Source organism: Pituophis catenifer, unplaced genomic scaffold (assembly GCF_029215685.1).
Source record: "Pituophis catenifer annectens isolate HBS135680 unplaced genomic scaffold, rPitCat1.0.hap2 SCAF_2, whole genome shotgun sequence".
Taxonomy (NCBI): Eukaryota; Metazoa; Chordata; class Lepidosauria; order Squamata; family Colubridae; genus Pituophis; species Pituophis catenifer.
The window spans coordinates 119,251,682-119,323,770 of record NW_027256882.1 but is presented as its reverse complement, the minus strand read 5'-3'; the positions used below and the strand labels follow the sequence as shown (position 1 = coordinate 119,323,770).

The window sequence follows — 72,089 nt, the reverse complement described above, 5'->3', positions numbered from 1 at the left end:
ATATTCTGTCATAAGATATTCTTAGGTTGAAAGACTGGAATTATCAGAAGAACAATCTACCAAATGTTCAATGAATTTATGTGGCATCCCCACTTCCTGGAATAAAACTAATAGTTTTGATGAGATTACAGTTGGGCAAGAAATAAATGTATATCTTAATTCATTTTAATTATTCAATTTTAATCTGTATATCCCCAGGAACTGTCAAAAATATTGCACTGCCTGTTGTGGACATGAACAGGCAAAGTGTGTGTGTGTGTGTGTATGTTTGTAATAATATAGCAGAATGACCTTGCGAGTCCGGAGGAAGAGGTCCAAACTAACAACAGTCAGACAAGTAATAACTGGGTCCACAGAAGGAATGAGACTGTAGCAAACATCTCAGAAGGGATTCTTCTTAGCTTTTTGGAATATAAGGTGAGGGGGGCATAGGGATTTACTTTTAGACTTGCAAATTCCCATTAATGTAATCTTACAAGAAAGTTAGGGGTAATACTTCTGATTGTGTTTTCTTGTCTGAATTACCAGGCAAGTCTGATGGGGAAACCACAGCAGCAAATGCTTCCATTTTGCCTGCATATGACTGACTGACACATTTAAAATAAATTTGTATTAAATGTTTAACAAATATAAAACCTAACACAACTAACATAGAGTACAAGTAGGAAAGAAAGGGGGAAAAAAAAGAAAGTCAAAGTACAGAAAGAAAGAAAAAAGAAAAAAAATTAAAAAAAGAAGAGGAATTGTTTAATGTGATGTAATGTAAATTCGTCCTGTTAAACTTACTCAGCTGATTCACAACTGAGAACCTCCAGTTTAAGTAGCTGACAGAAAATGACAGATATTTGCTAGATTAATGAAAAGAAACTCATTCTCCCTCTTCTATGAGCTATGTCAGCCTTGATTTCTGACTTAACCTCTAACATTCTTTTCAATCAGGCTGTGCAGATCTATGTGAATTCCTTTTCCTTCATGAAGGTTTGACTGACAAATCGCTCAAAACTTTTGCTCCAAAGAGCACCTTTGCAGAAGCCTCATCTAGATTAAGTGCTGGAGGCTCAGAGGAGCAATAAAAAAAAGCAAACACATGAATGGTGTGAATGGGTTTTAATGTCTTTAATGTTTTAAATTTTTAAGTGTTTTTATAGTGATTTTTTGAGTGTATTGTGAGCCGCCCTGGGTCTTCGGAGAGGGGCGGCATATAAATTGAATAAATAAATAAATAAAATAAATAAATAAACACCTTCACGGAGGTATACTGCATTTACCTTTTTACCTCGATAAGAATCACTGCATCATCTTTGCAGTGTGAAACGTCTCAGCAAAGCACATCAAATCCACTTTACATGTGGATAATCCGCATTATTTTGGTTGGGAGGAACAAATGAGAAAAGCATGAAATTCCCTTCAATCTGCCCCTCATCCTCCTCTATGCCAGATTTTTGAATTTCAGGCACACTACTGCGTCTGATTCTAAGCATGTCTAAGTAGAAATACTGGAATGCTGTATGAAAGTCGAATACTGGAAGCATTATAGCCGATATCATGGTCATTTGTATGGATTTTACAAGTCTGTCAGGTTTTTTTTCCATCTCTACGCGAGACCATAGATTTCATCCATGTAAGAAGCTTTTTTAAAGAAGGACCAGAATTACAGTTTTCTATCTACCTAATAGATAATAACTGGTGATATTCATTTTTGCTTAATTTAAATAAAAAAGCAAATGGAAGGGAAAGAATACAAAGAAAAAGAAGGGAAACAATATTGACTGAGTCGTGTTAATGATTCCTACAGTGTTTGTGAAACAGACCTCTTACTAATGAAGGTTCACGAGGTGCAAAATTGTCAAGGAATACAAAATTGCAAAGCCATCAAAGGTGAAGGAAAGAGGTAGTTGATAAAGGGAATTAGTTAAAGATGTAGTTGATAAAGATCAGATGGGCTCTGTTATTGTTCATTTGGAAATCTGTTTAGCATGTTCCTGAAAAATGCTTCCAGATAAGGAAGGAAGCTTGTTGTTATGATGGCGGTCTATACTATTAAAATTCTTGTTCCTTAAACTGGCCAAAATGGCGCATCACAGGACAGCAATTTTTGAAGGTACCTCAAATAAGTTAATTTACAGAATCTGTCCAAAATCTGTGACCCATGACTCCCAAGGGACTGAAAATTGAGAAAGTCATAGCTGCTTTAGTGTTACAAGCTCTGCTGCTGTTTCAGCTCTGCCAGGCTGCTGCTGCTGTTACATGAAGTTCATTTTGAATGTTCTGTGACTGTTTCCCAGCCACTCTCAAAATCCCTTGCTCCGTCTCCCACCCAGCAGGACCAACTTGCCTGCCTGCTGGGAAGGGAAGCAGGAAGGGAGGAACAGGGTAGTTACCGTTGTAGGGTTCTTGGCCTACACCACATCCGTTGCATCCTACGTGTTCCCCCAACCCCAACCCCCCACTCCAGGGAAGGAAGGAAGGAAGGAAGGAAAGAAGGAAAGAAGGAAGGAAGATTTCTGATGCTCCCTGCTAGCTTTCCACAAGGAAATTCAATAGAGAAGGTGGCAGAAAGATGAAGCTGCTGTCACTTTCACTGCTTTTTTGCAGTGGTCTGTGGTCATTCTGTTTCTCTGTTTAGGTAAGAAATGTTTCTGAAAGGTTGACCTAATGGAGCAAGGGCTGTTATCCAGCTGGCAAAGGAAAGACTCTGGGTTGTACGCCATTCTATTGAAATCTACTTTTTAATATTATAAAGAATAAGGTGTAAATTTCACAAACTAAAACAGCAGGGTGATCTTTGTGGAGCTATGAGCAACAGGAATAGCTCACATTTAAATAGTGGCAAACAACTCTGTGGCAAAAAAAAAAAAAAGAGCCAGCTTTGAACACAGAAGCACAGAGAGACTGCCTTCAGTCTCTGACATAGGGCTTGGAAATCTTCTGCTAGAGATCATAAAAATTGTTGTCAATCAATGTCAACACTATCCAACTAGCTGAACCAATGATCTGAGTTATTATCAGGTAGTCATGATTTGGCATTTGGAAGAACTCAAAGATGAGAACACTGAGTTGCAAAAGTTGTTACCTTTTTCTCCAAGCTTATTATATAGTCGTTTCGGGGACTTAAGGCAAAGAATAACACTCATTGCTCTCCAATCAGTGCTTTGGATCATGGACAATGCTTTTTGCCAGTAATCCAGGAAGCAAAGAGATTTCAGTGGATTTTGTGAGACTTGGAAGGAGACAGCACTGGATCATTGCTTGGGGAAAAAAAAACATGGTCAGTAAATACTTCCCTGTTGTTCCACGTCTATCATCCATTTCTGTCCTTTAGATTTTTTATGATGTGCTATTTATTTTAACTTTGCAATCCCTGCATGGATTTCTCTCAAAATTTGCCCATTTCTTGCACAAATATTTCACATTTGTGACCCACATTTATACAGGTTGCTAAAAAAATAGTCCTTATCTTGCAAACAAAACAGAATCAAACCACTGTCCATTTTAATTTGAATGTGGGGGAAATGCTGAGGTCAGGGTATGTTTGATACCATTTTAGTTGCATAGAGATTTTTTGATTATGGGAAACTACTAAGTAAGTCCTTGTCATGGTTCTTGGGGTATTTGTATATGCATTTTCCTGCAGAGGGCTGTTAATGCACTGTGTGAATTCTTTTCATTGTGTTATTTGAACCATATGATAAAAAAGGGGGAAAAGCTGTTTCTACAGCCACCCAAGCACATTCTGCTATTTGAACTGAGAATAGAAGCTTTCAGTGTTGATGGTGCAATTTTAGATAAAACATGCTTATACGATTTACTATAAGCCATATGTTAACATTTGCACAAAATGGCATACCTTCTGAAAAAAGACAGTCTTTTAGTGAGGCTTTTCTGTTTGCTTGAATTTTTTTTTCTTTTTTCTTTTTTCTTTTGGTATTCCTGTCTTGGGATGATCATGGTAACATTCATAATTCAAGGAACTGTAAAACCTGCTGGAAATTTTGTGTTATGGCACTGATCATTGTGTTCCTCAGCTTTGAAAGAATTATACACAACTCCTAGACACCAAGAGAAAGCCTTCCCATCCTGTATAAATGCCATAGCTTCAGGAGCAAAATTCAGTTTTTGTTCAAGTAATAAATATATCATGTGCTGCCTCATTTGGGGCTTTACAAGAGTTTTTAGTAGCTGTTAACTTCCTACCAAAATGCTTGTTTTATTTATTCATTAGATAGATAATGTGTGTTTCCTCTTGAGTGCTCAAGATATAGCACTTATAACATTCCTCTTCCAGTTTTATCCCAACAACAACTTTGTGAAGTAACTTGGGCTGATAGACAATGATTAAAGTTCCCTAATTAACTTCCATGATTGAGAGTCCTACTTTTATTCCAGAACGCTAAACACATTTTCACACTGACTTTCTATATTTGATGTTTATAGATTATATAGACCCATTCTCTATGTTCTCTCAGTTTGGGGAAAACAGTGATGAATTTGCATATAATCCTATTTCAGCATTCCTTGTTTATTTCAAATTACTACATATCCATGCTTGTTAGTACATCCAAGTGTTCACCTCCACTTTGCTATGTGTTTGGAAGGTAAACCATACTTACTGCTCTTCACCCATGAAACAGGAGTGTAGATAAAACAAATAAATAGACAAGCAGATAAAACTTGTGGATCAAAGTCATTTTAAGACATGTGAAATTCTAAATCCAGGGAATTCTGGGAGTTGGAGTCCATATATCTTAAAGCTGCTGAGGCTGAGAAATATTTCTCTACAGGTCCCCTCTTGACTTCTCATGGAGCTTACACATTCTGGCCTATCGAGGCAACCTGGACATTTCTGCCCCTTGCTTTCCATAACTGTTAGGCCCCATTCTCTGTGGTAGATGGAGCAGCCACTACCTGGAGGTTCAGGGACTCCACAAGTGGGACCCATGGGAAGGAAAAGCTTCATATTTCACCTCTGCACTCCTACTAGTAACACGATTGATATTAGTAAAAAGATTCTACTTTGTACTAGGCATGATTGCTGTTTGCACATGCAATCAGTGTATGGGATGATGGGATGAAAGCATAGGATTAGATATTCCTCCCCCTATGCTGGAATTTCCTCCCCATATGCTGAAGTTGCAGAGCAAATCCTAAAGGTAAAGATTTTTTTTCCCCAATCAAAGTTGATTCCAGGCAATTTCATGGACACATCTGTCACGAAGCTTTATTGGGCAACATTTGAAAGTGGTTTCTTACTGCTTCTGCAGGGATGTCTCTTGATTTCCCTGCCTACTTTATAGATTTGGGGTTTTCCAGGTGATCTCTCATTCAATTTAGATGAACTGTTTTGAGATAATTCAACATTGGCTAAGTCAGGGGTCAGCAACCTGCGGCTCTGGAGCCGCATGCAGCTCTTTGGGCCCTCTGCTGTGGCTCCCTGTCACATTGGCTGGCCCCGCTCCTCACCCTCCCCTCCCAGTCACTCCTCGCCTGGTTTGAGAAGGTAAGGGCGACGGGGGATAGAGAAACGGCCAGGGCAGAGACAGAGAGATACAGAGAAAGGGGGAGAGAGAGAGACATAGAGAGATACAGAGAGAGAGGGAGGAGGGAAGGGAGGGGGAAGGGAGGGAGAGGGGGAGAGAGAGATATGTCAAAAGGATTTTGTGGTTCCTGGTGTTTTTTAACAACTGGTTCTCTTCCCTAATGACAGGTAGGCGTGGCTAGGGGGGGTCATGTGACTGGCGGGAGCGGGTGACATCGAGTTGGCCATGCCCACTCAGGTTTTGTGGCTCCCAGTGTTTTCTTTTCTGTGGGAAACGGAGTATTTAAGTATTTATCTTTGAGTATTTAAGGTTGCAGAGCCCTGGGCTAAGTATTGTCACTTTTGTTGGCTTACAAATCCCACATTGTGGCCGAAATGATTTCCTTGTTAAATCATAAGGATAACATGAAGCCAGGTCCTGGTCTTTTGTTCTACATCTGAAGACCCTCAGACCCTTTTGAATCAGACTTATAACATTGACAGAACAGATCCAAAAAAAGAATTTTATAACTATGTTAAAAAGAGTCATTATTTATCCAAAAGCTTTGTTTTCATAGCAAGTTAGGAGAGTTTTCCATTGACCGGCACTTGTGACACTTCCCAAAGCATATCTATAGAATTACATTGGATTTTAGTGTTGGCATATTCATAACAGCACATTGCCCTATTTTATCTTTGTTTCCAGTTATATTAATACAAAACTTTAAAACTGTATCTATTCTTTGACCTCTATTGTATTTTTCCAGTTTATTTGCTGAAATTTTAAAGAATGTTATTTTGTTTTGGGATAAAATATACATTGGATAACCTTTGTTTTAAAATATAAAACCATTACATTATAGTGATATATTTTAAAATAATATGCATAAACATTTTTCAAAGATATGTTTGAATATCTGCATATATATGCAAATAAGGCTAGAAAAACTCTAGAACAGTGTTTCTCAACCTTGGCAACTTTAAGACCTGAGGATTTTAACTCCCAGAATTCCTGACAGCTTGGCTGGCTGGAGAATTCTGGGAGTTGAAGTCCAGATGTCCTTAAGTTGCCAAGGTTGAGAAACACTGCTCTAGAACTATCTGTTGTAGTTCCTTATGAATAATTTCTTATTTACTATGCTATTCACTTTGCTAAATATGCAGATGTACTATAAGTTTTGTATCTCGTGTATTTTCTTAACTCAGAAGTAGGTTGTGTTGTATAAAAATAAGGGACGATTAAAATGCATTTTTTTTAAGTTGTAAAGACTTTTGATTTTGGTTACCTTGTTAAACACCTGCTCTGAGTTTAATGTATAAACTATTATTTATTTATTTATTTATTTATTTATTTATTTATTTATTTATTTATTAATCCAATTTATATGCTGCCCTTCTCCGTAGACTCAGGATGGCTTACAATGCATTATAGCAATAGCCTGCATACTTTTTTGTATATACCTGCTTATTAGGGCTTTCGCCCCCTCCAAGCGGTTCTATACAAAGTTGGCTTATTGCCCCCACAATCCGGGTCCTCAATTTACCTACTTCGAAAGGATGGAAGGCTGAGTCAACCTTGAGCCTAGTGAGATTCGAACTTGCACTAATTGCAGGCAGCTGGCAGCTAAGTGCTAGCACTTAACAGCACTTTAGTCCGCTGCACCACCAAGGCTTGGTGTTTCAATGATACCAGTTGTATCTTGCTTATGTCAAACATCTACTAATTTCTATTGTTCCAATCATTATATTCACTATTGGTTTTAATATTTAATATATTTGGCAGCAAAGTGATCAATGGAGTCTCACAGACAGTGGAATATTGTAGAATATATATATGCATGGGTTAGTCATTCCTCTACTTTTGCACAAATCATATATTTCATTGTCTATAAATATCCTGAACTAATATGATTCTTTTAAAGATAAATGCGGGTTCTAAAGTATTTTGTGCATGTAATTTAATAAAGATTTTTTTTTAAAGATTTAACATGGAGTAGCCTAACAAGCTAAGCTGAAGTATCATTTTATTTTGTTAACAAAGTAGAATATATGAATCAATGTTATATATTAGCTTTATGGACAGATCATACTTTCAAAGGCATGGCTTGAGCTATACATATTTTTCTTCATATTCTCATATGTATGAATACACACAGAGAGATATGTTCAGAACTGCTATCATTTAAAAAGGGGAAAATTGTAGTCATAATGGATTCTTCTGGAGTTGTCAAGGAACATAATTTTGACCTACTCCAGAGACATGACTCCAGTGCTCTTTTCCTTTATTTTTTTTTTCCTAAACAGTACTAGCCAAAAAAGTGATGATGATTATGAAGATTATACTACCAACAAAACCTGGGTGTTGACTCCCAAAGTCCATGAGAGTGATGTTACCCTCATTTTAAATGGTCTGCTGGAGGGGTATGACAACAAACTGAGACCAGATATAGGAGGTGAGAGTGTTGTTTTATTTATTTATTTATTTATTTTAATGGTAATTAGATGGAAAAAGGAAAAATGTTATCTATGTAATGTTTTGCAATCGGTGTCTATTGTTAAAAATAAATGTTTTTTTTAACATATATCTTTAAATTTATATCTTTAAAATGTTACAGCTCACAGTGATTTTGAAATATTAATAGCATCTTATTGTACAATATGTTCATTCATTGAGCTAAGGGTCTTGAGTCTAAACAGTAAAGTGGGAATTGGGAATCGGCAGCAAGGTATAAGTTTGAGAAGGATATTATATCACTCTGAACAGTTTGTATCTCAATTGAACTGTATCAAATAATGCTGTTCATGGCTCAAACCATAGAACCTGGATTTAGCTGGTCAGGCTGTATCTTTGCAAAAGATCCTTCTATGCAGGGAAACATTTAACTGAATTTAACAACATGCTTTCAATGGTATTAGAGATAAGGAGAATCCAGGACCTCAGTGCCTTCCGTCGTGCCCTTAAAACCCATTTTTTCAAGCAAGCCGGGCTGGCTTAAGAAGAAATTTTTAAATGTTTTTAAATGTTTTAAATGTTTTAATTGGTAGTGAGTTTTAATTGGGCCAAATTTATATATCTTTTAATTGTTTTTTAATATTTGTCCTGCATGTTTTTTTAATTCTGGCTGTACACCGCCCTGAGTCCCCAGGGAGAAGGGCGGTATAGAAATTCAATAATAAAATAAATAAATAAATAAATATTAGACTATAATCATAATATAATGTCTGGGATAGATGAGAATAAGGAATCATGGCAAAAAAAAAGATTGTGTTGATCTTACAGCAGTGTGGAAAAATGAAGTCAGCTTTAGTACTAGCACTAGCAATAGTACCTAGACTTATATACTGCTCAAAAAAGTAAAGGGAACACAAGCAGAAGACATCCGAGATCTGAATGAATGAAGTAGCCTTATTAAATACTTTGTTCTTTACATAAAGTAGTTTATACACTGCTCAAACAACTAAAGAGAACACAAAACTGAATGTAACGAACAAAGTATTTAATAAGGCTATTTCATTCATTCAGATCTTGGATGTCTTCTGCTTGTGTTCCCTTTACTTTTTTGAGCAGTGTATATTGCTCCATTGTACTTTACAACACTCTCTGAGAGCCAACATATTGCCCCCAACAATTGGGGTCCACATTTTACCGATGTGGATGGATGGAAGACTGAGTCAACCTTGAGCCGGTCAGGATCGAACTCCTTGCAGTGGGCAGAGTTGGCCTGCAGTACTGCATTCTAACCATTCCGCCACCACAGCTTTAAAATGAAGTCAGTTTTATTTAATAAAAAAAATCAAATAAACAAAAATCCTAAAATTGTCAAGGAAACAGTGCACTAGCATTCTGTATTTGACCTGACAACTTTGGGAAGCCTGTGTTAGCGAAATAGCACGATCATAACAAATTGCTCATCCATATCTTTCAGGGAAGTCACCAAGAACAGAATAAGGAGCCTCTCAGATGATAAATAGGAACTGTTATAATAATCTATTCCAAAAAGATATAAGTAACAGGGGGGTAAAAATAGGGAATGATTATTAACCATCCTAATGTAACAACCATTAGTCAATGCAAAACACATGAGAATGGGGTGAGCTAGGATCTTTGGTTGCTTGAAGCAATGAACAAGGTTTCACTTTCTCCCATTTCATATTCAAAACCAGTATGACTGTCAGATGAATTTACTTCAACACAGTCAGTATCTCAGTGTCTTTCACTATATAAGCTACAACAATGTAGAGAGTCTCTTACATCTAATTCTGCTCTTTGAACCTTGCATTGTTGCTGCTCCCTGGCAATGTGACTTGAACTAACTACAACCCAGTGGCTGCAGTAAAGCTGGCATTTCTTCATTATAATAGAATGGAAGAGCCTTTGTTTGTAGAAAATCTACTTATATGGTTAAAATCTACTTATGTGGTTGCCCTTCTTTCTGCAGCATGATGCCCTTCTGGGGGTCTACTCTCTGAAGATAACAAAAGGAATTTGGAGCATGGGTAGTGGGTGTTGAAATAGTTTCAAGTGAGTTAACAGTAGCGAAAGAAAAGCCAGAGGTTTCAACTATTTGTGTGTATTTGTTATATTTTATTGTGCATCATCCAGAATCATTGCTGTACATAAAATGGGAAGCTATAGAAATTGTATTTATCTATCTATGTATAAATAAATGAATGGCTTTGTTAATGATAAAAGTCAAAGAGCCCAGTGATAAAATGGGACTAAAGTTAACTATAAAGACCAAATTTGTGACAACAGGTACAATCTTAGATTTGACAATGAAGAAAATGAAGTAGTAGATGACTTCTGCCTTTTATGATCAAAAATAAAGCCAACCATCAACCAAGAAATATGGCATAGATTGGCACCCCATAGAATAGAAAACCCTGGAAAAGACATTAAGATGCCAGGATGTGTCTATGCATACAAAAATCACAATCATGCAGGAAATTGTTTTTCCTGTGACTGTCTGTAAAAGTGAAAGTTGGATTTGGAAGAAGCAGTTTAGGAAGAGTATTAACACTTTGAACTCTAGTTTTGGAGAAGACTCCTGTGAGTATCAAGGATAGCCAAGAAAACAAACAAATAGATTATTGAACATATCAACCCAGAGTTCATACTTGGCACAAATGACCAGCCTGAAATTATCCTACTTCAGAGACATTATGTGATGTTCTTGCTCTCTGGAGACATCCATAATGCTAAGAAAGATAGAAAGAAAAAGAGGACAACCAACAACAAGGTGGACAGACAATTACAACACTAATGGGTGCACCAGTGGAAGACCCAAAGGATCAGATTAGTCTCAGATCAGTGCTAGTTTTATGGCACATAATCAATCCAATGATTTGGATAGGATAAACTGATTTGGATGGCCAAAAGGAAAAGAAGCTGAAAGAAGTGGTTTTGAGTTCTAGCCCGGAAGGAAGGAGCTAGGAGAAGAATGAGAAAGCTCCTATCCTGGGAGTCTGTGCAGACAGTTGCAGTGTGTTATTCTGCCAAGAGAGAGGGAAGACTAGAGTTGACTATATATTGAACATGTACTGTGCTTGTGGAATGGATGGTGCTTATATACTCTATGAGAGAAGACTCAGTTCAGAGCTAGTGTTTGTTGTGGACACGGGGGTTCATTCTGATTGAAATGAATACCTTAGTGTTGCTTAATGTTATTATTGTATCTGTGTTATGCGGTTTCCAAGTTTCTGCACAGCTTCCTAATGATACAACAAAAATTTGAAAAAAGTCATAGGAGGAGAGGTTTTTAATTTCCCTTATTGAATGTCATTAGGAGGGAAGTTGTCTTTTAAAGCCCTTGCTAGAGGAAGCTTGGGGACCAGGTGTTTTTTTTTTTTTTTTACAAAGGAGCTGAAAATCAAGCTGCTTGGGTAACTGAAGAATCAGCTCTCAAATTCAGGGTTTCTGTTCAGGTAAAGCAGGATTTATATATTTAATTTAAAGTTATTCCATTGAATTAATAATTTATTATAATGATGGGATTATGAGAAACATGGATTCAGGAAGTGGAGGGGGAATAATGAAGACTAAAGAGCCAGAACTATAATATGAGATGATGCATTGAAGAAAATGAGGGGTTGATCAAAGAAGACATTTTATTTTTGACCGAGTTCTCTTAATACGGTGGCAAGAAGTGGTGATTGCTGTGACTAGAGGAGAAAATTCCTCTCTTCACATTTTTTGAGAAAATCCATCCCAGATTTAAAAACAGTCATTCAAGGGAGGAAAATAGATTGACAGTTTGTCCAGAACTGAAAAGTTGAGACTTGTTCGTTCATGTTTAGCAGAAACATGCCATGCAGTGTTACAGTAGGGAAGTGATCAGTGGTGAGTTTCATTTACCTTTGCTACCAGTTCACTTGCGCGTGCTTACTTCACTTCTGCAGATCATATTTGATGACATGTGGGTGGGTGGGCGGTGCTTTCCTCTGCTGCTACCGGTTTGCCTGAACTGGGGCGAACCGGTAGCCACCTACCACTGGAAGTGATGGTAAATATGAGGCGGCTGTTTCTCCTGCTGGTTTCTCCTTTCCTTGGTATCCATGGGACAGTCATGCTTGGTTAATGAGAGCAGCAGAGAATGGAATACTCCAGTTTCACTTTTTTTTGAGAGAGAGAGAGAAGTACATGTGAATCAAAACTGAATTTTTTTTGTGAAAGTCAATGAATCATGTGATTGATTAAATGAGATTATAGAAACAAAATATTATCTTTTAATATTTATTTATTTAATTAAAACATTCATATAGCCACCAGTCTTATGTTGAACTCTAGGCATTCCCAATCAAATATAAATCCAGACATACTTGATTTTAGTCTGATTAATGGTAAACTAGGATTATTATTTATAATTATTAATTCTAATTAATTATGCAATAATACAGATGGAATAAAAATCCATCCCACCCAGACATATTAGAGTTTAATTAATAGTACACTATGATTATTTATAATTAATTCTAATTATAATTAAGTATGCAATAATCCATCCCACTTCTTTAGTGCAGAAACTAATTTACATAGTGTTACAATATTAATACTGTATTTGCTGATGGAAAAAGATAATATTTCACATACTTCAGCTTTGTATTTTCTCTTCTTTACTTTTAAAAAACTTGAAATTATGTTTTTTGGGCACAGTAATGTTTCATTTAGTATTCTTTTAAGCAACCTGGATGTTAATATTTGTAGGAACAATTATTTGTAACTATTATGGTATTATGTCTAGTAAGCAAATCTGCATGCTCTGTTTCCTTCATTATTGCTATATATATATATTAAAGGCTTCATTCATTTTAATGTTATTTACTGTAGTGGAATTAGTGGCTCTTATTCAGTGTTGTCATATAGCAGTATGGTTCATGAGCAGTAATGGGTTTCAAAACCCGGCGCTACTGGTTCGCTATCGGTAGACTGCAGGCGCGAATGCGCAGATCATTTTTGATGACGTCTGGATGGGTGGGCGGAGCCTCCCACCGCTGCCACTACCGGTTCGCCCAAAGCAGGGCGAACCGAGAGCAACCCACCACTGTTCATGAGACCTAATTGTTAATATCACATGTTACTGTACAAGTAAGTGAAAAAAAAATCAGATTATTTCTTCTCTGCCTAGACAAGCTGACTTTTTCAGGCAGAGGGGAAGGAAAGGCCAGCCATATCTTATAGGAATAAGACTTTGCAAACACAAGCAGAGAGCTACTTTGGGTGTTCTGCCTAGACAGCTTGTTTAGACAGAGAAGGGGGAAATAAAGTTTTTTTCTTAGTTATAACTGTTTTTAAAATAGTAGAATTTAGAACATCTAAGGAGGAATTAACTTCTATTGATTCCTTATTAACTGAACTCCAAGTGCATAACTGAGGTTTATGGATTAAATTAGTCTCAACATTTTATATATACATTTGCTATTTAGTTCAGTATGACACTGCGCATAAGGCTTGTTAAATCTGAGTTTTGAACAGAAGTCCAACTGGTGAGTTTAGAATTGCAATGAAGCCTCTTAAGTAGTAAATCCTTAAATGTCATCTAACTGTGTATCATATTGACAGTATTAAAAGTTAAATAAGAGAAAAATGCTTCCAAGTGCTTTTATTTTTACCATGTTTGTTCAAGGATATCAGGTTGTTTTCTCTTATGTTAGCAGTTGTTTCAGAAAAGCAATCAGAACTAAATTATCAATTTTTATTACAAAATTATCACATTCTAAGTTAAAAATGTCAATAATTAGAATTGTAAATATGCTAATTATAAATACAAGTCTAAAGTAAACATTATGCTATAATTTTTATAAATTATTGACTTTTATGATCAAATTGCCAACCTTTTATTATCAATAAATATCATTGTTTACATGGAAAAAAATGTTTCTTCTGTCAATCTTATATTCCAAAACCACTGAATTTCTAAAGGGTTTACATCTAATTTTAGTTAAATTTAATTATTTAGAACAGATTCCCAATGTTGTGATTTCAGGATGATGAGAAAGATCAGTCCTGATTGAAAGGCAAAGTCTTTTCTTATTGACAGTTTTGTTTATATTTTCTTTAATAGAAGTAATACAGCTTTTTTAAAACATTCATTGGAGTGTTGCTGCTTCATTACTTTGTTAATTTGAATGGCTAACATCATTAATTATTGTTGGAATTGTGTTTAATTTACAGTTTTACTTTTATTGTTTCTGTTACAGTGCAACCAACAGTAATTCACACTGATATGTACGTCAATAGCATTGGCCCAGTGAATGCAATCAATATGGTATGTAATAGCTCTTCATAGATTTTTGTCAGAGTTTATTGAAGATTGTCATTAGTGAATTCAGATCATTACTACATATAAATAGTATATGTTAACATGCCACTGCCTTAGACATTTATAGAAAAGAAATGAGTAGAAATTATATTTCTTGCCTGTTTCTCAATATAGGTGTTTTCTGTTCTGAGGATAGAGTGGGAAATATGGGTATTGGTGAAAATGAAATGTCCTTTAATTGATTCTGTCCTGAGATCAACTTGGCTAAAAGCAAGATGAAATTTGACTGATTCTGTAAAGTTAGATAAGAGTATGCAAAAGTATCCTCTCTAGTTGAATAGACAGAGCAACAAAGATGGTTAGGGGATTGGAGGCTAAAAAATATTTATTTATTTATTTATTTATTTATTTATTTATTTATTTATTTATTTATTTATTTATTTGGCAGTATTTATATGCCGCCCTTCTCCCGAAAAACTCAGGGCGGCGAACACAGGTTAAAAACATACAATAATAAAATAATAAAATCCCATTAAAACCAAATTAAAATCAGTAAATAATAAAACCCAAGAATCAGCATCAGCCCATTCGTTGGAATAGCCAAGTCTTCAAGCCTTGATGGAAGGAGCGGAGATCTGGGGCCGTCCAGAGCTTGGTGGGTAGTTCATTCCAAAGGGTAGGGGCACCCACAGAGAACGCTTTACCCCTGGGCGTCGCCAGATGGCATTGCCTGGTTGACGGTACCCTGAGGTACCCCGGCTCTGTGAGAGCGGAAAAAATATGAAGAACAGTTGCAGGAACTAAGAATGTCTGACAAAGAAAAAGACTAGGGTTGACATGTTTGCAGTCTTCTGATATTTAAGGAGCTGTCAGAAAGAAGAAGGGCTCAACCAAAGCACTTGAAGGCAAGATAAGAAATAACATATGGACACTTATTAAGGAGAGATCCAATCTAAAATTAAGGAGACATTTCCTTAAAACTAAGGAGGATGAACAATTCGTCAGTGGAATAACTTGCCTCCAGAAGTTGTAGATGCTCCATCACTGAGAGATTGGACAGCCATTTGTCTAGAATTGGATAGGATCTTATGCTTGAGCAAAAGGTTGAATCAGAAGACCTCCAAGGTCCCTTCCAACTCTGTTATTCTGACACAATTTAGGGATAGATTTTTCCTGTTCCACCTGCACAACTCTTCTTGCATAGCCTGGATCTCTGCTGAAGTGGCTGAATTCTCTTCAGCAAAAGAGCTATCAAAGTTTTGAGAAGTAATTTCATAAAGACTTTGTACTGAGATCTTGCAGTTCTCCCTTAACACATTCTGTTATTACTGCAGGAATATACAATTGATATATTTTTTGCCCAAACCTGGTATGATAGACGACTAAGATTCAACAGCACTATAAAAGTTCTGAGGTTGAATAGCAACATGGTGGGGAAGATCTGGATTCCTGATACATTCTTTCGAAACTCAAAAAAAGCAGATGCACACTGGATAACAACACCCAATCGAATGCTCAGGATCTGGAATGACGGCAGGGTTCTCTACACCCTCAGGTATTTTCATAGTTAATCTATTGTTTCCAGTGCTCAGAACTTATTGGATGTGTCCATGTGGACAAAGAAGGCATCATACATACTGACTATCCAATGTCTTGAATATTTCAGCCAAAATTAAGTGAGCATGTTTGTTGCTAGAGCAGAACTAATGATAGAATAGTTAGAACCTAAGAATCAGAGCATGAAATAAGATATTTACTATCTGTCAAACTGGTCCCAAAGTATTTTAAGAAGAATAAAATGACATCAACCAATGCACTGCCATGTAATGAAAAGATATGAGTGGACAAGAATTGAAAACATCTCCTCCTCTCTAGCTGCCCCCCCTCCCCAATTCTCTTATCTTAGTATGCAAACAACTATCAGTAGGATAAAATGTGCATTTTAAATGGAGTTTCTCTGCAGTATTGATATGCGCCCATCTCCTTTCTCTCATTGCTTGACAGGAAACTAAGAGCACATGATCTGCAGCTATTTGAGGGCTGCTTGCAGCACTGTGAACAAAAAAAGCAATCTCAGTAACAATAACTTGATAAAAAAAAAATCAAAGTGTCCGAGGTTTTGGATGGGAATAGTTGTAATTGTTCCAAATAGCAAATATTGCCAATTCCTGTGCATCTGCAGAGTTGTATAGATTCACAGCCCTCAAGATCTACAAGAACTAAATACAGGAGTACAGCATAACATAGCTTTTACAATTTTGCACAGTAGACTATTCACAGTTGATTCTTAAGTCTAGAAATAAGTTAATTCTCATTGGCTCCATGATATTTCCTTGGAAGCCTAATATAAGAATCACACTTGCCATGGTAGCTCTGAAAGATAGCTAATTTAAACAGTAAGTTTCAAAAGCACATGGAGGTGAGAAGACAAGCATGATTTATACACCTAAAGAGTCTAGAGAGGCAGGACATGTTCCTGCTGGTCAACATTTCATGGTAAAAACCTAATTGTGACTGCGCGGAAGTTATTACACTGAGCTAAGTAGCCTTTACCCTCAAGTAAAGATATAGAAGCCTGCATCCATTATGTAATAACAAAGGAACTACAAGAATGATGATAGGTGCATCATATAGTAATCAAAGTATATTAAAAGGAACATTGGAAGGAATTAATGATAAGGGAGAAATTAATGTCATTCATGGTTTAATTCTTTGTACTGAAATTGTGTAATGAAATGGTTAGAGTATAAGACTATGGACAGTTACTTGCAAAAAGTCATATAAAATGTATACATAGTATAATACATATATATGTATCGTGTAACAAATTAAAAAGAAGTATATGGCACTGATGATGTTACCTATTTAGGTAATGAAATCTCTGTAAGCAAACAACCAACCTCAGAGGGCACCAAGGATTCCACAGTTTGACCGTGGGTTACATACATTTTCTTTTATTAAAAACTGCATATATTAAGATATATTATATTAAGAGAACTGCATACAAAAATGCTTATGGATTTTCAAGCTTCTTCTTACCCATTCCCAAACTAATATAAAAATAGAGTTGGGACAAATTTCTGCTCCAAGGTGAAGAAATAGTCTATGAAGAACAAAGGCTGTAAGCATATTTTATGTACTCAAGGAACACTTCTCAGGGTTTTAGCAGAGATAAAGTATTGTGCATGAACACATATTGACTATTGTCATAGTTACAGTAAGAATTGGTAGGCTGAGAACAGTACAAATAGAAATAACATCTGCCTTTGTTTATTTTCAGACTGACAATAGATGCAGAGTGTCAACTACAGTTACACAATTTTCCAATGGATGAACACTCTTGTCCCTTGGCATTTTCAAGCTGTAAGTAGTCAACAATGGGATTATCCTTATGAAAGAAAGAGGAAAATAATAATAGTAAATAATAATAATAATAAAGCTTAATATCAGAATAATCAGATAAAGCTGACAATGTAATACATAGTATGTTTTTGTGTCAATGTGCAGCAACAATCAATACTAAAATTACTGTTTAGATCAGAGGTTCTCAACCTTCCTAATGCCGTGACCCTTTAATACAGTTCCTCATGTTGTGGTGACGCCCAACCAGGGGTGGGTTCTAAATTTTTTTACTACCGGTTCTGTGGGCGTGGCTTATTTTGTGGGCGTGGCTTGGAGGTCATGTGACTGGGTGGACGTGGCTAGCTGGTCATGTGACCGGGTGGCCATGGCTATGTGTATAGGGACTACTCAGAGGGCTGAAAAAGTCATTTCTGACAGGTCCTAACACTTTTGACTGGTCCTCACACTTATGACCATTCTCACATTTATGCCCGTGCAGCATTCTTAACAACCATGTCACTCATTTCCCAACTGCTTCTCTTCACCATGGTGACAAGATAGGGCAAAAACGTAAAATGTGAGGACAGTCATAAGTTCGAGGACTGGTCAAAAGTGCGAGGACCAGTCAAAAATAACTTTTTCAGCCCTCTGAGTAGTCCATATGCATAAAAGGATACAGCAACAGAGAGGGATGAAGGAAGGGAAGGGAAATTAGAGTAGGAGTGAGGGTAAGAGAGGGAGGAAGAGAGGAGGAGAAGGAGAAAGGAAGAGGAAGTAGGGAGGAGAATAGGGGGGGAAGAGAAAGTAAGAAGGATAGAAAAGAGAGAGGTGGTAGGTTTGAGGAGAAAGATTGCTGTACAATAAAAAAGATGAAAGGGAAGAAAACCAACCCCAAACAAATATGAAGACCTATCCTGAAGCTGTTTTTTTGTTTTTTCTATTTTTCAGGCACTGGTCTACTCATTTGTTTTATTTTAATACTGATCAGCTGTAGGGCGGCCCTTTGAAGCCCCGCGGCAAGAATTTAAACAGTTTTTTCCCTCTAGCCAACAGCTGGGACTCAGGAGGCAGCAATAGATTGGGAGTGGGCGGGGTAAGCGAACGGCCGGCGATCCAACAGAGGCAGAGAGTGAGAGTGAGTGAAGGCGTGGGGAGGAGGGCAAGAGAGGGCTTTGGCGACCCCTGTGAAATGACCGTTTGACCCCCAAAGGGGTCATGACCCCCAGGTTGAGAACCGCTGGTTTAGATGAACACATTGCTCTTGATTTTTATGAGAAATCTAGGGCATTTGTCTATAAATCACTGGACTTTTTTCAAACAATAGCTATATAGTTAAATAAATATGAGGCTACCAAGTACTGTTGAACTCCAACTAAGGAGAAATATTGCTGCCAAAAAATAAGCTACCAATTCAGATTTCACATGCTTATAAATTCATCACATCTGTGTCCCAACCTTCTTCTAAGCTCAGGAATAGGTGAGGTTATGATGCCCAGGGTTAAATAAACCTTACCATTAAATGAACTGAATGGAATGAAGAGATTGTCTCAGATGACAATGGTTTATTGTCCCTCCATTCTCTAAACTCATCTGCTTTTTTAAAATCATGATTAATGCTGAAGGTTTCATATGCCTTTTGTACAAGAGTAAAATGTCTTAGGCAAGCATTGGGTTCCTCCTATTTTATCGTCATGTATGTCAGCAAAGTGAATTGAACAGGGATAGTGAGACTGACTCATTAAACTTCACAGCTAACTGGGGAATGGCATCTAGAAATCCTCACTGCCAAATCCAGTGGAGGGTCCAGAGCATATAATATCTCTTTCTGCAGAATAAAGCATAGAAAAGTGCACATTTTATGTTTTTAGTTATTATTTAATTTAATAGTGCTTCTCTCAGATATCTAGCAAAGCAATTCATCTTTACAGATTGTCGTGAACATTAGCATACATGTTCCTGATAAATTCCATCACTTTTAAAAAGCCATTATGGGGATTGGGGATAATAAATAATAATAATAATAATAATAATAATAATAATAATAATAATAACAATAATAACAATAATAACAATAATAACAATAATAATAATAATAATAATAATAATAATAATAATAATAATAATAATAATTTTATTTCTATACCGCCCTTCTCCCGGAGGACTCAGGGCGTACAGGACACCTGTAATAGGTGTACAGCCTATTAAAAGCACAAAGACAAACATCAATTAAAAATAATTAAAATTATTAAATAGTTTCGGCTCAAATTTAAAACCCCCAAAATTTAAAACACCTAATTTAAAATCATTACATTGATAGCCCGGCTTGGCAGAACAGCAGGGTCTTGAGGGCACAGCAAAATACACGGAGGTCAGAGATCTTATGCATTTCCAGGGGCAGTTCATTCCACAGGGCAGAGGCTCCCACAGAGAAGGCCCTCCCCCTGGGTGTCACCAGCCGACATAACTTGCCTGATGACATCCTGAGGAGACCCTCTCTGTGGGAGCGGACTGGCCGGTGGGAGGCTATTGGTGGCAGAAGTCGGTCTCGATGACTAGCTAGTGAAGTTTCCTCTTAAGAAAAAGAATGTTTACAATTTGATATAGTGGAACCTGTCAGACATTTGACGTAGTCATGTTTTTTCCATGATGGTTTGTAACTGTAAAATCTCTTTCTGAAGTTCTTGTTGCTTTGGGTTTTAGATGAATTTAATAAGCATTGTGTTGAAAATGGCTGAAAGTCATACAAGTGCATCTATAGTATCACTGAGACCCACACATAAATAGGAAAGTACTAACATGTAAATAAGGAAGCACTAGCACATAAAAATATATTGATGTAATCCCAATTTCCCTTGGTTTGAAGATGGCTACCCAAAAGAAGAAATAATCTATATGTGGAAACGCAGTTCAGTGGAAGTAGGAGATACTAGATCCTGGAGGCTCTATCAGTTCTCATTTATTGGACTTAGAAATACAACTGAAGTGGTTCCAACAACATCAGGTAAGTTAAGTAACTATACTTTCATCATATTTTCACCAATTTCATGAATAAAGATAAAGGAGTCCCTGCAGGTTTAACTCTGCTATTGTTGATGATCATAGGGGGCGGTGCTCATCTCCATTTCAAGGCCAATGAGCCAGTGCTGTTGGAAGACATTTCCAAGGTCACGTGGCCAGCATGTCATCATGGAGCACTGTTACCTTCCCACTGTAGAGATACCTAATTATCTATTTGCATTTGCATTCTTTTGAACTGCTAAGTTGGCAGGAGTTAGGGTGAGACAGTAGCTCACCTTGTCATATGGCGCTTGAGACTCAAACGTGGGCTGCTGGCTTTCCAGCCAACAAGCCCAACGTCTTAACCACTGAGTCACCATGCCACCCTATTGTCATGAATAATCCAGATGAATAGTAGCTTATCATATTTGCAGTTGATATGAAACTGGGTGGGGTGGTTTAAACAGATCATAGAAAGAAAAACTAGCTTTATAAATTAGAGAAATTAGCTGAAAATAAACATGTAAAATTTAATATACACCAATGCAAAGTGTTTTCACTTAGGGAACAAAATTTAAAGGAACAGGTGTAGGATTGAGGGGGGAGAGAAAGGGCTGCCTTGATTAGATAATGACATGTAATTGTGATGCAGATTTTGGAATAGTGATTGGTTGGAAACAGTCTAATATTACTGGGGAAAAAAGCAAATGCAGTTTTACTGTGATTTCTGAATCATGGGGAATAGTACTTCTACTTTATTTTGCTTTGGCCAGATTCCATATCAGCTACAGTGTCCAGCTCTGTGCACCACATTTTAAGAAAGACATAAATAAACTGATCAGTGAAGAGATGGGTAGCAAGAATGAACTAAGAAAACTTAGTCTTAGAAGGACAGACTAAGGAAACTGGATAGATCCGTGAAAAATGATTGTTGGGGAATATGATTTGTTGTTATTAGTTGCGAAGTCGTGTCCGACCCATCGCGACCCTATTGACAATGTTCCTCCAGGCCTTTCTGTCCTCTATCATCCCCTCAAGTCCATTTAAGCTCATGCCTACTGCTTCAGTGACTCCATCCAACCACCTTGCTCTCTGTTGTCCCCTTTTTCTTTTTCCCTCAATCATTCTCAGCATTGGGGAATAAGATAGGGCTTTCCAAAGAGTAAAATGGTTATCTCAAAAAGAAAGACCTATTGTTTAAGAAATGGAGCAATGATTTTAAGTTACAGGATGTAAATTAACAGTAAGTGAAAGGTGTTTGCTAGTGGAACATTTATAAAAAGCAGTGGGTGCATTTTCCCCCCAATTAGATATGTTAAAGCTAAAGTTAGGCAGCCACTGACGCTTTAATTTGAATTCCTGGACTGAACAAATATTTGGACTCCTTTAGTGGCCTCTTCCAATTCTATGAAGCTTTAATCTATAGGGTTATCTCCCTACCCAATCACTGGCAATATCCATCTTAGTCTTTGTGCTTTTAGCTTGAAGAGATATTCTGTTCATTTGGATTAACATATTCAGAAAATGATCTGTAATGGGGAGCCTGCTTCTAATCTTATTCATCCAAACATTTATGGAAGATCATTTCTAGCTTGAATGAACAAAAATGAAAGAAAAAGTGACGGTTGGCATCGTATATAAAGTTGTTAGAGTGAGGATGGTGTTCTTGTACCTTCCTCATTGTCCCCAATTTTGGCCCTTAAAAATAGAGATAACATTCCAAGATAAACACATTACATAGAGAAAGTTTACCTTGCCTTGTAGACTATAGTTGATAATGAAATAAATGATGGGCATCCCAAAGGCTGAGGAAATAATTTAATTTTTGATGAGATTTACAGGGAGTGACAGCAATCATGCAAAATGAATAAGGCCTCAGCACTTGCTATTACAATTTCCATTTTTGATTTTCTTTAGTTTCTAAGAAAGTATTTTTGTGTGTGTGTTATTTTATGGTGTTAAACCTACCTAAAGTTCATTTAGATTATTGATTAGCTCATAGGCCAGTGGTGAGTTCCTCCCGGTTTGGCCCGGTTTGGCCGAGCTGGTAGCGGTGACAATATGATGTCACCAAACCGGTTCTGCCCCCCTCGGCCCCCTCCCTCCCCCACCCCCCTGGGTTATTCTTACCTTTTATTTGGCCCCACCTCCAATTTATTGCTGCCTCCTGAGTCCCAGCTGATGGCTAGAGGGAAAAAAACTGTTTAAACTCTTGCCGCGGGGCTTCAAAGGGCCGCCCTACAGCTGATTAGTGTTAAAAGAAAACAAATGAGTAGACCGGTGCCTGCAAAAATAAATGGGTAGACCCAGTGGTGGGATTCTTCTTCAGTAGAACCAGTTGTTAAGTAGTTAAGTAATTAAGTAGTTAAGCAGTTTGGAGAACCGGTTGTTAAAAGAAATCTCCTTTTGTTTTTTTCCACTTTACAGGGTTAATCCTGTAAGGATTAATTACAATATTTGGCGTTGTTTCCTAGCCTAATCTTTATTACAGAAACTGCCTCTCCTAGACTTACTGTCACTTCTGGTTCCGAAGGCTATTTTTTTGCTTGACTTTCTTAAAGGGGAAGGGTTGTTTTAAGCTTTTTACACTGCTGTTGGGAGGAAATACTCCCCTGTTGGAGTTCTTCCAGCCAGGGTGCAATCATCAGCACTTTGAAGAAATAATTGAATCCTTTTGTGCATATGGACTATTCAGAGGGCTGAAAGTTATTTTTGACTGGTCCTCAAATTTACAACTGTCCTCACATTTTATGTTTTTTGCCCTATCTTGTCACCATGGTGAAGAGAAGCAGTTGTGAAATGAGTGACATGGTTGTTAAGAATGCTACAATGGGCATAAATGATGACCAGTCATAAGTGTGAAGACCGGTCAAAAGTTCGAGGACCTGTCAGAAATCACTTTTTTCAGTTCCCTGGTTAGTCCTTTAGTGCACATGGACTACTCAGAGGGCTGAAAAGGTTATTTTTGACTGGTCCTCGCACTTTTGACCAATCCTCGAACTTATGACTGTCCTCACATTTTATGTTTTTTGCCCTATCTTGTCACCATGGTGAAGAGAAGCAGTTGTGAAATGAGTGACATGGTTGTTAAGAATGCTGCACGGGCATAAATGTGAGGATGGTCATAAGTGTGAGGACCTGTCAGAAATGACTTTTTTCAGCCCTCTGAGTAGTCCCTATACACATAGCCATGGCCACCTGGTCACATGACCATCTAGCCATGCCCACCCAGTCACATGACCTCCAAGCCATGCCCACAAAATAAGCCACGCCCACAGAACCGGTAGTAAAAAATTTTAGAACCCATCCCTGCCATAGGCAGAGGTGGGATTCAGCCAGTTCGCACCACTTCGGGAGAACCAGTTGTTAACTTTCTGAGCAGTTTGACAAACTGGTTGTTGGAAGAAATCATTAGGGCAGAGAACCGGTTGTTAAATTACTTGAATCCCACCACTGGCCATAGGCCATATCAAAATACAGAGCTCCAAACACAAATTATTAATAAAATCCTATAAAAACAATTTAAAATGAAATTGGAGTAAAATATAATACTTTTATATATGGATAAGTGAAATAAGATAAAATTATATTTCAGTATCACCCCTATAATTTACCCCTATCAGTACCACATATGCCAATCTCAATTGAAACATTTTACTCAAGTACTATGCTGTATTAAATGTTGTTTTCAAATTCTGGCTGCACATAAGTTATGTTGTTTTAATAAGGGTTCCCAATGGGTCATTTGTATGAACCAAGATACTTGTCTCTTACCTTCTTATATAAACAACAATCAAATAGTGTATGAGCCAAGTCTTCTACCTCTGCTACTTCCGAAATGCAGATACATCCATTTATGGTATAGAATGGAATTGCCCACATATGACATTGTATCAAGCTGTTCGAAATCCACTTAAAGATTTAGACTACAGGTTTCATGGACTTCTCACTTCAAAATTACCATCAGTGATTGGTAGTTATGGCCTGGAAGGGCATTGGGAGACACAAGAATAGTACTGAGGCCACAGATTGTTTCACTTATTTGACCGACTCTGTCATAGAAAATATAGAAAACAGCAGGCAAAAGTATAAACTCTAAGCATGAATTCAGAAGTTTTAATCTAGGCTAAATCATCTACATTCTGAATATAGTTTCTTGAGCAATATGAAGAAGAGAACACATGAACATGATTTATTGGAGTCTGTCATCACAAAATGATATTTTTATCCCGTTGCACGATAAAAGGTATTCAAGGACCCCTCTTGTGATTAAATGCCATGACTCCTTTTCTAATACACTTTTGGAGTGGCAGTACTCCATTTTGCTTGTGCTTGGATTGCAGCAATAAATAGAGCAATCACTTACTAAATGATGATTGATTTTCTCTGTAGGGTAGATAAGAGGTCTTATAGTTACAGTTTTCCATTTTACCTTGCGCTGTATGATCTTTAGTATGCACATGTAATAGACTCTGAAATGACAAAAGGTTAGCGGTTCAGAAGGTTAGCCCAAAACTTTATTTGGGGGAAAAAACCTCAGTTAAGGTTGTAAAAAACTTCCAATTGGTGACTCAATGTACTCATCAAATTATCATCTTTTATGTGCCATAGATTCCTTAGCTTGGAAAGCACATTTTCAAAATAGAATTGGGAAGAATAGGATTCATGCTTTTACACATTTGATCTTGAAACCTATTATGGTATCAGAACAATGTTTGAATTTGGAAAGCATTTTTTTTTTTTTGAAAAATTCTATGCCAGTAGTGATGGTAGGAATGGGAATAGGAATAAGGAGGTGGTGGTGGTGGTGGTGGTGAAGGAAGAGGAATTGTTCAACCTACTTCTTACAAGCAACAAGCTTGAACATGTGCTTTGTATCCCAGAATTGTGATACTTGCAGTATTTTTGGAGGGAGGAGAGTATGTGGAAATTGTGCCAATTGATGATCAGAATAATCCTTTAAAGGCAGTCCTGCCAATCAATAAATTATCCATGGTCATATTCTGAATAAAGAATGGATGGTTGCAACTAAGTGGTAAGACTTTAATTAGCATTGGAACTTCTGAAATATTTAATTCCAGAATAAACAGAGCTTTAATTAGCCTAATCTGGAAGAGGGTGAAATGATTGTATTTAGGGAAGCAATTATAGAAAGCATGTGTTTGATAAAAAAAAAAAAAAGCTAAATCTAATTTGAAGACCTTCTGCCCTCAATGAAGGCAGGTTACCTTCACAACCTTCTTTATAGAGGAAGGATTAGTAAATTCAGACACTGCTTAATTATATCCTACAGTTTAGAATATGAATATGAAAAAGAGACAAATGAAAGACTTAACTTGGTTTCTCAAGTTGGTAATTGTAATGTGCAGACCCACATTTTAAAAATATATTATTTTAGTTTTTAGAACTGCAGAAAAATTTTCCCTCCTTTTTTCCCCAGTGATTTGTTTTATTGAGTTGTTTCATAGATGCTTAAACCCCTTTAGTTAGCACCTTTCTAGGACAACAACAACAACAACAACAACAACAACAACAACAACAAAGCTGAAAATAAAAAATGTGGACTTTACTACCCAGGTTCAACTACACAATCTGGGGGGTGCTCTGGCATCACAAAATGGAAGACAAAGGTTACAATTGTGCTATCAGTGAAAGATATAAAAGAATTCCTTGCATAAAGTGTCTTATTTGTGGCTCAGTTTAAGAGTTTATTTGTGTGTGTGGGGGGGTCACAATAACAGGTTCTATTCTCAGAGTCTATCCAGAGTCTTGCTGTTTTTTCTCATGAAAAAAAATCAGAACTTTTGGAAGAAATAGTTTAAATTTTAATTCTTTTGTTTCCCTCCCACACAACTATCAGCTCACATTAGGCTAGTGTGGCCTCCCAGAGGGACCACTAATCTAATTTTGCAACCCACAGTAATGGTCTCACATTGTTGATGTAATTGAAAGATTGTATTTGTTATGAATGCACAAATGCACACAGTCCCATTCTACTTACTTGAAGTGATAAATATACGTATTGGCTTTTACACAAGTAGCAGCTCACATTACCTAAGATTGTTATCAGCAATAATTAAGTATGTTTTCCAAGATAACGTAGTCATATTCATTTTTGTCAGCTAGGGAAATATTGTAGATTTCAGGAGCAGTGTGGCCGTTAATCTTTCTATTTTAGTGTAGGATAAATTCACAACTCTCCATATAAAGTAGGTAAAGAAGCAACCAGAAATTGGAAACTTCCTCCTATGATCAAGCAGAACCCAAAGAGTACAAGTATTTTATTAACATATTTAGAACTCCCATCAGACTTCATTTTGTCAGAACGTTCAAAATTATTCCAGTTTAGTGGAATTGACTTTCATGGTACTCTCTCTGAATTGCTGCAATTTTCAGTAATAGCTCTAATCCTCTCTAAATGTCAACACTTGCTGATTCATGGATTAAATTCTTATCTATATCTTTATCAGAGGCCATTTGCCACTGTCTCAGAAAGTCTAACTGCAAAAGCTTTATTCTATATATAATTTCTCCCTGTGCCAGAGTTTATTTCTAGACCAGATCAGATTTATTTGCTTACCTCCTAAATCTGTTGGTTCAGCCCCCTTTGTGTGGGATCCACATCCTGACTGGCTATGGCTACCTGGCGGATGACATGTGGTGAGTGTATGTGGTATTGAATGCATCCTTGAGACCAGGGGCATCCCACCATCTCATAAGGAGAAAGTGATCTGACTCTGCTTTAAGCAGAGTGTTGCTTAAAGTCTATTCCCAGACTTGATCATTGATCAACTTTAATTTAAAATTAAATATTTTTGTTTGTGCTTGTAATTTATCAAATCTGAGTAGACTTATAATAGCATACAAGGAAACAGCTACAATAGGGGTCCCCAACCACCAGACCGTGGACAGGTACCATGCATGGTCTGTTAGGAATTGGGCTGCACAGCTGGAAGTGAGCAGTGGGCAAGCGAAATGGCTCATGCACAAGATCAAAGTTGCATACTCCCCCCCCCAAGTGCATGAAAAACTTGTCTTCCACAAAACTGGTCCTTAGTGCCAAGAAGGTTGGGGACAAAAGAGCCTTGGTAGTACAGTGGTCTAAGGCACCCTGTTATTAAGCTGGTTATTAAGACCAGCTGCTTACTGCAGGTTCGAATCTCTCCAAGGCTCAAGGTTGACTCAGCCTTCCATCCTTTCTAAGGTAGGTAAATTGAGGACCCAGTTGTGGGGGCAATAAGCTGACTTTGTATAAATATACAAAAGAATGAAGGCTATTGCTTAGCGCATTGTAAGCCGCCCTGAGTCTCCGGAGAAGGGCGGCATATAAATCAAATTAAAAAAAACAACAACTGATCTACAAAGAACAATTATTATATACAAAAAAACAGAATACAATGTAATATAAAAATAAAATATCTAGAGGAGTAAACATCTACACTAAATCATCTATAAAAAAAAAATACCGTATTTTCCGGCGTATAAGATGACTGGGCGTATAAGATGTCCCCCGACTTTTCCTGTTAAAATATAGGGTTTGGGCTATACTCGCCGTATAAGACTACCCCTCTTCCAACGCACACCAAATAAAAATTAAAAAACATCAACTGGCTCACCCACAATGTAAAAGCAGCTGTGCTAGACCCAAAATGGCTCCTGCAACAAACAGGAACCTCACATAGCTACAAAAAGCCCAAAAAAACAACTTTCACACTTTACACACACACAACACAACACAACTGGCTCACCCACAATGTAAAAGCAGCTGTGCTAGACCCAAAATGGCCCCTGCAACAAGAAGGAACCTCACACAGCCACAAAAAGCCCCCCAAAAAACCAACTTTCACACTTTACACACACAAAATTCCACATACAGCTTTGTGAGATTTTTTGTGTTTGTGTAGTTAGAGTGAAACACTACAGAAACACACTAAATCTCAGAAAGCTGCACAAATATTATTTTATTTTATTTTATTTTTATTTTTATATGAAAACTAAATTTAAAACTTCCTAAACTTTAAATGGCTAGGTCTAAAAAAGAACAACTAAAAAAACCCCCAATTAACTTTTTTTTTTAAAGTTCCCAAAGGGGAAAAGGGGAAAAAAACTTACCCAAGTTTTGGGTAAGAACAGGAGTCTCCAACCTTGGCAACTTTAAGACTTGTAGACTTCAACTCCCAGAATTCCTCAGCCAGCTTTGTTTTGCTGGCTGAGGAATTCTGGGAGTTGAAGTCCACAACTCCCTGCCTGCTTGATTGCAGGCAGGGAGTGGCTTGCTGATGGAATGGATTCAGGCAAGCGGAGCAAGGCAAGCGTTGCGACTAGCAGCTAAGGTAAGCAAGCTGGAGGGGGAAAACTTTTTTCCTTTTCCATGGCTCTGGCGATCCCAGCTGATTAGCAGGCAACACAGCTGGGATCGTCAGAGCTTGAATCGCCAGAGCCATTTAAGGCTCGTCAGAGCCTTTCGGGCTGGTCTGCCAGTTACAGGAGAATGACACCCGGCGTATAAGACGACCCCCGACTTTTGAGAAGATTTTCATGTATTAAAAAGTCATTTTATACGCCGGAAAATACGGTAGTACTAGCAATTAAAATCTACAGCATAATGCAGCTACAGTCACCTGATAATGCTAATAGCAGCACTTCAACAGCTACATATTTTAGACTGAGGATGACATTTATACATGAAACATACACTGGATATCTGAATATTCAAAGTAGTTACAAAATATAATACATTTGTACTGTACTTTTCTTCTAAGGTAGGAAATAGTATAGGACTTTCCATGGCAAAAAGCTGGTATTTTCTTTAAGGACACAGAGGGAAATAACATGGAAATTAGAAGTTGGGCAAGAGAGAAATGTGCACCTTGCTGAAATTGATAAAAGAATCTACTTTACTGCAAGATTGCATTGCAGTAAGATTTAATTCTAATGTGTAACTGGATATACTTTATGCTATTAGGAAAAACATATGATGGAAATTAGATATGTATATAATAACAGTAGTAATAACAACAACAAAAGGTAAAGGAGTCCCTGCAGATTTTACTCCGCTAGTCAGTTCTGACTATAGGGGATGGTGGTCATCTCCATTTCAAGGCCATTGAGCTAGCACTGTCTGAAGACATTTTCGTGGTCATGTGGTCAGCATGACATCACAGAGCACTGTTTCCTTCCCGTTGAAGTGCTACCTATTTATATACTCGCCTTTGCATGTTTTCGAATTGCTAGGTTAGCAGGAGCTGGGGTGATGATAGGAGCTTACTCTGTCACATGGCCCTCAGGTCTCAAACCTAGGCTGCCAACTTTCTAGCCAACAAGCCCAGTATCTTAACTATTGAGCCACTACACCACCCAAATAACAATAACAGTGTGAGATCATAGCTGCCAGTTCTTTAGCTGATGTTGGCCTTCATATGCATTGAAGCTTTTCCAAGAACCTAGGATATTGTAATGTATATGTGCAGATCCTTTTTTAATTGTTAAATAGAAATGTTCTCAAGGTACAAATTTTCTAAGTACAACAATAATTTTTTGAATATGGTACATAATGTGGCAACAGCCTTGGTTATTTTATGTTGGAATATTTCAAATTTGATTTTCAGATCTTAATACTTTGTGATCTTTTCCAATTCTTTTTCTTCTATTCAGTTATCCCCTGGTATTGCCATAACACTTATTCACAGTTTTTTCTTTTCAACCACAGTTAAAAATGGTGTTCTATGAACAAAGACTTTATCACTTTATATTCAGAAATTTCACAATGTTTTAACTTGCTCATTTTTTTCTACTGTTTCGACTATATTTAACTGAAAACCACTCAAAGTCATTTAGACAGTGAGATGTTTAGACTGGATTTGGCATTCTTTCCCACCTATCAAATCTTCCCTAAGGACCCAGGATAGGCAGATATTGTTGTTTAAGGATGTGAAAGGTACTATCAGAGGATATTTTCCAAGTAAAGTTACCTTTTGCAATTGACTGATGGTGATTTTTGCCAATGCTCTTCAAGTGCTGCTGCACATATTTTGGGACTGCACCCAAGGTGCCTATTGCTATTGGTACTATCTTTGCTTTCCTTTGCCACAATCAATATACTTCTGTTTGTAAGTCTTTGTATTTTGTGATTTTTCTCTAGTCCTTTCTCTTCTGTTCTGCTATCTTCAGATACTGCAACATCCATATCCAGAATCTTTTTTGTTTTTCTTATCAACAATGGTTAATGTGGATGTTATGGAGTAGGCGTTTTATGTATTTCAATTCTAAAGTCCCAGTGCACTTTAGCTACTTCATTTTTTATTACTTTGTCTATCTTGTGGTCATGGGTTCTTGCTTGGGGGCAAATGGTAATTCTTACAGGTATTCCAGTGCAATATCCTGTACTGCAGTATCCATTAGCCAAGCATTTTGTCTTTCTTTTCAACAATGGTTGAGTCTGGGATGTTGTGTGCCAGGTGCATCTATTTCACCAGCTATATATTAATATCTAAAGTTAAGCAGATTATAGTTGATTAGTTTTTGGCTTGGCATAATGCCTGATTTGAAGTATTATGACTTGTTAAACCAACCATTGTTTTTTAAAAAATCTGGTTTAGTATTCTGCTATGCTCTACTCTATCCACTCTGCTCAGCATTGAAAAGGTCATGTTGTATCTACTTGCTTTACAGCTATTACAGGTATGAAACTTTTCAAAAAACAAGACTTGGGAGCTCTAATTCAGCACCATATCTAATTCTTCACAGTGTACAAACATATATACAGATGAACATAGCTGTTTGCATTTGCTGATTCTCCCCGGGGATATAGCTAAAGGGTTTATGAGAAGAGACTTCATTAGTTCAGAGTTAAATGCTAAAGTGCTATTATGCAAAGAAATAATTTTGTAGATTACATAAACACTGGACCAGGTAAGTTGATAAACAATGTTTCAAATTTAACTTCATTGAAGAAGCAGTGTGAATAGAAATTTGAAAAAAACAACAAGAAGAAGAGCAGCCTGGGTGTTAGAAATAACTTATTTAGATACTAAAGGGGTAAAAGAATGAATACATTCCCATTGTATGGCTTTTTCTAGTCACACCAGATTAAAAATGGTTTGAAATGTTCACTGTTGACAGAAAGAGGTTTCCAACTAAAGATGACTCATTTTACATACCCCCCCCCCAAAAAAAAAAGCCTGGATGGTTTTATTTGAATTATGACTGATTTATAATTCATTTAATCTTATGTATAAATTCCATTTTGTGTTCCCAACTGTGCCCAGAACAGCTATAGTATACATTATCAATAAGCACAAAATCTGAACACATTGTATGTCATGAAGGACCAGTTATGTTTCATTTCCCATTGAGCGAAAATTTAAAAATCAGATCAATTAATCTTGCTAAGATCTGTATATGAAAATGGAAGCAAGGAGAATGCCAAATCAATATAAGATAACTGTATTTGGACTTAGTTAATATAACATCAGCAACAATATAACAGTTGTCGATAAGAAAGACAAAAATAGATAGTGGATGTGGCAGTGCCTGGAGACAGCAGAAGAGAAGAGAAAGAACTGGAAAAGATAACAAAATACAAAGACCTACAAATAGAAATAGAATAATTATGGCAAAGGCAAGCAAGGGTAGTACCAATAGTAATAGGTGCCTTGGGTGTAATCCCAAAACAACGGGAGCACCACTTGAACAACATAGGCATTGACAAGTTTGCCATCAGTCAATTGCAGAAGGTGGTTTTACTTGGAACTGCTTCCTTCCTGCGACTATATCTGTAACACTGTCAAACATTCAGATTTGCCTATCCCAAGTCCTTGGTAAGGACCCGATAGGTAGACAAAAATGCCAAAACCAGTCTGAACATCTGGCTGACTGTGTGATGATCAATAATAATAATCATCAGGAGCCTGGATGAAGATAATCTCTATTAATAGCTGGGTGTTCTTCAAGCTGACAACATCAAGCATACTAAAGTCAATATGTTTAGAAGAAAATACATCATGAGAGTGAAGAAGATCTTAAAGCCCAATCCCAGGGGAGGAAATGCCATTGAGGCCATTAACACTTGGATAATTCCAATAATTAGATATGTAGTTGGAATAGTGGACTGGACTAAAACATAACTAGAAGTCCTGTCTAGGAAGACCAGAAAAGTAATGACAATGAATCATGCTATTCATCCACACAGACATGTTGATAGAGTTTGTTTATCAAGGAAAATGTTGCAAGTACACCAGACAGTTGAAGAAGAAAAAAGGGGTATTGGAAAAATATATGATGGATCATGAAGATGCACTGAAGCTAGTATACCAGGAAAGCTTATGAGTACTGGAGAGACCAAACTGACCTACAAGAAAAACTAAATGAAGAGTAGAAAAGAAACATGGCAAGGCCAAGTGTTATACGGGCAGTACTTAAAAAATACTAGACAAAACAGGTAAGAAGACCCGGCAATGGTTAAGAGAAGGAAAGTTGAAAAAAGAGACAGAGGAGCTAATTCTAGCCATTAATTTCAAATTATGATTTATGACATTCAAATTCAAGCCTTATGAATTAAATGCACATAAAGCCAGAATTGAGAGGAGTAAAAGATATCAAATGCCATCTCTGCAAAGAAGGTGAAAAAAAAAAAAGGAATACCTATTTATAAGAACAGGGGTGGGTTCTACTTACCTTTACTACCGGTTCACAATGGTGCCACGTGCACACGCACGCTTCGCTTGTGCACACGCACGCTCTTCTGCGCAAGCGCAGAAGCATTTTCATGACATCAGGGTCAGTTCTATAGAACCGGTGCAAACTGGGGGCAACCCATCACTATGTAAGACCACCTATTCAACACACAGATTGACTACAAAAAACAGCATGAGAAAGTACAACAATGGTGCCTTGGAATACTGTACGAAACACCATTTGTGTGCAAGCAAGTGCTGGTGGGATATAGACAAAGTAATAAAAAATGAATAAGCTAAAAGTTGTCTGGGACTTTGGAATTCAATCAGACAATCCACATTACACCTCACACTTACACTTGTTGATAAGAGAAAGACAAATTGGAATAGTGGATGTTGCAATACCTAGAGATAGCAGAATATAAAGAACTAGAGAAAATCCCCAAATGCAAAGACCTGCAAATAGAAGTAGAACAACTGAGGCAAAGGAAAGCAAAAGTAGTACCAATAGTAATAAGTGTTTGGGGTACAACTGCAAAAAGAGCAATATTTGAATACTTTCAGCATTGACGAAAACACCACCTGTCAATTACAAAAGGCAGCTTTTACTTGGAAAGCTTACATCTTGCAATAATACCTTTAACACAACAAAAAAAAAATCTCACAAACAACAACAATTCAGGATCTTGGGAAAGACTCGAGATGGACAAAATTGAGCTGCTGCAAATACAGTTAACAAAAGGAATAATTCTCCTACAGTTCAAATGTTTTTTTTCTTCAAGGGATAGATACAAAGTGTGATAAAGTGTCCTATGGGTAATAGCTCAGAAAATATGAATAATCAAATTTCAAAATGATTTCCAGGAAAGTTGAATGCAACAAAGCACCTGGCTTGAGATACCGCTTTTAGATATGTTAAATATTTCTATTGATTCCACTGCAAACCTATCTCAATAGCATTTTTTTTAAAAAAGCCTTCCCTTCATGATAAAATATTGTAAGACTGTATCATAGATAAAGACTACATTCTTGGTGGGAAAGCTAATTAAAATAAATTAACAAATGAAAATATAATATCTATAACCTAACCTAAGAAAACTTACAATAAACCATATATCAAGAATAATTTATATTAAGATGAAAATTAAAAACATCTCAGCATTCTTAGTTCTGGCTGAACTAAGAATCAGGTACTATTAAGAATTAATGACACTTTTTTGAAAATTGCATTGTCTCAGAATCTATGCACTCCTTTACACTGAAATCGCAACTAAATCTAATTATTGGTTTTCATTAAACTGCTGCCGTTTAACTTACAAAGTGTGCTCTGATTTCATTATTGCAGCTGGCAATTGGAGAAAGTCATAGCAACATATTGTGATGGAGAATCATGACCTGCAAAGAGATTATAGAACCTAGTTTAGCTATGGAAACAATATTCAATCTCTCCAGCAAAAAAGGCACAGGCCTGCTATGCTGAAATAAAATTTCCTAAAGTAAATTTAATGCATGTATTTCCATATGCTATTGTATGTCATGAAAAGTCACTTTTTTCGTGAGCTATATGAATATGATTGATAAATATGAATGCTAAATAAATAAGAAAGTGAAGTATGGCTCAGTTTTAGAATCCTTGCCAAACCATAATTGACAAACTATAATATAATTATTTCAGAGCATCGTTTCCTGAATTTGGTTTTCTGGAGAATGGTACTTGATTCAGGCACCTAGCAATAGACAGACTGTATGACTATCTATTGAATCCAAATATCATTCTGGAAAAGTGATTGCATAATAGTTTTGTTTGGTAATCTCCACCTTTCAGTTTCCTTCTTTCAGAAGCACATTGTTACCTTAGTTACTGGACTTAAACATTAGAAACTGATAGTGAAATATTTGAAGGCTGTTAAAATTAAGATTCAGAAAGAAGAAGCACCTTTTTGCTAAAATCTTGTCTAAATACAAATGGATTCAGTGATAGCTTAGATAGGGTTTCCATTTGTTCAGTCAGATGTACAGAGAATGAGCCCTAATAAGCACTCAGTTCCAAGTGGAACTTGTTCTTCCTGCCTCCTCTGCTATAGAGGAGGTGGGTCATTGCTAAATGTCACATTTTTTTACTTACAATAATAAAGCAGAAGGGATGTTTCTAGGCCATTCTGATGAAGAGGTAGTGCGCAAACATTTTTTAAAAAGAAAGAAAAACAAGGGGGAAAATACTCATAAAATAAAAAGACATTGGCTTCTGGCATATCTACATCTTCCATAATAAACAGCGATGCCTCCAAGGTGGTTATTGCTCAGTGAATTCCTTATGCAACGCACAGCAGCTGAAGGTGCTGCCTTCTCAACTTAAGGTTGTTATGTTGCATTTTGGTAACCTACTTAGCTAATTTGCAAGGGCCTTTTCTCCCATCCCAGCTGTTTCAAGAAATTTTAATTGAGAGCTGGGTGAAGAGGAAGCAGTATAATTGGATGCTCAAGTTACCCAGATCACACTCTAGTTAAATCAAGGTTCTTTTTGTTGTCATTGTTTTGGTTTGAGTAGGTAACATTTGAAGAAAAGGTAGCTAAAATAACTATAATACTTTGAAATGTTGTTACCAGCTGCGATAATATACATGAATGCATGAAACAGCATGCTGTAAAAATCTATTGTCGAACAAATTTAAACACCTGAAAGATTGAGATTGCCAGTGACTCTAAATTACTAAAGCATAAATGTTCTTTTTGCTCTCTTTTCCTACAAAAAACAAACAAACAAATAATGAAAGATAAGATAACCTTGAGCTGAACTTCAGTCTTGAAGACTACATCAGCACAGCCATGCAGTTTTCAAAGCAATGATGCAACAATTATAATACTATTAATTGTTAATATGGTATATCAATATATCATATGCCATAATAGCATTCTCTTTGGGGTAGATTGTAGTGTGTGAAGGTCAGAATAGGAGTGTGAATTATTAGGAAGAAGAAACCTAAGGCACAAAATAAGGCAAAAGGAAAGAGGAAGCAGAGCTAAAATAATGTATCCAGCACAGTTCACTATAGCTCTCTATATCTTTCTATTGCCAAAACTGTTTTTACTGTACCATATATCATTTCAAGACACTTGCAGCATGGAAGTCTCCTTTATGAGTTTTTTTCTCCCCAATTTCCTAGTCTATCCTAGCTTCTCTGATGGTCTTTTATTCAGTGCTAACTAGATCCAATCTTGCTTAGCTTTTGAGCACAGACAGGATCTTGGAGCAATCAAGCCTATCTGAAAAATCTAGGTATATATTGCAACATTACTGTTAACTTTCATTATAGAATTATGCATTATGGTGTTCTGTAGAACAGATTGCTTTGTTTAAGGGTTTAATTTTTATTCTTTGCTTGCTATATAATAGATATTCCTTACAATGAGTAATTTGTGGATTTATTAGTGGATTGTGGATTGGTGTTCCTTGCTTTAATTAAACAGATTATTGGAGAGGTATATTGCTTCTTCCCAGATATGATAAAACACTTTTTTATCATTTCATACACTTAATACTACTATGTAAAATGTGATGAAAAGGATTTAAATATTTATTGGGCAGTATTTAAGCCTGGCAGGGAGGAGAGATGAAGTGTGGGCCAAATCTAGAGTCACTGCGTAGCCATAAAAGGGTCAGAACTGACCTCCCCAAATTCCTTGGAACTTTATCTAATTGTTCCCAGAGAACAATTAGACTGGGGACTGGGGAGATTCCTATATTATAGCAGAACATAATAATTAGCTTGAACTCTATGCATGTGACTCTGGTGTCAGCATTCCAGAAAACTCCCCAACTCCAAGTAAAACTCTGAAGCAAGCATTTTTCAAAGTTCTATTTACTAGAATAGGTAAACTGGCACATCTGGGAAAACCCAAATCTGAGAGGTCTGGGTTTTCTCTCAGTAAATCAAAACCCCCAAAACTATCCCCTCACTTCTCAGTCGATCACATGCTCCAATCACCACCCGTCCCATCTCGAGACATAACTCCGATTGTTCACACTTGACATTATTTAAGGCAAAGCAAATAGTTAAAATCAAATGACAACTGGAGAGAGGGGGGAGGGAGAGAGAGAGGGAAATAATTCAAATCTATTGATTAGAAAAAGAACATTTATTGATTTTAGAAAAGCATTAAAAAGTATCCTAGAGAAACATGGTTCCTTTTTTCCAATTCAAAGTATTTATATTTGATGCCTCCAATTTTGACACATTATGACCATTCAGATAGCAAAAGAAACTGACACACACACACACACACACACACACTCAGAGAGAGAGAGAGAGAGAGAGAGAGAGAGAGAGAGAGAGAGAGAGAGAGAGATTTTTCCCAGTTTAAGTGTATGATTGGCAACATTATTATTTTTTTTAATTTGATTTATATGCCGCCCTTCTCCAGAGACTCAGGGCGGCTTACAATGCGTTAAGCAATAGCCTTCATTCTTTTGTATATTTTATACAAAGTCAGCTTATTGCCCTCACAAACTGGGTCCTCATTTCACCTACCTTAGAAAGGATGGAAGGCTGAGTCAACCTTGAGCCTTGGAGAGATTCGAACCAGCAGAAATTGCAGGCAGCTGTGTTAATAACAGGGTGCATTAAACCACTGTACTATCAAGGCTCTTGTTTTATTTTGTTTTAATTTTATTCAAGTATATGCAAAGTGTGCATACTTCAAATCTGCAATTAGTTTTAAATATTATCCAAGTTGTTACAGAATGTTGAAGAACTGAATAGCTGTACATCTCTAGGTAGACCTCCCTTAATATTAACTGCTTCAAATCAGACATCTCTATCCAAAATGTCCCAGTGCTATGAAAAACTAGATATTATGGTTGACTGGACTTCAGCACAATAAACTGCATGTTTCTGTAGTTTTATATTCAGTAATAACAAAACCAAGCTGCAGAAGCAACTCCCTTCTCTGAAATAAAATATTCAGGTGGTAAACTCTTTCAGTACCAGTCTTATCTCGACAATTTTTTTAAAAAAAATGCAGCTGAAAAATACAAACCATCATTTGTTGCCTGTAATTCCTCTAGTTTTGGAAACAGATGAGCTTGGCAAGATTTAACCAATGACTCAAATCTTAGAAAAAGTAAAAAGCATTAAAGGTTTTCTCATTGAAGGTTATGATTAGAATTGATTAGGGAATGCATTATCAAACCCAAATCAACCATTTACAGTAGTTAAGATTGCAGTTTAAAATGTTGACTCCCAAAGGAACTCCTTGCTATAATGAAACTATCTCTTAGGGTCTCTAAGAACACGGCCAAAAAAAATCCAGATTTTTGTCACAGCGGAGCCAGCAACCTTTCTCCAAAGTTCAGTTCTTTTATTAGGTAATCAGTGTTTAGTATTTTACAGTTAAGAAGCTGTGAAAAGACCTATATATGTTTTCAGCTGAGGACAGAGAGAGATTCCAACTGAGTAAAGCAGTCTGAGATTGCACTAATGCTGCAAGTAGATTTGCGCTTGATGGTGATTCACTGGTTTAACTGCAGTATGATGAAGAAGCCACAGTTTGTTGAATTCATAAAAGATGCTAACCCAAAAGGAAACAAACCAAATTATGATTTACTGTAGCCTATGATGTATGAACTAGACCAGTGAGAAGGCAACTGTATGTAGTTTAACAATTCAGAGAACAAAGTTATAGAATTATGACTATTTTTAACTCTATGATTATCACTAATTTAATGGATTTGTGTATCTCACGTTATTGCTAGGAAGGTAAGTCCTTACAATTGTCACCCCTTTGCCTTTTCCATTCTGAATAACCGGGATTACAGATTGTTTATACTTTTAAGATGTACTGTAGTAGATATTCTGCTGCTGCACAATAAGATCAACCTGTGTTTTCTTAGACAAGCAGGTGGTATAACAGATGATATTTCCATATGGTGGTGGGTTTTTTTTTTTTTTTGCGTCAAATCAGTTCTGTCTTCTGTGTTGTCAACCCATTGACAATATTTATTTATTTAATTCTGGCTCAACTGGTTGCATTTGGAATTGAAAAACAAGGGAACATTTTATCTGCAGCACTGCAGGTTTGAGGAGCTTATTGGTAGTCTATTTACCCATTGATGCTGCCTCATCCTGCTTCCCAGTTTTCTCACTTCAGAGAAAGTTATGAGTTCTTAAAGTGAAAAGATGACTGCATGACTTCACCAGGCTTCCTTCACAGCTTCCTTCACACCCTAACCCTAACCCTTTTTTTTCATATGACTAAGCAAGCTCACATAACCTTTTAATTCCACATTAAAAAAGCATCCAGGTTTAAATTGCTAAATTGCTTGCAGATTCTAGCAATTGCCCTTTGTGGGGAAATGTTAGCAATTCATTTTATTTCTTGGGTTTGTTGTTTACAATGCAGGATAAGGGAAAGATACAAAGTGCAACTAAGCTTAGAGTTCCTATAAAGTGTCATCTGTAGCAAACCTTGTTAGATGCTTGTCCTTCACCATCACAGACAACAAAATGCTCTTTCATATAACAGAGGTATCATTACTTGGTGGTTTTTCAGGTTCCTTTGCTCTTTAATTTTTGTTTGTTTGTTTGTTTGTTTTACAACAGAACTAGACAAAACCACATACAATATGTTCTGGAAACGGAAAGAGGGAGTGCTAGCCATTTCTTTTTCTTTCTTTATGAAATGTTGATAAGAGAATCAGTAGCGACAGTCGTTCAGGATTGGGTACTGATTGATGACTTTTCTATCCACATCTATGGACCCACTGATTAATTCATTGTGGTCTTTGCCATTTTGGGGACAGAGGAGGGAAAATGGTTTGAAAATTATTTGTAAGGACAGAAAAGTGTAAGAATTTATAAGTGGAAATGATGCTGTGTGGAAGTAAATTTAGTAATCCAAGATTAGGTACTCAGAGTATTCAATATTGCTTTTGTGAGTCTATCACAATTACATGACAGACACACAATACATTCCATCTAGTCTCAGATCTTAACTGATTATCCTGAAGGTGATAAAATGCAAGTGGTCAATAGCCTGCTTATTTCCTAAATGTTACAAGAAGGGAAATCAGAGATGCCTAAACGAATGCACTAGTAATAACTGTTTACATAGAAGGTATGTAGCTAGCAGGACTTCACTCAGAAAGTAAAGAAAAGGTGAATACAGAAGAAACTAAGAAGTCCTGTTGAAAGAAATTATGTAAAGTGGTTGGGGCCCCATTTCTGTCCATCAATTCTGTAAAAAGTGAATAAATTTGATGTAAAGAAAAAAAAAACTAGCCAAAGTGGGGGGAATACAACAGTTTGGGAATGGGCCATATCAAAGGGCAGGAAAGAATCCTGAAAAGAAATCCTTCAATTGATAGCAGAGCTGCTCAGAAGGTTTCATTTTAAGCAGAGCTGCTCAGAGTGTTTCATTTCACTTCCCTCTTTCCTTCCAGTTACTTGAGCCAGAGTGGAATATGCTGCCTGCATACAACCATAGTTACAACATTGGGGAAGAGCAAGAACATCCATCCATACAAACTGTTTCTTCTTTACCCAGAAGAAAATATAGATGCCTCCTACAGCCTCGGCTTATAAACCTTGGGGTTAGGAAGAATTCCAGAACTCTTGTTCTGCAAGATTGCCTTGTATAATTTTCATGAGTGCCCTACCTCACACATGCATAAATTTCAAAGAAAAGCGTGGAATTACATTGAGAAGCATCTTTGCTTTATATTTGTTTGTCAATAGTCAGTTTTAAAATAACTACATATTTAAGACATTCTCAGAAGTCCTCTGGAATAGTCTAACCTTAAGGACATAGGACGTCATAAAAGTGCCACTTTCAAACGTTAAGGAAACAAATGATCAAGACCTTCAGCAGTGTGCCAAGGGAGAGGGTCACTGTAATCAAGTGTGTAAGTGGCCTTTGATAGATCTCATATTATTAAATGTAAATTGGGCAGTTTGGAATGTTAGCAATCTGGAGCATCTTCAGAGAATTCAGCTTTAAGGCATAATTCTCCTTCTGTTCTTTAGAATTTATGGATTCATAAGAACCTGATGAGTTCTATGAAAAACTGGGGAGGGAATAAAGCACCAAATACAGTCACAAGAATTTTGTCTCTTGATCAAAAGTTCTGGAATGTTTTTTTAACTAACATTCCGCTGATGGAATAATCTTAAAAATCCCTATTCTAAGAAACATTTGATTATGGAACTAGCGTGTTTGATCCCAAAGACTACATGCAACCATGTAGTCTTGGTGATAGCAGGCTAAAAAACATTAGGAAAGATGGACAGAAAGGATTATCATTCTCCATCACGCGTCTGCATTCTGACCTGTGTTATCATGTTGGCTGACTGTTTAAAACTTGGAGGATAACTAGTTTTTAATTGGAACAATTTGTCTAGGATTCTGAAGATCTCTGATTACATTTGTTCAATAATTACAGATGACCTGTTAAGCTGCTACAGAAGTTTCAACTTGTTGTTCCCTTGCAAATTGTTCTGGGTCATTTCCTAACTTGTTCTTTAAGAATTGTAATGGGATAGTCATCACCATCTTAGAATACAAAGCATCTTATTTCTGCTTTAAGGCGAGCCACAAAGGTACTTGGCAGAACAATTAGTTACACAAGGATGCCTCAAGGAGCTATGAAAAAATAAGGGTTGTGATTATGTTAGTATGTACATAGTGTCTTCCCAACATGTGTTTAAAATGGTTTTTTTTTTAAAAAAAAGCTGAATATGAAATCTATGTCTTTTAAATGCTAAATCGGGTGGAAGACATAATATTTATTTATTTGTTTTGTTTTGTTTTGTTTTGTTTTGTTTTGTTTTGTTTTGTTTTGTTTTGTTTTGTTTTGTTTTGTTTTGTTTGTTTTGTTTTGTTTTGTTTTGTTTTATTTTTTATTTTTTTATTTTATTTTATTTTATTGGATTTATATACCACCCTACTCCCGAAGGACTCAGGGCGGTGAACAGCCAAAAAGATAAAACACACAAACTACAAAATTTAAAAGACCATATAAAAGACCATATAAAAACCATATAAAAACCCATTAGATAATTTGGCCCAAAACAAATTAAAACACCCCTAATATTTTAAAACAAATTTACAATTTACAATTTAAAAGGGAAGTTAGACCAGGCCAGTCTGCTGAAATAAAAAGGTCTTCAGGACACGGTGGAAGGTGCGTAAATCTGGGATCATCCATATCTCTGGTGGGAGCTCATTCCAGATGGCAGGTGCCCCCACAGAGAAGGCTCTTCCCCTGGGGGCCACCAGTTAACACTGTTTGGCCGATGGCACCCTTAGGAGCCCCTCTCTATGTGAGCGTACTGGCCGGTGAGTGATGTGTGTGTGTGAATATAATGAGACATTCAAAATCAGAAATTACTTTATGGCTTAGGACCTGGGTACTTACGGGACCGCCTTCTGCCACCAGTAGCCTAAGGCGGTCCCGTAAGTACCCAGGTCCTAAGCCATAAAGTAATTTCTGATTTTGAATGTCTCATTATATTCACACATTTTTTCTATGCAAAACTTCAAAAGCATAGGTATCTATAGGGAGGAAGGCGAATAATGGAAGATGGATGGCAACACCAGCACACAACTGGCTCAGTTTATGCCCTTGAATAAAACATTGGAAAGGAAATGCATAAGATCAGGTTTTGCATGGTGATGTCATTGCACACTAGTGATCTTTAGACATCATTATGATTTGATACAGATGCCAAATTCCAAAGGAGGCTTTCTTCAATAATTCTATAAATGAAGAGCTCCTTTCAAGCTGTTTCATAAAGCAACATGTGCCTTCTAAAAGCAAAGTGAGATAGATAGTCATGTTATTTTGCTTGGTTGGGGTCTTCTCTGATCAATATGGGATCTGGAAGTCTTAACAGCCAGAGATTCATGGATTTACCTGTTAATAAGCTCATTTTATTTCAATAGCTATTAATTAAAAATCCAAAAATTGCAAAGACTAATATACAGGAAGACGGTTCAAATGACTTTCCTTTTTCTCCATTTTGTGCAGTATGATTTTGTGCAATATTACAGACTAAGAGCTTCTTAACTTTTAGCAGGAAAAATGGTTGACTCTGCACTCATTACAGGTAGTCCTCAGCTTGCATCCATTCAGTCATTGACTGTTCAGATTTATGGTGGCACTGAAAAAATTGACACACCCAGTTCGTGGTTATGACATCACATCAAAGCACATCATATGATCACTGTTTGTGATCTTCCCTACTGGCTTCCCACATGGAGAATCTGGCAGGAATGTAGCAAGTTGCTCTTCCAACTTAATGTCCCACATGGTCCTGGAATTTCCATGTGATATTGCACTTTATGATCACAACAGTTAGCAAAGCAATCATGGTCCTAATTGCCATTAGTGCAGGGGTGTCAAACTCACATCATCATGGCAGTATCATGTGACATATCAGGACTTTTCCTCCTTCGCTAAACTGGGCGTGGGCATGCCCATTGCATGACACATCTGGCCCATGGGCGCGAGTTTGAAAGCCCTGTTGTAGTGGAACAGTCTGGTCTCAGGTTTTTGCTTCTGATCTTACTCATTCAATTCTTAAGACTGCTTCCTAGGGCAGATCCATTAGCAAAAAGATGTGTTTCATCATGTACACAAAATATGGCATGAAGGTAAATCCAAAATACACCAACCCTAACAGCTGTTGAGCCACTGGGAGAAGCATGACACCCCCCAACATTTTTTGAAAATTCCCTAAGCTAGCCTGCTTTGCATTCTATGCTTGCCTGATGCAGCCTGAAATGCTTGTCAGTAGCCTGTCAGATCACAGCTAGCTTCCAAGAAAGCTGCAGTGAATCTGGACTGTTTTTTGCTTCACCCTCCAGTCTTTTGAATGAAGACAAATTTTGCTTGTTACTTACTGTTCTTAGAGTCTTTTCCCTAGGGGAATTTGAAACAAAATGTTCTGGCAAAACTAGGGATGCAATTTACTGAGACATTTACATAAGATAAGTAAAAATAAAAATGATAAAATTGAGATATGAAAGGATTTAGTGATATGAACCTGATCAGCATAATATTTTTCTTCTTGCTTATACTTCAGAATTCTTCTAGCCCTTTGCATAGCAGAGTAAATATGCTAAAATCTACCCTACTTAGTAGCTTCCTGGGGTACCCAAACGTATTTTTCAAGAGGCAACTGAACTTTCTAGTTTTTCTTCGAAGACGTTTTGCTTCTCATCCAAGAAGCTTCTTCAGCTCTGACTGGATAGTGGGTAATGGAAGGATTTTGGACATTTTGGACATAGAGAAATGCTGGTTTGAAAGAGGGGTCGAAGAGCCCATCTATGTCAAAATTGAACAGCCCTATCTCAATAGAGGGGGAGGAATATAACATTGTCTATTTCCAGTTCACAACACAGTCCTTTCGACAGTTCTAAGAAGGCTCCATACCCATGTGCACTACTCAACTAATGATCAAGATAAATCTCCAGATGGCTTCAATAATTCTCTAAAAGAATGCAAATGATCAGCTGTCTTCAAGGAATATAAATCCTTCCATTACCCACCATCCAGTCAACTGAAAAAGTTTCTTGGCTCAGAAGTGAAACATCTTCAAAGAAAAACCAGAAAGTCCAGTTGCCTCTTTAAAAAATCATCTTTAGGACAACCACAACCTGGATGACAGAGAATCTCCATAAACATCTCCCTGGGTTGAATGTCCACTTTTTTAATCTAATGGTGCCCCTTGAGTTTGAAAGTAGTTGGAAGTATCTTGCTCTCTCCTTCCTTGCCCCTAAATGAAGGTGTTTTACAGGAATGCTCACTTAATGTTTTATCCTACCATAAGCAACCCTTAGAACTGATGGAGCAAATGCTGAGTATTAACCTGCTTGGCTACTTCTAGACTGACTCTGAGATGACATTTATTCTTGGGATCATTGCACTTACAATTTGGCAAGCGGTTTTGAGGTGGGCAGCATCTGGAATTCATGTTTCTTCTTCACACATATGGTCAACAGCATTAGCTTTAGTGATTGGACAATGCCTTTTACTAGGGGGTTCAAGAAAATAATTTGTCCAAAATGTCCTTAGAACAGGATTTCCCAGGCTTCCCTTTCACGAATGTCCAGCAATTAGTATACAGACATGAAAAGCAAAAGTGAAGCAATATCCTGCCTGCTAAAGAAAAATTGTCACTAGTTGGGAAACACTGAGGATGACAAGCTGGAATACTGTGATCATTACTTCTTTCTCAATAAAGTCACAGTGAAAATACAATATTCCATAGGACAGTGTTTATTTTATTTATCAAATTTCTATATCATCCATTCACCTAAATGTCTCTAGATAGTTTACAAATGCTGAATGCTCTGAATTAATATCAACATTTATAAATATATGTGGATTTAAAGGATAGAAGTTTTACAAATAATATGGATTTTCATACCGTTTCAGCAATTTGAGGGAAATGGATGGAATAGTTGGGAGGGGGGAAAGATGTTGCCTCAAAAGTAAATGTACTTATTTGTTGGATTTTATCTTGCTCTTTCTGGCATATATAAAACACCCTCCTCCAGTTTTTATCCACAACAATCACCCTGTGTGGTTAGGTGGGTGGTAGATTGAGTAATGACTCCAAACTTACTCAGAAACCGTTGGTATCTGAGAGTAAATTGGATTGAGATGGACAGGAATAAAAATTGATTGATTGATTGGACTTTAAACAAATCTGTGCATTCCTAGTACAATTCCTTAACCACTACATTACATTGCATTCTTTGAGAACTCAGTTGTCAAAATGGCTAGGATGTAATAATGAATAATAATTATTATTAATAATAATGATTGCCTATCCCAGAAAGGACTTGACAGGTGGACAAAAATGCCAAAGCCATCTTAAACATCTAGCTGGCTGTGCAACCAACTATAATAATAAATTTGGAAAGAAATGAACAACACAAAATGTGCATCCTATGGAAACTAATTAATGTTGATAGATGAAATCCTCATCTTTTTTCTGTCATATGTTCAAACATATTGTCAAAACTATTCTTTTTATTTGTCATATGTTCTCTGTTTCTCTCTGTCAAATGAATTAACCCTTCCATCAAAAGCATCCAGTTCAGGAAGCAGCCAACACTAGTTATATAGATTTATTTTATTTTATTTCTTGGACAGTGCTAGTTCAGATCTTCCTAGAAACTCAAAAATCCCACCAGGACAAGGAAACTATTATTATGTCAATAGCATGTTATACTAGAGTGTCCTCTTGTTTGAAACAAGCACTGGTGTGACAAATGTACTTTAGATTATGATTTGACACTTTCCCCCTTTTTAATATGTACAGTATATAGATCTATAAATATAAATATAAATGTAAAGCATATAATTATCTCTTCAAATCCTGACTGGGCTGCTTCTCTGTGATTTGGGGGATGGAATAAGAGAAAAATAAGGTCACCCTGGGTATAAAAGGGAAAGCCATATTTCCTTTTAACAAGCTCTCTGGGAATTATGCTTTCTTATTATGTTTGTTTCCCAGAGGTGGTAGAACAGCCAATCTACTATTTGAATGGCAGCAAAACTTGTCTCTTTTAAATTTTAATGAAAGGAAAGCAATTCAGTTACCTCAGCTCAATGAAAGGCAATATTATCACTTGCTATTCTTACATTTTAACTGCTTCTCCAAACAACTCCTAGCATGTTTCCTCTGCTAACCTCAGTTAATCTTTTTTGTTGTTATAGTTAAAATGAATAAGATATTTTTTTGGTTCAGTGTGCATGAGAGTCAGTTCGTGTAGCGGTTAAGGCATCAGGCTAGAAATTGGAAGAGTGTGAGTTCTAGTCCTGCCTTAGGCACAAAGACAGCTGGATCACCTTGGGCCTATTACTTTTGTTCAGCCCTTGGAAGAAGTCAATGGCAAACCACTTCTGAAATCTTGCAAAGAGGAAATGCTAGGAGTCAAGACTGACTTGAAGACAAAAACAAAAACAAAAAAAGTATAATATAGGCAAATCTCTCATATTCAATGGAAGGATCATTTAAAATTGAAGTTGAAAGTTTATTCCCATAGTGTATGGAGAATAAAATCAAAAGCCATCTTCATATCAATGACTTTTTGCTCTTGTTGCTTTCAAGTACCTTATTTGATTTCATGTCAATTCTTGTTCTATGTTCTATGATCATACAACAAATAAATACATAAATAAATCTACTGATAATTTATTTATTTATTTATAGAAAACCTTGTGGCAGCTATTATTTATTACTGTGTAACATGAGGCTTATGCTATGTATTTGCTATTATAATTAGTTAAAATTAGTATCCCAACCTTGAGTTAAATCTATAATATAGTTTTATATTCTGTTCCAGCTTCTGCTTGCATGGCAAATGGGTTTAGATTTTGGCACTTGTACCTTCTAAATTTTTGACAGTATTTGAGAGGAAGATGTAGTGAAGAAGAGAATGATTAATAGATTGTTTCGGAAAGTATTGAAGAAGCTGATGTTTGAATTGAGTATCTTTAAGTTGGCTGAGATCTGGATGTTCTTTTTTCTTATTAGCAATATGTGAACTGAAATATTACACCTTTAAAATATAATATGTCTCACAAACTCAAAGCAATTTTCTTAAATGTTATTGGAATAGTAGTGCACTGTGCAGGTTAATTGGGAAGCAAATTTTTTAACCAGTCTGAACAACTCAAACAGGAAAAAGGAATTATTCTTCTCTCTAGTGGCTGCTGTTTGGAGAGAAAATAAAAGGAGGCATATGCATCTTCATTTGCAGATTATTTACACATTGGTGAATAATGGTATCTTCAGAGCCAGTTCAATCAATATTCAAGCGTAATACTGAATATTGATGGTCTTTTCTTATATAAGCATATTAATCTTCCCAGTACCAAAAATAAAATTCTGGCAAGTCTTTAGTAATCTCCAAGGAAGGTTTGCCCCTTTTGTTCTTACTATTTTTATGGCAAGTTCATTTTTTCTCATATCTTATGTAAATTCTGTGTTGGAAATTGTTTGGAGCAGATATACCAGTTCTGGATACACCATGCTGTTTTATAAGCCTCTTGACAACTAAATGGGTAAAATATAGCTCAGTGCCATATGTACACACAATCTCCCCCACTTCTTAGATTTGTGGGCATATGCATTGCCAGGGAGCATATTCTGGACAGCTACATGATGCTTCTTCAGTCTTAAATAAGCTGGCTTTCCAGAATGCTTCTATGAATTCTCTTCACAACCAAAATGTCACTCATTTATTGCACTGCAAGAAATGAAGCAGTTCTTCAATGGGGTAAAATGTGAGTCCCTGAACATGAGAGTAGCTACATTGAAGCCTTAGGAAAATGCAGCACAATTATAAAAGGAAATTGCATTTATCCTTGGAATAAATGGTATAAAGAATACATTGTTCTAATATTTAGATACGGCAATACTATAGTGATACTACTAATTGCCCAACAATAAACGATATACCATGTTTTCCCAAAAATAAGACCCTATCTTATATTTTTTTGAACCCTGAAATAAGCGCTTGGCTTTATTGCACTTATTATCAGGGGATGTCTTATTTTGGGGAAAACACAGTATAATATGATTATATACAGTTAATATTTAACTGTACCACCCCACTTAAATAGTCAGATTGTTCACGTAGTTAAAACTGGACATGTTTTTACAAATGAAAAGAGTTTCCATGAAAATTCCATGACAACACAGTGTACACTGTACACTGGCCTGATACGCCAGTTGCGCCCCTTTCTAGATCGGGACTCCCTACGCACAGTCACTCAGGCACTCGTCACTTCCCGCCTGGACTACTGCAACGCTCTCTACATGGGGCTCCCCCTGGGGTGCACCTGGAGGCTCCAGCTGGTCCAGAACGCGGCCGCGCGGGGGATTATGGGGGCGACGAAGCACTCCCATGTGACACCTCTCCTGCGCGAGCTGCACTGGCTCCCGGTGGTCTTCCGGGTGCGCTTCAAGATTTTGGTGACCACCTTTAAAGCGCTCCATGGCTTAGGGCCGGGGTACTTACGAGACCGCCTTCTGCCACCGATAGCTTCCCACCGGCCAGTACACTCGCACAGAGTGGGCCTCCTCAGGGTGCCGTCCGCCAGACAATGTTGGCTGGCGACCCCCAGGGGGAGAGCCTTCTCTGTGGCGGTGCCCACCCTCTGGAACAACCTCCCCCCAGAGATACGTACAATAATAGACCTCCGGATTTTTCGTCGGGCCCTGAAAACCTATTTATTTCAATTAGCTGGGCTGGCTTGAGTTAAATTTTAAATTGATTTTAAATTGGGTTGTTTTAATTTATGGCCAAAATATTTAATTATTTTAAACTGTTTTTAAATTTTGTATGTTCTGTTTTTTACTTTGGCTGTTCACCGCCCTGAGTCCTATTTGGAGAAGGGCGGTATAGAAATGGAAACAAATAAATAAATAAATCTCTTATATAAGGTTGTCTCCCTCAGTGTTGGCTTTGACATAATTTCGTGCCTCTATAGCAATAGCAATAGCACTTACATTTATATACCGCTTCACAGTGCTTTATAGCCCTCTCTAAGCGGTTTAACAGAGTCAGCATATTGCCCCCAAGAATCTGGGTCCTCATTTTACCCACCTTGGAAGGAAGGAAAGTAGAGTCAACCCTGAGCCTGGTGAGATTTGAACTGTCAAATTGCAGGTAGCCACCAGGCAGCAAAAGTAGTCTGCAGTATTGCATTCTAACCACTGTGCCACCGCTGCTCTATAATCATATAACTGAATAAAAGATGTCAATAAAAGGGAATATAACTAGCTCAGAGAGCACCAAGTACTCTACAAATAGAAAGTGATTTACCATAAGCTTGGAGGGTGAGGGGAATATGTTTTCAAATCAGTGGTTTTTACTTAGTCACAATGTCACCGAATACAGTTAGGATGTATCTTTAGAGCAAAAATTGAAAACCTGGCATATATAAAGACTCTGAAATAAATTCTGTTGAAACCATTATCAAAGATGTATCACTGTTTCACTCCATTATGTAATGAAACCTTAATTGTGGCTTAGATGAGAATGCTTGGAAAAAGACAGGACCGGTAGAGGTAACTTATGATCCCACATTATGCTAATTCTGGGCAGCTTTCTACACAACGGATAGATTTACTGTGTTCCAGTTGTCAGCTGCGGTTTCAGAGATACTCAATATAGTGCTAGAAGCAAGTCTTTAAACATGTACCCAATATCTGAATCCAGTTCTTCTGGGTACGAGAAGCTGATTCTCCTGAGATCTCTCAAGTCAGTTCTCCCCAGTTCCTTTGCAAGTATCTTTAAAGAAAGCCTTTAAAGTGATTTCCACTTCAGCCTCTTCCCCAGAAAAAGAGGAGACTCTTTTTTCTTCTTCCTACCCTTTGAATTTTTTTAAAAAATCAAACTAATCATGAACAAATAGAACAGTTTTACTACTTGCTATAAAAAAATAGCAACCAGTTATATAGACAATGCCACATGAGTAAATGTTAAACCTAAGCTATTTAACTAAGTTAGTAAGCTATTTAGCTTTACTACGTTATTTAATTTGTTGGGATGATTTTCTTTCAGAGAGTATTTATTAAGAACCTACTAGTTTACCTCCTTAAAGGTGAAATACCGATTGTATCCTTCCCTTTTTCAAAATATACAGGTCAACATCTAGCAGTTTATGCACCCTCTCCATTTGCTCCTGGTTGGATCTTTCCTTCTGGTGACCCCAGTTTGCTTTTCCATTGGAGTCTTCAAGCCTTGATTTCCCCCTACCCCCACTCACCAATTTTATTGATGAATTATTTACAGGTAAAGCTGATAGCTTTTTTCTTACCCATTGGCTGAACATTGAGGACTAAGGTTTTTATAGCTACCTATGTCTCCATGTTTCTCTTTCCTATTAGGGAATAAAGCTCAGATGGAATGATTTGTAGGAAAAAAATGCCTCAGCCTGCTTCTATTCCCTTTTGGGTACTTATAAATAGTCTTTCTTTTCTCTCTCTCCCTCTCCCTCTCCCTCTCCCTCTCCCTCTCCCTCTCCCTCTCCCTTTCTCTTTCTCTTTCTCTTTCTCTTTCTCTTTCTCTTTCTCTTTCTCTTTCTCTTTCTCTTTCTCTTTCTCTTTCATTCTCTCTGGACAAATTCCTATAGTTTTCTTGGCAAGGTTTTCTCAAAAATTGTTGACAATTGCCTCCTTCCTAAGGCTAAAAAAAGTGACTGGCCCAAGTTCACATTTGTGCCTAAAATAAGACTAGAACTCCTAGTTTCCTGACTTCTACCCAGATACCTTCACCACTATGTTGTTGTTGTTGTTGTTGTTGTTGTTGTTGTTGTTGTTGTTGTTGTTGTTGTTGTTGTTGTTGTTGTTGTTCTTCTTCTTCTTCTTCTTCTTCTTCTTCTTCTTCTTCTTCTTCTTCTTCTTCTTCTTCTTCTTCTTCTTCTTCTTCTTCTTCTTCTCCTCCTCCTCCTCCTCCTCCTCCTCCTCCTCCTCCTCCTCCTCCTCCTCCTCCTCCTCCTCCTCCTCCTCCTCCTTCTTCTTCTTCTTCTTCTTCTTCTTCTTCTTCTTCTTCTTCTTCTTCTTCTTCTTCTTCGTCTCCCTCATCCTCATCCTCATTCTCATCCTCATCCTCATCCTTTTCTTCCAATGGCTCCAGGCCTGACTTCCTCTCATCTACGTATCTATCTATCTTGCATGCAGCATTAGAGCTTTTTACAACTTTGTTAATACTTCTGATTTTTTTTTTTTAATTGCTTTTCTGCTTCTTGGGTCAGTATTTTTCTTATCTTTCCTTTCCTCATCTCTATGTCTCTCCTATCTATCTTGCACTCAGCATCAGGACTTTTTATAACTTTTTAAAATACTTCTGAGATTTTTTATATGCTCTTCTGCTCCTTGGGACAATATTTTTCCTATCTGGAAGTCATCAATTCCAAAATCCTTAGGGATTCCAACATGTCTAATACGAACAATTTATCTCTCCCTTAATCTCCACCAATGTTTTCTTTTGGGGCGTTCTTTTTCTCTCATTCTAACTTTTTATAGTCTCATATCTTTGGCAACCAGGTATTATCTATCTCTGTCTCATCTGTCTATCATGCCTGTCCATCCACCAGAAGGAATTCATTACTTCTCTTACCAAACTGCTACCATGTTTCATCAAACTTTTATTCCATCACAAACTTCCTAGTAGCATACAGCTTCAGACAGGTCTTATCTCTGAATGAATCATTTTATCTGAAAATATACTGTATTTGTTCAGTTTGTTAACAGTTATACTATATACTAACAGTTATACTACAATAAGCAAGCAAAAAGGTTGTTGATCCTTCCCCCCCACACACACACACACTTCCAGGATTCCATTCAAGTATATTTATCCAGTTGAATGAACTGAGAATTTAAACAAATCTGTGCCCATCCCTTGCTTTTCTCATTTTTATCTCTCCACCAGAATGCAACAGAATTCTTTTTAGGACAGCTGGTGTATACGTGCATGCCTACATGCCATGTGGGCATATGCCAATAGTATAAGCTGGTTCACATCTCTGTGGTGACTCATACTTACTTAAGCTGTTAGACATTTGATCAGTCTTTAAGAAAAATTTATTGAATCAGTCTGAGCCATTTTTTTTCACCATCCAACTGCTGTTCTGGCACTGCTCATCACTAAAATAAATACAGGGAACTCCTAGCACATGAAGAATATTGATGCCAATTTTTGATGTCTTGATGATTTAATTCTGATTTCAGACTTGCTCATCTTTAGGCACATAAAATAAAAGGAGCAGTTAAGGTACTCATCTCCCTTCAATAAGGAAAATTGGCTGGTTGTAAAGACAGACATTATAAAAGATGAAAAATACCTTTAAAATTCTGCTTTGCTCCATTCAATGGAAGTGACTATCTTGTTAATTCAATTCCAGTTAGTCTATTTTGGTCTTGCATTGCAAGTTCATGCTCTATACATTAAAGAACAAAATATTGTTTTATATGCAGGCATGTTGACATATTAACTGTGCTGTTATAACTCTGCTAATCTTGATTTATCTCTATAGCTACAAGAGCTAGTTCACCAATTGACTCATTCCGTACTTTAGTCAATTGAACAGTTGTCTTTAGAATTCAAGGTTGGAAGCATGCAGGCCCTACTGTGTATTAATCTGTTAAGGCCACATTTTGCTATACCTTTTTTACATAATGGAATCTGTATCCTATATGAAATAATTGAACTAGTCCTGTGATTTCTCTATTCTTTCTTTTTTGGAGAATGTTTCAGATCTCCTTTACTGTCTTTCACATATGTTGATTGTTTTGTAAATGGAGACCAATTCCTACATGGCTTAATATTATTTGACTTTAAGGATAGCTGAGCCCATTGAATTGGTTGGAGGGCCAAGAAATCAATGTCAAAATATACTGTAGTGACTTCCATGAATGTTCACAGAAAGACCAAGATATAAAAGAAGTCTAGACACATTTGCTCTGTATAGGGCCTTCAATTTCATTTTGTGACCCTAGGAGAGTAGATTGACCATAAGTCTGAAAAGGGATGACAAAACTGCAGAAAATCATTAAAATAACCATGTACTTTTCCCTCCCCTGAAAAAAATGGAAGATTTCAATTCTATCTATATTTGGGACATATATAAATTATATATAAATATAAATATAAATATATATAAATTTATATATAAATATATAAATTATCTGACCAATGCAGCCCATAGGAATAAAAATAGTATTGATTGGTGTCCCACAATCATGCAGGAATTAACGGTAAAATTTTAATTTGCAGGAATAAAGGACCTCTCCTTTTTAAAATATATATGGTAGCACAGTGGTTAGGATGCAATATTGCAGGCTGATTCTGCCCACTGCCAGGAGTTTGATCCTGACCGGCTAGAGGTTGACTCAGCCTTCTATCTTTCCAAGGTCAGTAAAATGAGGATCCAGATTGTTCGGGGCAATATGCTGACTTTGTAAATCACTGAGAGAATTCTGTAAAGCACTGTGAAATGATCTATAAGTCTAAGTGCTCCCTCTCTCTCTCTCTCTCTCTCTCTCTCTCTCTCTCTCTCTCTCTCTCTCACACACACACACACACACACACACACACACACACACACAATCAAAGACAATGAAGATTACATGCCATCCATTTCTTGTCCATTCTTAGAAATCACATAGATTTTCTCTGTAATGATCTGTCCTTAACCTGGTCCTTCAATTCTTCCTGAACTGGTTCAGTTCTCCCAATGTGCATTCATAATCACTGTATCCATTCACTATACTGCTAGTAATCCCATTCTTCTCTTTCCTTCCACCTTTCCCAGCATTAGAGCCTTCTCCAGAGAGCTAGATCTTCAAAAGTTGTCCAAAATGGAGTGATTTGAGCCTGGTCATTTGTGTTTCAAGTGAGAACTCTGGATTGATTTGTTCATTGTGTTTGTTTTCTTGACTGTCCACAGGATTCTCAAGCATCTTCTCCATCAATAATAAAGATGGAGGGGAAAAAAAGAAGCATCCCCCTCCATAATGGCTCCAATGTGGATTAGACCACAGTGTACTTATACTGTAAAATAAAAGCAAAGGGTAGACATAAGAGGCATATTTAAGCATCCTATAGTTCAGCCTTGAAGGATCACTGAGCTTCATAGCTCAATCTGGGGGCTCTTGGAACCACTTGTGCTCATTTTTTCTTTCTTTCTGTCTTCCTTCATGCCCCTGAGGAAGAACTGAGAAACCTCAGCCTTTATTTTTCAATTATCCATTAATAAAATGCCCTTTATGTCATATGTACTAGCAGAAAGCTAATGCACAAATTTTTTTTTTGTATCAATAGCATATATCAATTGAAGCTAAGTACAAATATTTTGTCATTCATTTGGTCTGCATTTGCCAAGGTAAATATATAATTATCCTCTATGTTGCTTCTATGGTTGAACAAAAGGCAAGTATAACTGTATCGCCAAAATTAGGGGGACTATGCTAAATGTTTTAACGTCCTGTACATTCTAATACAAGGTCTCCCTATAGCTTTATTGTGCTGGGTTAACTCAAGCACTCCATTATGGCTTTAACCAAATGCCACAGCAGCTGTCCCAGGCAAAAGCACAATTTTTAATTTCAAAAGCACGCTGGCCCAGTTGTTGCTTTGAGAAAGAATTTGAGTTGTGAATGTTAGTTTGTATTCACTGGAAGCACTACAGTGGTGACTGTAGGCAGGTGTCTGTTTGTTTTCATTGTGAAGACCACTACACAATGAAACAGCTTGGTGTCTGCTTTACTGAGTTACAGATGTGATGCCAAACATTGGATTCTGTTGTAAAACTGCTAAGATCACCACAACACTGAATGAACAGTCTGGTTGTTTTATTGTTGCAACTGCAACATTCTTGCTCTTTTCATGCTTGGGTCAATGTTGTGATGTTTTTGTTATTTCTTACTTTCTCCTGAATTTTTTGGACTGAGAGGCAAGCAAGCTAAAAAGTAAATGGAATTCTGTTAGAAGGAAGAGAAGGATCTGAGCTGCAATAGAAACAGGATTAACATTTTAAAACAGTCATAATACTGTATATGTCTAAGCGTTATGACTGTGAGAAGCTTTGGTTTGAAGGCAATTCAATCAAACAATTCCTTTGAATTGAATGTTTGGCTTGAATTGCCAAATCAATTTGACCACCAAATCAAGTCAATTTATTTCAATCTGATGTAAATATGTGTTAGAATTTTGCAAAAGTACAAACAGACATTTAATTTGTCCAAATATCTGAATCAAATTGATATGATAGTTTGAATTGCACAGTTCAATCAACTTGAATTTCAATCAATATGTCTTTGAATCGAACATTGTGGTTGAGTAAGGTTTGTGGCTAATTCACACACTCCTACTAGCACATCTCTTCAGAATGAAATTCCTCTTCATTAGAAAGCCTAGGTCTGTGACAATCTGTATAGGATTGCAGCTATATATTGCAAAATGAAAAAAAAAGGTATTATCTATATAAATAAAAATGTAAATGTCCGTTTGTACATAACTGCACATCTCTGAAAGTTCTTCACCAATTGCTTTCAAATTTTGACACAACGTTGCATTCGACTACGGGCGTGTTTTTACATACCTATATTATATACATGTCACACCTGTGACAGGTAAAAACATGAAAAACATTGGAAAACATTGAAAGACATTGACAAACATTGAAAAACAGCGCCATCTCCTGGACGTAAAACTAACATGGCAGCCTCCCAGCCCTGATTACGCTCAACAGTTTTCTGCTCCTTATATTTAGACTCTCCATATTGCTTCCAAGAAACTGCGCATTTGGAAGGCAGAGACGCCGGAGGGCCATATCCTGCCACCAGGCTCGGCAGGTAGGCAGCCGGCTCCCCTCCGGGAAGCCCTTGCAGCCGGCACTTCTAGGGCTGGGTGAGGCCCGCCCGAGCCTGGCTCTGACCTCCCCCTCCCCTGGCCACCCACGAACTAGCCTCACCCGCCGCTGCTGCCCATCCCCCTCGCCAGCCGCTCTCAGGGCTCCCTTGAAAGAACACCTGGCAACGAGGCTGCCTGGGTCCGCCGAGCAGGAACCCTCCATCCCTCACCTGGCCCGAATCGCACCTGGCCCAGTGCTACCATGGGCCCCGAGGTCAGAAAGACCAGCCGCTAACCGGCGCTATGCGAATCTGGTCGGTGAGCGGGAGATGGAGGCAACTGGAGCCTCAGGGTCGCCTTTGACCAGTACCACCTTTGATTCCCAGGTGGGCGCTCTGGCAGTTCACGGAGCCTACATGAAAATTTCGGCCTCTGGAAGAAAAAAGGTTCTGGGGAGGCTTCAGGGGGCAGAAACGGGCAGGAGGGAGGATGGCCGGCCCTCCTTCATTTTGCCTGAAAGAGTGGGGGATTTAATCATTCCCCTGCCCTTGGCAGGCAGGGGAGGAGAACTGTGCAGCAGGGGTCCAGTGGGGTGTGCGTGGCTCCTGGCTTTGCCACTTTCTTCCTTTGGCCGGGAAGCCCCAAACCAGCCTCGAACCCCCACCACACCCCCTCCCTCCCTCCCTTCCCTTCCCTGCTGTGCATCTCCCCGTTGAGCCCCCAGAGAACATCTGTGTAGGGAGGACGGAGGGGGCCGAGTTTCTGCTGTGGTGCGGAGAGCTGCGAAGGCCTGGCCTGAAAAGGTAAGGGCAATGGCGGGGGATGCAGAAGAGGCCGGGCCAGAGACAGAGATAAACAGAGAGAGAGGGAGAGAGAGACATAGAGAAATACAGAGAGATGGGGGAGAGAGACATACAGAGATAGAGGGTGGGAGAGAGAGAGACAGAGAGAGGGGGGAGAGAGAGAGAGATACAGAGAGAGGGGGGAGAGAGACACATAGAAAGATACAGAGGGGGGGAGAGAGAGACAGAGAGAGATACAGACAAGGGAGAGAGAGAGACAGATACAAAGAGAGAGGGGGAGACAGGGAGGATTTTGTGGTTCCCATTCTTTTTTAGCAACCGGTTCTCTGCCCTAATCACTAGCTGAGTAGGCGTGGCTCAGGGGCTGTCATGTGACTGATGAAAGTGAGTGACATCAAGTTGGCCATGCCCGCCAAATGTTCGTGGAGACTTTGGAACTTCAGCCTCGCTCTTTTAGCCCGGTGGAAGCACCAGACTGGGCCACAGCAACGCGTGGCTGGATACAGCTAGTATTTTGATAAATTTGGTTTTGGTTTTGCAAGCCAGCATGTTGTGAGGAAATTTAGTACATCTAAATGGAATTTACACAGTTATTGTTAGTGTGGAAGTAATATTTCAAGTTGTTTTTCTGTGAAGTATTGTCGATACAATTGATGTTTATTGTTTTGCTTTTCATAACTTGGAGAGTCGATTGTTCTGAACCGCAGACATAGTTCTTTGTAGTGAATTTGCATTTACTAACATGAAATGTTAGAGAACCTGATAGACTTCTCACCATTTGATTTGATGCACCGATATCTTCTGCTTCAGCAAAGTTCCCGTTATTGGATTGCACAGCTTTTCTGATAAATTACTATTTATTCCCAGAATGTTGAAAGTGTGGTTCTTTTAGTCACCTGTAAAAGAGCTATACTTTCAAACAGATTTGGGAATAAATCTTTTCCTCTTGCGCAAAAGGGTTTTCTGTGGCTACCATAAACCTTGTTGGTTAGGGCATTCAAGGAAAAGGTAAAGTCAGTTTTTCTGAATTGCTTAGTTTTGTGAGGTTTTCTTTTTTAATATGACAATTCATTAAATATAGAATCTCCTAAAATTTGGAAGGAATAAAATACTCATTTAAAAATTCAGATGAGACAGATTTTTCAATCATTCCATAAAGGCAGTTCTCAGATAAATAAATAAATTTATTTATAAATAAATAAAGCAGAGGGTAAGAAATTGAAAAGATTCTTAAACGGAGACACATATTGTAAATGAATAACAAATCAGTATATTCTGGATGCCTGCACTGACGACAAAATTTGGTTTCAGTTATGATTTGGTGCTTTTATTTAAACCAGTTCAGAATTTATTTGCTTCATCTCAGGGCAGATGTTGCAATATGTAAATTTTGTGTGCGTGGCAAGTGGTCAAAGGGTTAAATTTGCAAGAGCATTTACAAGCTTTTGGAGTGAGGCTCTTTTCAGTTTTAGGCTTTTGAACAAAGTCTGACATTTGTTGACTTGGGACAAAATTAAATGACATTTTTATCACAATTATTGCCACTGTGAGGATAATCCTACCAAATTTCACATAGAGGAATTGTGAGTTTTAATTATAGGTTTGTTTGGTTTTGTGCGTAAATGACTTTGCAGTAAAATATTATTTATTAATCTTCTTCTTATCAATGGTCAATGCCAGTGAATTATAGGGTGGGAAGAGGCATTTTGAAACTTCTTTCAAAAACTACCCATGCCAAAATCCATAGGATTCCTGCATCACGAACCTAGCAATCAGCAGGCAGAATTGCTGATCTAGGAGGGGAAAATAACTCCTTAGTAAGCTGCTTGGAAAAAAGAGGTGGAGGAGTTTTGTTGGATATGTACCAAACCTTATGATATTTTCTTTGAAGATATCTATTTAAGCAAATACAGTTAGTCCTCAAGTTACGATCACAATTGAGCCCCAAATTTATGTTGCTAAGTGAAACATTTGTTAAGTGAGTTTTCCCCATTTCACAACTTTTCTTGCCAGAGTTGTTAAGTGAATCATTGCATGTATTAAGTTAGTAACACGGTTGTTAAGTGAATCTGAATCCTCATTAATTTTGCTTGTCAGAAGGTCACAAAAGCAGATCACACAATCCTGGGGCACTGCAACTGTCCTAAAATATGAACCAGTTGCCAGGATCATGCGACCATGGGGATGCTGCAATGGTTCTAAGTGTGGAAAACGGTCATAAATCACATTTCTCAGTGCCATTGTAACTTTGACCGGTCACTAAATGAATTGTTGTAAGTTGAGGACTACCTGTAGTTTGAACTGCAATGGTTCCTCAATCTCACTAAACTAGTTCTTTGCTGCTGTTTTATGGCTACCTGGATTTTTGTAGCTGAGACCTTGTAACCCTTTGAGTGGAAAATTAATGGATTAGTTTGTTGTTGACCTTGATCTTTTTTTCCTTTTATACCTTATGGTACAATTTAAAGAGAGATTAAAGAGTGCTTTCCTAAGAATTGAAACACAGTGCCTAACTTTTGGCAATAAATCTGATAAAGAATTCCATGCGTTCTTTATATCATGTTTGACCCTTTGTTTTCAACCTGGGTTGAAAACAAACAGCCTGTCTCAGGAATTCTGGGAGTTGAAGTCCACAGGTTGTAAAAGGGCCACAATTGCCCACCCCTGGTCTATAGCATCTGTTTCTGCAGGGCCCCAAGCCTCTCAACTTACTTTGTCACTACGGAGGACATCTACTTTGCATTGTTAAGCCACAGATTTTGCCCAAGCCATGTACATCTGGTCAACATTTAGGGTCATCTCAGGCTACCAGAAGATGGCAAGAAAGCTGTGCAGACAACTCTTAACATTTTGCTGCCATCTAGTGATAAGATGTACTTTGCAGAATTGGCCTGGCAGTTTTAGAGTTGCCTGAATTGATATGTGCCTTTTAATTGAATGCTCTGCCTCTAACCTGTACATGTACAGGTAGTTCTGGGAAAACAGCACAGCCAGATAAAAATATTACTTAAAAAACCAGGTCTTTACTTGGTTTGTAGTTATATATGCATATATTTTTTTTACATCTGACAATTGCCTCCTTCTTCAAAATTACATAGAAACAGTATGTGCCCGTTGTCTTCTAGCATGGGATTGTATTTATGGAAAGAGCCTAAAAAGAGAGGAACAGCTCCAGTCTCATTCCCAGGATGTATTAGAATCCTTCCCCTTCATGGACACATCATCTTTTTTTTTTTACTGAAGCTCTTTACTGAAACTGAAGCATTCATGACAAAAAAAACGAATCAAAGAGAAAAGAAAATCAAAGAAAGAAAAGAGATAAGAACCAGTGTAAGTTGAACATGACTTTTGGAAGCAAGTTAAAATAAATAAATGAAAACAAGACCTAGTATATTGAAATTGATTGGTTAGTCACTAACCTGACATTGAAGGATATGCCGTCCATGGAGAAATGTAAGTTAAGCTGGCTGGATACGATATACTCCACCCTGCTATCATTTGCTAGCTTGTGGTAGATAGGAGGTTAATTGCACACTGATTATCTAGGCTCATTGCAATTAATGAAGCAGTTCTCTTAAATGTATGTGGATCAGTCATGGAGGTACTCTTGCACAGTTTTCAATTAACTTTCTAGTCCAGCTGGAAGGAACAAAGGTCCGGTGAAGGGAGATGGGAAAACCAGATTTGGCACCGAGAAATTCACGTGCCTTGGGTCCACTGGGTAATGCATCAGCAGGCAGTAATTTGACTGTAATAATGTATTTTGTGTATCTGTATCTCTTTATATACATTTTACAGGAGATTATGTGGTGATGGCGGTCTATTTTGATTTAAGCAGAAGGATGGGCTATTTCACCATTCAAACGTATATCCCCTGCACGCTCATTGTAGTGCTCTCCTGGGTTTCTTTCTGGATTAATAAGGATGCTGTACCAGCCAGAACATCTTTGGGTAGGTCATTGCTTCTTTATCTTTTTAGTAGCCATAAAACCTCTATAACAATGTGTTAGTTTATACAAATTGCATAGATGCGTAGATCCAACGTGACATACATTTAGAATGCTGCTTTAAAGATTTTGCCCTATTAAAATCTAGAGAAGCACAATCTAATGCTCTCATTGGAATTCTCCAAATAGGCTCCAAGAAGCTCAAAACTTTATTACTTTCAGATCAGCAGAATAGAAATGAGAAAGTTTGTAGCTTTGTTTCTCTCAGTCCTCTTCCTGGTCTTGCTTTTTAAAAACATATACTTTCAGTTATAAGCAATGGTAGGACATTATTTTGACTGGGCCAGTAGAATTTCTAGATTAAAGGCATGGTGTGGGATGTTTAACATCCTTAGCTCCCCTACTCCCCCCATTTTATTTCTTTTGCTAACTTTGTTATGATTTAACAAGATTTCCAAACTAGGTTCCCCAACTCTGAAAAGAGTCAGTCTTGTGGGCTGGAAAGAGCCTGGATCCAATGTAACATTCCCCTTTCTTGTATGGCTTGTATGGAATACTAAACTAATTGGGCTTACAGAATAGCAATATCTTAATTATAGTAAATATTTTTTTCTATCATTTATCATTTGTGTGTCTCTGTGTGTGCCTTTGAGTCAGTTTTTGACTCCTGAGAACTACCTGTATAGGTGTACGATATATAAGTGTACAGAACCCTTGCCGTGTTCTTGGCAATGGTTTTTTGGAAATAGTTTTCCCTTGTCTGCTTCCTAAGGCTGAGAGAGAGAGTGGCTTGGCCCAATGTCACCCAGGTAGTTTTGTACTTAAGGTGGGACTAGAACTCGTGATCTCCTGGTTTCTAACCTGATCCCTTTAACCACTACACCAAACTGGCTCTCCAATATACATTATCCACAAATTATTTTCAAGAGCATTGTATAGAACATTGGACAGACTTAGTTTAAACTGGGAAAACTGTGAGCATCCTAGATCAAGCCAAGTCTAAAAATGCTAGAAAATTCCTGGAAGCCTAGCATTCAGACAAATTGTCTATCAGCAGACATAAACAACATTAAAAAGCCCAAAAGGAAACAAAGACACAAAAACAGCTCCTCTCCATCTTACAGCGTCCAGATGAGCAGAGGTTAACACCAGGATTAATACTAGAGCAACAATCAAGAAGTAAACAATACTTCAATCAAGGAACTACCAACTCAGACAAACAAGCCAACAGTAAATTATAACCTAATCCAGGAACCAACAAGATCACTCCCATTTACCTGAGAGGGCAAGCCACTAGCATATAAAATGAGAACAAACCCCACTCCCTTGTAGCACTGAGGTTGTTACTTAGTTTGGTAATGAAATCTCTGCAAAAAAACATCCAAGCTCACAGAGCACCAAGGACTCCACAAGAGTGTTGCAATCAGATTTCACTGCCTCTATATGAATTGATTTGCTCATTCAATAAACTATATGATTCACTCTATGGTTATAGCATTTGTCAACGTTTGATATTTGATCGTAATATCGTAAAACAGAAGATGTGGCATTAGAACCTGAGCTTCATCTAAAAAGGAAAATTTATCCTCTTTCTTTCAGAGGTTACTGTGTGCAAATGATGTCCTATTGTGAACATATTTTGTGAATATATTTTGGAGCAGATATGATTGAGATGTTTACATATACCAGTGTCTATGCATAGATCTGAAGGAAACGTGGCTGCCTGAAAGCTCAATCAATATCTGCTAAGGGAGAACATTCTCTAAGAGTCAAGCCATGATTATGATGATTACTTAGTATGTTCTGAAGTAATGAGAACCTCTGCTTGTATTTCTCACAAAAATCATGGTTTATGTATGACATTGTCACAACTTTAGACAGCTGGATTACTGAATCATCAATGAATATTATGACTCTCACAAATCTGAGATCCTAAGGGCTTCCCACTAAAGGGTAGAATTAAATGGTTCATATTAGCACCACTCATGGGGAGAAAAAAATCTGTGCTAGGATCATGGGATTCTGCTGGCTAATCATAAATTTTTATTTCTACTGGTTATGTTTGCCATCAGTATGACTATGTCGGTATAGTTGTGTGGGATCTTCCACATGAAGTAGAATCTTGGGTCAATCAGTACTGCATTCTTTTTAACTGTTGCCAAACCCGTGGTTGCTATAAATTGTAGCTGGTCCGTATGCCATTAAGGAGGTGGAAGTCAGCTTGATATGAATTGATGCATTATTTATTTACGTTTTAAGAAGGCTCATCTGAATACCTCTATTTTTAGTAAAAAATATAGTTACAAAGGCAATATTCCCTTTGTAAACTTCATATGTTAAAACAAAAAGTCAGAGAGAGATTCTTCATTCAGCCAAGTGGTCCTGGTTGTCTATCCAGCCATAACAAGGATTCTAACTATAGTTACTTGAATGCAGAATGAACATCTTCCTGCCAGCTTTTTTAAAAAAAAAATAATTTCAGAGGATCATTGGTAAAGATCATGAGTGAAACAATATTATAGACAATACACCCTCCTTGTGTATTTGAACTAATGAAGGAAAACTTCTCAAAGGGATTAGTAACTCATGACTTACTGTCAGAGAAGAATATTCTATCTTTGAAACCTTTCCTTGATCCAGAATGTATCTAAGCCTTACAATAGCTGGACATATAGTTCAGAAGTACAATTTATTTTTGAGATACAAAGAACAGAAAGCAGTGCTTAAAAACACAGAAATGTTCAGGACAGAAATGTGGCTTGAAATTTGAAATCAGTTGAGTCTACCAAAACTGTACTGTCAAATGTTCTGAAATTCCAGCATGTAATATTCCATGTCTTTGAGCAATTCCATTTGTAAAGTGGATGTCAAATATTAATAGATGTTTAAGATAGAATGAGTTTTAGTTTCCGCCCAAAGCAGTGATGTAATTTAAAATGCATATATTACCCATACTTGTTCTCAAGTATGAACCAGTTATTCTTTTTTTTTTTAACCAAAAATTGTGGATGTTTATGCTAGAGAAAAAGGAATTATGATTGTCATAGGCAATATCCATTTGTGAATACCATATCAATCTATTTTCTGTTCAGGTACAGGGAATCATAGAGAATCTGATTTTCCATTAAAGATTCTGAAACTTTATTAAACTTGAAGAAGGACTCCTTTTTTCTATGATGAAAACTTTGTATTAGCCCAATTCCTGGGATTTATAGAGTTCAACCAGTAACATTTCATGTAACATTTCACTGGTTTCTTAAACTTAGCCAGAGTAATATACCCTGGCAGTTTTTTCAACTTCATCATAGCAACTGCTCAGATTTTTGTTATTATTTTTTTTTTTTTAGAAATTCACAAACAATGAACACAACAGGAACTAAGAATGTGGTTGAAAGACATGATGATGATACATGTTCCTGTTGGTCATTTGGAGACAAACGCATATTGTTTCTTGTGTTCTCAGCAATTCAAGAAGTTTGACAAAGGGGTTCCCCCTCCCCGAAGGTTGGTGGGTGGGGTGAAGACAAAAGTGAGATGGGATGCTTTAAAGTAGTAGCTATTACAACCTATGCATGTTCTTTTTAGATAAATGTTCACATTGAGTGAGTTCTACAGTTCACACTTTACCCAGACAAGAGCTTTATGCTTTCAGAAGATAAATTACATTATTTTAAAATGTCCATAGTTACTTTATGCTATCTAGATGCTATCTAGATATTTCGGGACCATTAATTTTGCCAAAGGACAGAAGGATGAAGCCAAGCTATTCACTTCTTGTCAGCTGGGCAATAAACATCATAAAGTATCAGTTAATTCTTTAGGTTAAAAGCCACCTTCCAGATAGTGCAGGATTAGCTGCTCACAAGATGGACCTGAATAGAATTTGCTTCTCCCCCCCCCCCCACCTGACTAATCCTTGTTTTTCTAGTTCTGTGTTATTGCATTTGGCTGACTAGAACTAGGGCTTTGTTGTAGAAATTGGCCACAAACTAATTACATTCAGTAGGAATCATAGAGGAGGAGACACTAAAGACATCTGTGAGTACCCAAAAACAAATAATGATTTACTCCATTCTCCCTTTCACAGTTCATGGTAGGCATATTATAGCAAACATCCTTCGGCATTAACACCATGGATAATGCTCACAAGGGAGACTGATTACAAGGGATCTGAGCACTATAAGTTGCAGATCTGAATAAGCCTAACAAAGCAAGCAAGTAACTGTACTGTTTTCTTGTTATCCTTTGGGATATCAATACTAAAAATGTTGAAGGAAGAATCCTATCAATAAACATTTATTTAGTTGCAGATCTGTTTATTTATTTAATTGAAACATGCTTCAGGTTGGATCCAAAGAATTCCAAAGCTAAGAAAATCTGCTAAGTACAATTAATCAGTTTTCTTATTTTTCTGAACCTGAAGCCATTCTATTTTTGGCAATTGTTTTTTTTTAAAATCATATGAAAATTCATACAGCTTTTTCTACACACTTATACAAATATAGAATAGAATAGAATTCTTTATTGGGCAAGTGTGATTGGACACACAAGGAATTTGTCTTGGTGCGTATGCTCTCAGAGTACATAAAAGAAGAGATACATTCATCAAGAATCATAAGGTACTACACGTAATGATAATCATAGGGAAACAGTCAATATAAATCATAAGGATACCAGCAACAAGGTTACAGTCATACAGCCTTAAGTGGGAGGAGATGGGTGATAGGAACAATGAGAAGATTGATAGTAATGCAGACTTAGTAACTAGTTTGACAGTGTTGAGGGAATTATTTGTTTAGCAGAGTGATGGCATTCAGGAAAAAACTGTTCTTGTGTCTAGTTGTCCCTTTTATGTGCAGATTCCTCTACATTGTGTGTGTGTGTGGATTTTGGCATATCCACATTTATTATCTGGATAAAATGTACATGTGCATTGAGAGTCAGTAGTAGATAAAGTCTTGGAATTTGATTTTTCTACTGACCCCAACTTCTAGTCCCTCATCAGTCAAGCCACTCTTAGTCATAGAAGCTTATTAGGTGATCTTGGGCCAGCCATCTTGAACCTTCAAAGAGAGAGAGAGAAGGTGTGTTTGCATCAAAAATCAAATGAATTGATTTCTGTTTCATCTCTGCTGCACGTCCTGCTTTGACAAGCATGGGAACTCTTTACTTATGCAACAATACATTTTCTGTACTTTTCTGTCTGTTTCTGTTTTCTCACTAGGTATTACAACTGTCCTGACAATGACCACTCTCAGTACCATTGCTCGCAAATCTCTTCCCAAAGTCTCTTATGTGACAGCAATGGATCTCTTTGTATCAGTTTGCTTCATTTTTGTTTTTTCTGCATTGGTGGAGTATGGGACTCTTCATTATTTTGTTAGTAACAGAAAGCCAAGCAAGGATAAAGACAAAAAGAAGAAAAATCCTGTATGTATCTTACTGCAATATAAACAATGTTACAAACCCTGATTTTAACTATGTTTTCCAGAAATGAATCCTTACTTTCTTTTCTTTTCTTTTTTAGCTCTATTAAACAGAAAGTGTGTGTAGAAAATTTGCTTTATGACCAGGAATGCATGAGTAGGAATGTAAATGGCAGATCTTCTTAGTATCCGATATAGAACAAAGATAGAACATAGATGGAGATCTGGAAGAAATGGAAATGGGGGAATCCTTTATATAGCACATTGATGAGACAAGTCAAAAGCATAAGCTTGCATTCATTTTCTACTGACCCCAACTTCAGTGCTGCTCAAATTTTGTGGAACAAGCAGATAGATCATGCCAGAATTGCATGATCTGCAACTTTTCTTAGGACCACTCTGAAAGACCCTCTTATTTATTCTCTTTATGGTTGTCTCAGAATCTTCAATTTATATTAACAGATTAAAAAGATTAAAAATAAGAGCCTGTAGTACAATGGACTAAAGCACTGTTATTAACATCTGCTGCTTGCAATTACTGCAAGTTCAAATCTCACCAAGGCTCAAGGTTGACTCAGCCTTCCATCCTTTCAAAAGGTAGGTGAAATGTGGACCCAGATTGTGGGGGCAATAAGCTGACTTTGTATAAATATACAAAAGTATGAAGGCTATTGCTTAACGCATTGTAAGCCGCCCTGAGTCTCCGGAGAAGGGCGGCATATAAATTAAAACAAACAAACAAACAAACAAACAAACAAACAAACAAACAAACAAACAAACAAACAAACAAACAAAAAACCCCACACACAAAAAACAAACAAACAAGGGAGGTACTTTGCATGGGCTGCCCATTATTACGTTGTATATCATTTCTTTTAATGTATGTCAGTGGAAACCTGTTGCCTTTAGACCAGGGATGTCAAACTTAAGGCCCGTGGGCCAGATCCAGCCTATGGGGTACTTAAATCTGGCCCACGGGGCTGGCCTGGAAATATCAAAGGACCCGCAGTACCTCTTTTGGCCAAAATGGACCATGAAGCCCCCCATAGTCCATTTTCTGCCTCCACAGCCTCCTGCAGCATTCTGTCGGCCATTAATATCTGGTAGAAAAGATAGGAAAATTGTTATAGTAAAGATCTGTGGAAAGAAAGAAGAGAAGGGAAAAAATGCATCTTAAGCCTATGTCAAATGCCCACCAACGGCCATGCCCAACCCAGCCATGCCCACCACCCATCCCCGGGCATGCACACACCCCGACCCTCTGAGGTCAAGCACAATCCTGATGTGGCCTGCAATGAAATTGAGTTTGACACTCTTGTTTTATACATTGTTCTTCAAGTCCTGCATTCCTAAGCATAGAAATTTATTTTTGGAAGGTTTGTCGATTTCAATATCTGGAGGCTTCTACATTTCTTCCCCAATATAGATCTTGTTAACCTTCAAAGTGTAGAATTAACTTGCTAAGGTTGAGGGAAAGACTGTAGAGTTCATGTGTTTTGAATTTTAATTTTAAAAAACAGTATGTCTTTTCTTGTCTATTTTTTTCTTGTTTATCACCCTTCCTTTTATTTAATGGTCTATATTATCTCCCTATTTTTTCAGTTTATCATTTGTGTGTTTTATTAATACAATGTACTTGTCTTCTTGTGAAAAATTACACATTTGTTAGTGAGTTTATATGTGCTTATCTGCTTCAAGCATTCATTCCGTGTTAAAACAATTAAGCAAGATCACCAGAAAATATTGAGTCCAATGTGCCACTATTGGATTAAATCAGTGGTGAAATCCATTTTTTTTACTACTGGTTCAGTGGGCGTGACTTGGTGGGCATGGTGTAGCTTAGTGGGTGTGGCTTGGTGGGCATGGCAGGGGAAGGATATTGCAAAATCTCCATTCCCACCCCACTCTGGGGCCAGCCAGAGGTGGTATTTGCTGATTCTCCAAACTACTCAAAATTTCTGCTTCCGGTTCTCCAGAACCTGTTAGAACCTGCTGGATTTCACCCCTGGATTAAATGTATTGATGGACCTATTCCTCAGATGCTAGACAGAACAAGTTTAATTTCCATAGACTTTTACAAACTTTTGTAATGAAGATGGCAGTCTATAGCCAATGGCATTTAAATCATCACAGAAGAACTCAAACTCTGTATGAGGTCAAAAAGAGTTCTAAACTTGAGAGGAAAATAACTGAAGTGAGATTCTCTCTCCTTACCCCATGATAGCTTCAATGCTACCACTTTTCTGACAGCAGAATTCTGACGCAGGAGATGTAAATGTGGATGGACTAACAATGGAAGATTTTAGACTAGTTGAGTCTCCAAACCCTCCAGTTGTCAAGAATATCCCTGGTCAGGAAACAAACAAACCAAGCAGGCTAGACCTAATCTAATGTATTTCTCTCCATTGCAAACAATGGAAGGAAAATTGTTATTATTTACTAGTATTATTTTAATGGCAGGAAGGGTAATAAAGACTGCTGTTTCATAGTAGAAAGAGACTTGCTCTTTCATGGTTTTGTTTGTGTCTGTTTAATTTTTTTAAAAAAGTAGAACAGCTTCAAAGTCATTGCTCAAAGTACAAGATAATGTTTTTATATATATAGGATTTTCTGCTTTCTTCAACCCATGTTGTGAACTGGCATTTAGAAAGACAGTGGATTGAAGACGAAAAACAAGAGGGATGGGTGGGGAAGCAAGAACAGTGCTTAGAAATCTGATCAAGTGTATTTTCTACTACTAAATGCTTGCGGACAAACCATAGCTTTCTTAATTTTAGAAATAGCTTAAATTAGAATTCCAAAATGTGTAATTTTGATTCTTTTTTTACATACATTCTTGCTTAATAGTCTATTTTAAATCCTTTTTCTGTTTGTTTTCTTTTAACTTGCTATAGTTTCAAATAGAATCTTTAATTTAAACTACTTTTTGTCTCCTTTTCCCCTCTTCTCCTTTTCTTTAATTTAAAAATTCTGATTTTTTTTTTTTCTGTCTACAAAACCAAAGCTTCTTCGGATGTTTTCATTCAAGGTATAATATTTTTGGAATAGAAATCCACTGCATGTGACTGCTGAACTGAACAATTAGAGCTTCACTAGAGGTTTATAAAATAATTTGTGCATTCTACTTGAAACGGCCTGATGGTGAAGTAGAATGGATAATATTTAGAAATGAACATCAAGATGATTCAGCAGCCCAGACACTAATTCACTGCTGTTTTGAACTTATGCTAAGTTCAAAGGATTTGAATATTTGGATCCGCATGCATGAAGAGATCCTTGTAGAATATCCAAAACATCTATATTACTCTTTCACTCTTCTTAAGTTGTCCATGGGATCCAATTCAGCGTGATAACCACACAGGAATACACCATAAATTCTTTTAGGATTCATTTCTAAGCCTTAGTGATATCTTCTGAAGATTTACTAGCCAGAAATCTTTCAAAGATGTAAACTATTGGATGCCATTGGATGATCTTATAATTATTCTTACATATACCAGCAGAGTTTTGAAGGCTATAACATGCTTATATTCACTACTGTCACTAGCTCTCAAAATCCAGAGTGGAAAATACAGGGTAGCTGTATGTCATTGTTGAATATGAAATAGAATTCTTTTTAAATACCCAAGTAACAGAGTAAATGAAATGATCCTAATACATCTGAAATATTTTTTGTCTCCAGCCTTTATTTTAATAACATTTAAAAAAAAAAAAACTAGCTGCTAGTTTCAAGCAGTTTTTTGCCCTCAAAAATCTTTATCGGTAAAACATGATTGAAATGATTGAACATATACAGCTGCCATATTTTGTCATGATGAAGCTTTCAGCTAGTGAACAGTTGTCAATTGAAAACTGCATGTTATAGAAATGCTGAGTTCCAAAAATCATTAAAAGCATCACCTAACCTATGTACAAATAACTCATCTGGTAGTATTCGACTTCCCATAACCAATTTTAGCTTATTTCACTATGTAGAAATACAAAGCATCAACTTTAAAATTGATGGGGAAACAAATATGATCCCTTTCCTCTATTGAACAGTCATTTTATAGCTAATAAGGGAAACAAATCATGGTGTTCCTATGGCTTCGTTTCTGTTTGGAATTAAGTCCTGCTGCGTGGCTGCTGTTCAGTAACATTTGGATTTAAGGTATAAGTGTTGGATTGTGCCTTTCCATTAATTCAAAATGATGAGTTCATCATTGTAGTAGCAAACCAGATCTTTAGCAAGCTGGTCGTGTGCCTGTTCTGTAGAGCTACTAGTTGCTTTGCACCAATTAGCTGAATGTTTTATAGCAAAGCAACAACCGTTCATCATTGCCCTTTTTCCTTCTTGCCCCTTATGTATCTTAGGCACCAACAATTGATATCCGCCCAAGGTCAGCGACGATTCAAATGAACAATGCGACACACCTCCAAGAGCGGGATGAAGAGTATGGCTATGAGTGTCTTGATGGCAAGGACTGTGCAAGTTTTTTCTGCTGCTTTGAGGATTGCCGAACAGGAGCTTGGCGGCATGGAAGGATACATATTCGCATTGCCAAAATGGACTCCTATGCCCGCATATTCTTCCCCACGGCCTTCTGTTTGTTTAATCTGGTCTACTGGGTATCTTACCTTTACCTTTAAACAAGCAGAAAGGAAGTTGATGACATGAGCCTTATTGTTGGGATTTTATTAGAAGATTGGTTTCCTGTATTAATTCACTTCAGTGCCATGATCTAGTGGCTTTGGTGCATATGAGGGGACTTAAAATAAACACACGGACTATCCTGCAGGCAGGAGCCATCCCATTCTCTTCTGCCCCAGGGAATGCGCTGCACATATATCATTATCCATGCATAGCATTCCTTGACCTAAGGAGGGAATGGCTCAGCCCTGGTCTGTTGAGCATCAAAGTTTCATGAACTTTTCAATTTTATAACATGCTTTGCAGTGATCTGAATCCTTTAATTGCATAACTCAGTAAAAAACAACCATCAGATTATTTGTTGAAGGCTACTGTAACACTATTGTGACCTGGATGATATCATTCTTCATTTTTAAGTGCTATGATCCAACAAAGAGCCAGGATTATATTGAAGGCCACGTGAATCTCAGAGGAACCAAGAAGAGAGGATCCACACCAACTCTTGAGGTTTGGGTGTCACCATTTCAGTTATATATGACAGCAGGCACAATCTGAGGTAAATGCTGTCTTGTGCATTAGCACTAACTATAAATGTGTGATATCTTTTGTCCTCTGTAGGC

The 72,089-nt window shown here is 37.3% G+C and overlaps 1 protein-coding gene across 6 annotated transcripts; it reads left to right on the top strand.

Annotated features, from left to right (window-relative positions):
- The first annotated feature begins 14,223 nt into the window (after positions 1-14,223).
- GABRG2 (gamma-aminobutyric acid type A receptor subunit gamma2) lies at positions 14,224-71,468 on the top strand. 6 transcript variants are annotated; one of them, XM_070934247.1, is made up of 10 exons: positions 14,224-14,280; positions 15,609-15,829; positions 17,555-17,637; positions 20,480-20,617; positions 40,294-40,307; positions 44,954-44,978; positions 61,265-61,417; positions 66,638-66,843; positions 69,844-69,867; positions 71,193-71,468. In XM_070934247.1, the coding sequence occupies exons 1-10, from the start codon at positions 14,239-14,241 to the stop codon at positions 71,466-71,468; spliced, it is 1,182 nt and encodes a 393-aa protein (XP_070790348.1). In that variant the 5' UTR covers positions 14,224-14,238. The 6 variants fall into 6 exon arrangements, with proteins under 6 accessions (XP_070790348.1, XP_070790351.1, XP_070790350.1 ...); XM_070934250.1 differs by lacking the exons at positions 40,294-40,307; positions 44,954-44,978 and having other exon boundaries at positions 61,268-61,417; XM_070934249.1 differs by lacking the exons at positions 40,294-40,307; positions 44,954-44,978.
- Positions 71,469-72,089: the final 621 nt, after the last annotated feature.

Excerpts from the sequence above, each read along its gene's own strand:
- GABRG2 (XM_070934247.1), top strand. The coding sequence starts at position 14,239 with ATGTACGTCAATAGCATTGGCCCAGTGAATGCAATCAATATG. Across the intron at positions 17,638-20,479 it reads TCCCTTGGCATTTTCAAGCT|ATGGCTACCCAAAAGAAGAA; the intron begins GTAAGTAGTCAA and ends CTTGGTTTGAAG. Across the intron at positions 44,979-61,264 it reads CTCCATAAACATCTCCCTGG|GAGATTATGTGGTGATGGCG; the intron begins GTTGAATGTCCA and ends TACATTTTACAG.